The following is a 71,515-nucleotide window of genomic DNA, read 5'->3' on the forward strand; positions in this document are numbered from 1 at the left end:
TGTTAACTTACCATTAGCCTCGGGAGAAGGCACTGGAGTTAAGGAGTCACTGGTGTCTCTTCAGGACAGGAGGCTGGCTGCAAAAATCTCTGCAATGAAGCATTTAAAAATTAACCTGGTAACTCAAAGTTCATGACGAAGCTGTGCAATTTATTTTCATGAACTAGATTTGGTCCAACATTTTTCTAAACTACTTAGACAAGGTAACTCGTGATTTCAGGGTAGGGAAGGAAATTTATTGCACCAGACCACTGATGGTCTGAAACTAAGTGGTTAATGAGAAATAATTGTGTGTTATGAGCTTGGTGGCAGTGATATGAAACCTTACAGACCGTGAGAGACAGAACTTATTCAGACTTTATGTGAATACCTCTGTGTGTGTCTGTATAATTGGTAGTATACTTAAAAGAGCTGCTTTCTTGTCGTGGTTTGTTCACCTCCTTATCTAAATATGTGGTTTATAAGATTCATTGCCATAGATGTCAGGAAATACGACATGAAAGTAATTGTTCTTTAAAATGTCTGGAAATAATTATATGTCTGTCTTCTGACACGTTGTGTCTTTCTTCTTTGTGCAAATCATGGGAGGAGGAGAGAGACCTGGGCTTTTGGCAAAGGAAATCTGTGGCTTACATGGGACACTGCATGGCATTCTGAAGAAAAATTTCTACCTGATCACCATGAAGGAATTTCTTGAAAACAGAAAGCATCTGAGCAAAAACGTCTAAGTGACCTGTTTGTGGTGGCACAAACCAGTCATTGACCAAGAGCTCCTCCAGAGCCTGCCAAACTTGAAAGTGATTGCAAATTCAGGAGTAGGGATGGATCACCTGGATCTGAAACTTGTAGCTAGCTTTGGTGTGAAGACGGCTAATGCTCCATGTGCTGTTTCCATCAGCACAGCAGATACTGGGATGGCACTGCTGCTGGCATCTGCTAGAAGACTGGTGGAAGGTAACATCTCAATTCTTTCGTGGCTTCTGAAAATCATAGATTTACCTACCACTAGTTTGGCTTTTCCTAGAGTTATCTGTAGTGCACATAGTTTCATATAATATATGAAAATCAAAATCTAAATATGCTGGGTTGGCAAATAGAATAATCAGTATTTTCATACATTTTATATATAATAAATATATCTAAATTATTACATTATACATAACATATATTTCAACCAGGTGTAAATAATATCATATGAGTTTAGTTTTCACAGGCCACCAGCCTGGGCTGAAAATACTTGCGCAGAATCTAATCACATTTGATTCAAATACAACTTTTTACTTTATGGACCAAGTGGTCTTAGAAGCTGGAATTTTGTTTTTAGAATAAATATGGCTGTAGACTTAATTTAACTGTTTCAGATGAACAACACACTGAAGCATGCTTCCTACATATGAAGACTTTAAATTTCATTACCTTCTTCAGCAGCACATTTCCAGTGACTATGACATTTGGCGGACATAAGACGTGCTTCTTGATGTGATAGCGTTACAGTGCTACTGACCAAAAGTGGGGGGTGCCAAAGATCAGACGATGGCTGCAGTCACAGGCTTGCAGAAGAGATTAGAGTGTGGGAGGCATCGATGGAGCAGAATAAGGGTGTATGCTGAAAGCTGGGGCTGGCAGAGGCATGGGCATATATTCAAGGACCAAAATGGATTGGTGCAGAATTGGGGGCATTAGCCTACTCCAGTTTCTGCTAGTAGCATCCTTTCTGGTTTCTTCCACAATTTTTTCTTGCCATTTCCCCAAATAGAGCTACCCTTGGCTTGGTTAGAATGCTTCCTGTTTCAGGAAAAGCTCCTCCAGATTTATCCTATTAAATTTACCTGCCTTTGATTTGCCAGCTGTACCATAGGATTCACAGGAACTCAAAGGAGACTTGTCTCCCCCTTACATCTGGTGCTATCTCACAAGGAGAAGACAGATTTAAAAGGGAGATTAATTTCTTGTTCCCATCTACATAAACTGTCCCTGGTGGCATTTCTGATAGCTCTGCTCTGGCATGACTGAGTTTTATCCTGAGGTATTTTTCGATACTTTCACAATATTCTGCTTATGTTTTAGAAGAGCTGGCAGTATTGGAAGACTGAAATACCAGCAGCCTGTCACCTTGCTAGCAGACTAATAAGTGCTGTCTCTCTGCATATTGAGTGTATTTTCTGTGTTGTAGAAATCTCCAAAATTTTGCAGGTTTGACAGATAATTATAGAAATTACCAAGCAGTGATTTTTAAAGAAGGCACACTTTTCTTTCCAAGGAGAGTGGCAGAGGTGAACAGGAAACCTGTTCTTATTCTTAAGACCAACATCAATATCTGGTGTTATTCTCCACATGACATTCCCAAACTCTGCAGTGTTACTGGCAATAATTATTTTGATTGTTGATGCAGAACAGGGCAATATTTTTATGAGAGTAAAGCAGTAAAAGGGTTTTTAGGGAACATGACATCAAAAGACTTTTTATAGTATGATGAGAATAAATGGGAATGTCACATACGTGTGGCAAGGAAAGGTGATATATCAGGCAGTCGCCCAGGACATGACAAAAAACACTGATATTTAAAACTGTGTGTTTGTAACCTTTAAAAGTGTGCTATAGTAGCACAAGATGACCAGACTTTTTTGCCTTGTTCCTCTGTGTTGGACCCCATTAATTTCTCATACTGGAGTGTTTTTCTTGCAGGCTATCACATTGCAATTCCTTCAGGTATGGAGTACTGTGAAGCCGATTTTCTGGGAGTTGAAGTTACCGGAGCTACTCTGGGGATCCTTGGCATGGGCAGCACTGGGTATAAGATTGCTCTGAGAGTCAAAGCTTTTGAAATGAACGTTTTTTACTACAACAGCACACAGAGGTAACGATATGTCTTGACCCTAATTACAGCAGAAACTCCCTTTTAGATAATCAGTGTTTCCTTTTCAAGGAATTAATGTCAGGAATATAGAAAGAAATGAAGGAATAGGGACAAAATAGGGACAAAACAAAAGAAAAAAAGAATGGTCGCCTCAAATCAGTCTTGTAAAGTATTATTTGGTAATTAAACACTTGGAAACTTAATTTAGGTTTTATATTAGAAATTCCAAGATTTCCTGGAGATGTGAACAGAAAAAGTAAAATCAAGCTATACCTTTTTATTCTTATCATATCTTACTATAATGACACATAACTCTACCTTTTTAAAATTTTTTTCCCCATATTTTGAAGTTCAGGAGTGATCTTGTTGAAACTCTTGACAAACTTGTTGGCGGGAGTACTAGGAAGCGTATACTTGGCACAATATGAAAACTGATTAACTTGACAGCTGTTCTTGAGAAAACTTTGTTTCTCTTCAAACCAGTAGAAATTTTGCCAAGCATTTAACTGGATTTCACCCTTTATTTCTAGCCCCTCCTAACTTGTGTATCTGGGAATCTGATCCTTGTTAGGGATTCAGCACAGGGGCTCCTCAATGTAAAGGTTAGCAAGATCCCTGTGTACAACTCGAGGCCATTGCAATCAGGCAATGTGCAGCCAACAAGCAGAGCAAATGTTTACTCCTATAAACCATGATCTACCCTGAGACAACTTCAGTCCTCCCTGACTGAAGGGAGAAGCTGCAGTGCTAGTATTTTTCAGTGATTTTCTCTATACGCAGACTGCAGCAGAATGGTTACTGCTCTAGCTAGCCCTAACCAAATCACAAGGGTGAATGAGGCCATAAATGTCTAGCCTTGCTTGACATTCCTGTTACTTCAGAAATTATAAAAACAGCTGAGCAAAATCACATTTAAAAAGTACTGGTAAACTCCCTCCTTAAGATCTTTCAGAATTTCTTCATAAACTGCAAAAAGGTTTTAATGGGTGGATGTGATGATCTTAAAGGTCTTCTCTAGCCTAAACGATTCTATGATTCTAAAAAGAGTAGATAAGGTACAAACGCTTTTTTTTTTCCTGCGGATCTTCACTAACTCCCTCTGTTTAGTATTGTTCAGTCTTTAAAGTAATATTTATGTAAGAGTGCTCCGATGAATAATCAATGCCCAGTGCAACAGAAATTAAAAGCCTGCTTATTTTAAAGTACATTTACACTTCAAACTTATGTGCTGAAGCCAGATGCACTCTGCAAGCTGCAAAATTGGCTGTAGTTCCAGCCTGTTCTTTACCCACTTAATCTCTGGTTGTTGACCTGGACACTGAAAGAAAACAATTAAATGCATGCGTTAGGAGATATATGGTCCAAAGGTACTTTGAAATTATTTTCTTAGTGTGACTTCTTTCTTTATTGCTAGGCTAGGGAGGAGGTATTTCAAAGCCGTTCTCTTGCAATAGGGAGCAGAAGATTGTATACTCAATCTCTTATCATTGCTGCTTTAGTTCCCAAAGTTCAGGCAGCTGAATTTACAAAGAACAGGAGAAATGGCAAGTATACTTTTTTATTGTGAAAAGTTCAAACTAAAAATCTCTCTACTTTGGTAACTTCTTGTGTTGAACATTTTATTGTGTGAACATCCTGGGGCAGCCGGGAGCGTGCCAAAGAGCTGCCTTGCTGATTCCGCTTGTCAGAAAACACCAGGCTTACTGGAGGATGCCAAGGGGATGAGGACCGCCGGCGTGCTCAGAGCTCATGGGGATGAGTTCTGGTGGATACCGCTACGCTGATTTGAGGGATTACTGCATCCTGTGAGGTCCAGCATCCCCACAGGGGCTCCTGGAGAATGGACCCTGTGCTGCCATCTCTTCCAGTGCTTGGCCTTAGTCCGCTTGTAGATTTTAAAAGAAGCCCCTGGACCCTGCACGGCAGTGGCTGAGAGGCAGGCATGCAATCCATCCCCTGCCATAGGGCGGGAAGCCTTCCAGAAGGGCCTAAACAGCCGGCTGAGACAAAATTCACCTTTGCCACCTGTTTGCTACCTGAATGTGATAATCAGATCCTTTAGCTTGTATACCAGTGGCATCACTGAAGAAAATATTTTCGTGACTGATTCCCTGAAATACAGTGTGATCCTTTTTTTCCCCACCAGGAGGGAGCAAGAGGAGCAAGCAGTCGGCACCACTTCCTGTGGAAGGGTAGACAACGTGCTCCAGCAGGCAGATTTGGTGGTGGTGGTGGTGAGCCTGTCACCTCAGACACACAACCTCATTGGGAAAAAGAGAGGTGGAGCTGGTGAAACCCACAGCTACTCTCATTAACCTCAGCCGAGGTACCACCCGGAACCGCTGACCGGCCTGACGAGGAGGTGTGAGCCAGCTCCTGTTGCGTTACGCGCAGCACCGTGCTGCACCCACTGCACAGCTGGTGCCTACACCCAGGGCAGATCAGGCATGGCGAAAATTCCTCTCTCTCCCCTTCTACCCACTCTCCGACCATTACCTGCCCATGGCACCCAGAGACAGCTTTGTTCCAAACCAGGTGCAGCAGTTGATACAGAGGCGCGGGTGGCAGCTCTGCAGATGGGTGTTGCCAGGGTCGCAGCTTTGGATGTCGCCTACCCGGAACCATGGCCCGGGTTGCCGTCTCTGCGTATTTCTCAGGAACGCTGCTGTTGCGTGAGCCCTGCCAGAGGCCGGAGGCATCCCTGGAGCAGGCAGGGATCTGGCAGCGGCGGCCCCACCTGCCCCTGGGGTGGAGGTTTGCCTGAAAGCGCCATGAATACCAATGGGATGCAGCCCAGATGTTGGCTCTGATAACAGGCCAAAGGGAAGCCTGGGCGCCAGCAAACAGCAGGAGGGGGCTCGAGTGCCGAGGGGAGCAGTAAACCCCCTCCACATGAAGGTGCATTGGTGCTTCACTTGCTTACAAATTGCTTTATCTGAAGGTGCAACTTGCCATGAATGGGTGGAAGCTTCTTCGGCCTGCTGCATCGCCCCAAGGTTTCCCCCCCACGCAGGCTGGTTTCTGCCATACAAGGCTGCATATCTCTCTCGGGCCCAGGGTCTACTCGGCTTCTGTAAAAAGACACCTCTAGCAGAACGGTGCCTCGTGGAGCTAACTGTGCTGGCTGCGTTTTGGGTTGAGGGGAGTGCGTTCTTGTGACGCCTGTGTGCCAGGACATCGCTGTCCATCAGCGGGGTTTCATAACTACAGCTCAGACCATTGTGTCTGGTTAATGCGCCAGGAGGGCTTAATCCCCTCTTCTGACATAGTGCAAATTGCTGCCTGACGGCAAAAGTCTGTTTCTGGACAAAAGAGCACTCTATCAACTCTTAACATGTCCTTTTACTGTCCAAAATTACTTGAACACAGGTGATCAGGTTCTGTGGATGTAAGTGGGACTTGTAAAGCTATATTAAATCAACTTCATATTTAAACACAGCACAAAAGCCAAAGTAGGACTCCTCTTTATTTGGACAAAGAGTAGGTAACTTAACTGTCTCTTTTTTCCTTTCTTCCGGAGATCATACATTATTAAAAGTAAAGAACGTCATTATAATGCCTCACCTTGGCATTAAAACAGACAAGACCACCTGCATGATAGCAGAGGAAGCAGCTGAAAACATGCTAGCAGCTTTTAATGGTCTCCCCATACCCAGTGAAGTGCTCCCTAGCAGACGTGCAAAAGGATATCACAGCTCTCTTTTTATTCTTTTCTTTCCCCCCAACAGCTCTAAAGGCTTTTATTCTTATGTTTTCCCTGTTAAGAGAAACCTATTCCAAGTGGGCACAGAAAGCTCTGGCTGGGTCTCACATGTCATTAAAAAACAGCTTTTATATTTTGATTTCCTCGCAAATGGAGGAATACGTTACTTTTTACTTCCAACCATAGATAGATGCACGCAGGCTTTAAGTGTCTCTGGGAAAAACAACTTCTCATTGCCAATGCACCTACAGTTCTTGCTAGACTCCCTAATCCTAAAGCAAATGTCATTTTAGATAACATAATTCACTTTGTTCCCATTGTACTAGCTATCAAAACCAACAAAGTAAGCTACCTGGCTAGAAATATTATTGATTTTCCATATGGAAGTCTCCATTTAAACTAGCTCCTGAGACACAAAATACTGAGGCAGAAGTCAGTTTTCAGAAACGTACTCAAAATCACTTATTCAAAGCAGATCGGATTTTAGAAGACAAATTAAAGTACTAGCACTAAGGAAAATTAGTCTTCAAGATGAACATGCTACTATGTTTGTAATACCAAATTTATGTGCGGTCTACCTCCAGGTTTTCAACTTTGTACAAATATTTGAAAGAACACTTGAAGCCCTCTAAGCCTCCAGCACCATTCTGTGAATTAGTGGGAACACAAAAGTCTATAAAAACACATGCAGCATTAATATCCAAATCTATACGTTTTCTTTTGCATCACTGCTTCTGGACATTCACAGGAATAATTATATTTGAAACAAGATATAACAGTGTTGTCCCAAAGATGGGTTCTTCCACCCGGTATACAGAGGGCCGATAAACACAGAGTCGAGATATTTGCTTTTACGCCATGTCTGCGCAGAGTGGGGTGCTAGGTGGTTAAATCCACAAAGCTGGCACAGCCAGGCTAGTACGAGGCCGCTTTTTATACATTCCACAACACGGAAGGCAAATGTTTGTTAATACAGGATTGGCTAAAAGTTTTGCAATTTGCTTTAACACACTACGCATGCTCCTATAGGTTGGGGGGGGTACTGTTTTTCTCTTTAGCATATTGAGGGGAGTTACTTTTATCATTATAATTACGTTATAATGCGGTTACTTTCAGGCAGCTTGTTTTAGCAGTCAGCGAGTCAACAGATGCTTCTCTCTTTTAGTTCCTTGCTTTAATCACAGTGTTCATTCTTCAGGGCCGCTGTGCAAGATTTTACCAGCTCCTTTATCAGTTGTTCATTCTTTCACAATCCTCCTTTAGTCGCTTGTAATCCACTAAGATGTAACAATTGCCCCCTTTGAGAGTTACAGTAAATATTCCATATTTCAGTTAAGTCTCACTTAAATAACTTCAACCAGAGATCTCCATTTTGAGGAGTTTTCAATACTTTCCGAAATTGTTTCTGGGTTCTTCCCATTCAGCTAGGTCTTGTTGAATTTCCAGACTATCCTTTATGGGGATAATTTCAGGATCTTTTACTTTTCTTTTTTGGGTTAGGGCTATCATTACTTGTTGAGAATGTGACAGTACAGTTTGGACAATTAAATTCTTAATACATCCAAAAATTATACAAATTATGTATTCTCTGTTGTCTTAATACAAGCCCAAAAGACGAATAAACCAATACACAACTCAAAGTGGCAGTGCTGTGCATTTTATTATGTAGTATGACTTTATGGATAGTATGATTATTTAATCTATCAGTAAAAGGTATAGCAAAGTTGCCATTTAGTGCATCTAGGATTTTGTCTGTAGTCTCGTGCATCTTCACAGAGCCATTTCCACGTCCTTTTTCTTGCAGAAGGTTGTCACTGGTGCTTGCCAAAAGACACTTCCTTCCACCAAGTTCAACATATGATGATGTTACCAACTCTTGCAGCTTTTCAGGAGCAGCAAGTTGGCTGGGAAGAATTTCAAGACTGTCCCAGGTACCAACCTGTTCTCTGAGGTACGAGTGCCCTGTATGCCTTTCATTGTCACTTGTATGACCTTGACAAAGATAAGTTTATTCTTTCAAAACAAAAGGGTAAAGGCTAAGCAATAAATTACAGAGCTGAAAACACAGCTACAAGAAGCTAAAATAGCAGAGAGAAAAAAACACCTTTTATTAGATCAATATCCTAAAAGTGGAAAAAAACATACAAGGTTTTGCATATGCAAACTTTTCTCCAGACGTGAAGCAGCAAACATAAAATCAGATACAGTACTTCATTTCACTTCTACATAAAACAATAGAACATGCTTGGCATTTGCTTGGAGTTTTACTTTTACTTTTGAAGATACACTGTCTCCCACAGCATTCTCCTGGAGAAACTGGTGGCTCATGGCTTAGACAGGTGTACTCTTCACTGAGTAAAGAACTGGCTGGACGGCTGTTGCGTTAAGAGGCAGAGCAATTTGGCAGAAACTAAACCCCCTTGCTTTCCAGTCGATCCTCAGATATCAGAAGGACTGAGGGTGGCTGAGCTTAGGTTCTGCATGATGCCCAAAGTCAGCGTTAGTAGTCCGGTCGCACCTTCGTTGGACTATCACGGGTCCGGATGCACTACTAACATCACACGACCTGCTCAGCCAGACTCCTCCTGAACTCACACGGCCACACTCAGAGGTACGGTCGCGTTCAGGGACAACACACTCGGCTGAGTCAATCAATAGTGCGATTTATTGAAGCAACAGATGCACAAGTTCTTTGGATTGCCGGTGATAAATTCACTGCCTACAAAGCACATGTAATAAATTAAATAAAGCTGGGTTACACATGCGTGGGGTAATAAAACAACTCTATATAGAGATTCCTAAAGTTCCCGGGGATTCACTCGGGATAGCCGAGTGTTTGAATCTTACCCAAAGACGTCCCAATGGGGGGGAAGAGAGGGTCAGCCCATCGGCAGATCCTAAAAATCAGGAGTGGTGGTGTCTTCCCTGACATCCAGCTCTTTTCACACTATTTTATAGTGTTTTACTTTGCAGGTGGAGCTTGAGTGACTCTAGTCATACATACCTTTATCAAGATTGGTTCAGAATTCTCTCACTTCACGTTTAAAGGTACAGACTAGAAAAAATTCAGTGTGCAAGCTCATTGAGGAGGGGTCGCACCTTGGGGGGTGGGTAACTTTTGAGAGGGGTGTGCGTTTTAGTATTATAATGATATTATAATAAGCAAAGTTCACTCCAAGTACAGCATTTCGTCAGAAACATGAGAGACCGTTGGCTCAGGGTAGTGAATATGCAGCTTATCAGTTCCATTGTACCTTCAAGTTCTCTATATCTCACAGAGCCTGGCCACGGTGTCTCCACACCGCTCCAGCCTCCGTACAGTTCCTCCTAGAGTCAGCACACCAAGTTCCCCTGGTGTGGTAACATCTAAGGTTAGAGGCCCAGGGAACTCCCATGGAACGGATCCCTTGCATACCAGCTGCACTACACCCTGGAAGCTTCTTCAGTGCTGTACCTTTCTTTAAATATGGATATAAGTTAGATTTCTAGGTCACCTCCAGCAATTATTCCACAACGGCCAAGCCCAGAGAGTTGTGGTGAATGGCGTTAAATCCGGCTGGCGGCTGGTCACAAGTGGTGTTCCCCAGGGCTCGGTTCTGGGGCCGGTCTTGTTCAATATCTTTATTGATGACCTGGATGAGGGGATTGAGTGCTCCCTGAGTAAGTTTGCAGATGACACCAAGTTGTGTGGGAGTGTTGATCTGCTGGAGGGTAGGAGGGCTCTGCAGAGGGATCTGGACAGGCTGGATCGATGGACTGAGGTCAACTGTATGAGGTTTAATAAGGCCAAGTGCCGGGTCCTGCACTTCGGTCACAGCAACCCCATGAAATGCTACAGACTTGGGGAGGAGTGGCTGGAGAGCTGCCCAGCGGAAAGGGACCTGGCGGTGCTGGTCGACAGCCGGCTGAACATGAGCTGTCAGTGTGCCCAGGTGGCCAAGAAGGCCAACAGCATCGTGGCCTGCATCAGAAATGGTGTGGCCAGCAGGAGTAGGGAAGTGATTGTGCCCCTGTACTTGGCACTGGTGAGGCCACACCTCAAATACTGTGTTCAGTTTTGGGCCCCTCACTACAAGAAGGACGTTGAGTTGCTGGAGCATGTCCAAAGAAGGGCAATGAAGCTGGTGAGAGGTCTGGAGCACGAGTCTTATGAGGAGTGGATGAGGGAACTGGGGTTGTTCAGTCTAGAGAAGAGGAGGCTGAGGGGAGACTTTATCGCTTTCTACAACTACCTGAAAGGGGGTTGTGGTGAGGTGGGTGTTGGTCTCTTTTCCCAAGTAACTAGTGATAGGACGAGAGGAAATGGCCTCAAATTGTGCCAGTGGAGGTTTAGATTGGATATTAGGAAAAATTTCTTTCCGGAGAGAGTGGTCAGGCATTGGAACAGGCTGCCCAGGGAGTCACCATCACTGGTATATGTGGCACTTCAGGACACGGTTTAGTGGGCATGGTGGTGTTGGGTTGGTGGTTGGACTCGATGATCTTAAAGGTCTTTTCCAACCCTAATGATTCTGTGATTTCAAGAATCTGGGCTGATTAGTTACAGAAGTGCTCCCTGCCGTTGTGGTGCTTTGGACAGGAAGACACAGTCAGTGCTAAACAGGATACCTGTCAGTCGTTGGAGTGATGGATTGACTCACACAGCATATCTAACGACTTGGCATTCCACAGACTGAAAATCAGCACTTGAAGGACAGCTTCTCAAATTGTCTTGGGGAAGCGACTACCTCTCTTTTCAAATTACATTGCAAAAAATGTCCCTTTTTTTCCTGCCTTTCCTTCATCTATAATGTTTATTGAATAGTATCAAATTAACTGACATACAGTTAAAGAAACCTTCCTGTGCTTACTAGATGCTGTTTCCCATCTTTGCTACTCTACTTAGATATTGCTTGGAAAACAGAATACGTACAATCTTATAACTACTAAAAATGGATCAAAAAATGCAGTGGCCACAAAGGGATGATCCATTACAGTTCACTCTGTTGATTCAGATTTGTTTCAAGCATTTTGATAGGAAAACAGTACATGATCTGGCATAAAGTGCTGCTATAGTAGTCTGCTGTGAAAGCTGGCCTTACTTATGGCAAGCAGACGGGTGAGTGATAGCACTTTATGACGGTTTAGAGTCAGCGACAAGCGCATCGCTTGAGTTGGCCTTGCCTGAAACAACGAACTCATGAATATCTGCTTTTTTTGTCCTGTGAATCCTGGTCACATATAATACTGCTTTATAATACATAACGTAGACATGGGAAATGCATGACCCTACCCAGTTTCATGCGTAAGCTAGTCTATACATCCCAATGGGGGAATGTATTACATTCCATCACATCACACAGAAGTCATTTAGGCTAACACAACACTTCAGCAGTCTAATCCTAAGAAACAATTACTATGCAAGCACCTTATTAACACTGCAAGCATCAGCTTGCCCTCCAGCATTACATGGACACCAATGGCAATATTTAATAATGGGAATGAAGTTTGCAGACTGTGCAATACTTCTCTCCCCATACCCACAGACATTATTAATTTCAGAGAACTTTGTCACAATGCTGGTATAATAGATCCCTTTCAATAATAGAAAATTAACAGCACACTGCAACACTATGTAGTTCAGTTTAAGACACTACATGGAGGTCTTTAAGGTACTCTACAAATTACCTAGACCGTGATAGTTCACTGGTGCAACACTCTCATCTTGTTTTACCTTAATCAGATTTAGCTTGTGGTAACTGTTGTTTGGTTGCTGCCCTCACTCTACTTTCTGTGACATTCTGTGTCCTAGTAATTTGAATGGCTCTTCAATCACTCAAAATATAAATGGCTTCCTGACCTCTTCTGTCACACATGTTGCTATACAGGTATATCTCCTGTAGACATATATCAGCTCCTGAACCACAACTTGAAAATTAGATGTGGAAGTTACACAAAAAAGCTTCAAAGCCATTTGATTCTCTCCACATCTAACCACATAACACACCCATTTCTTGACATTTGATATGTATGTCCTGGATTTTTGCTTAAATCATTCCTTTGACTATTATTTTTTTGGCTCGTCTGACTAATTGCTCCTTCATTTTGTTCATTCAAATTTGTTGATTCGATATACAAAGGCAAAAACTACCGTGTTGTCCTTCCTAAGTTGGTTCTTTTTTCAACCTTCCGTACTAAAAAGTGGTAGAGCTCCTTCCTTGATGCATAGCTAGAATGGCTTGTGCCTTTGAGAGGGACTTTACAATGGTCCTTTGATCTCAGGCATTGTACCCTGGGCAGTAAGTTAAAAGGTCACTCGTTACGTCTTGTCAGCAAACTTGGAAGCCGTTGATTGAATGAGTAAGCTTTTTAGGGTTTGTTGCTTTTTTTTCAAAAGCAGAAAATTCAAGTAGGCTTAACCAAGGATCCAGTTAGTGTGTTCTAACTCCATCTTGCTAGTTAATGAGTTTTTGCTTTAAAGTTTAACTGCCTGAACTTGAAATCCATGCAAGCAAACGACACTGAAAAGTCATCACCAGGATAACAAGAACGATTTACCTTTTTGTATCACTATTACGACATTTTATTATACGATACCTTTTCACTAGCCATTTTGTAGAGGACTTGGCGCGGAGCGGTTCCCGCCGCGGGCGCCGGGCACCCCTCGAGTGCCCGCGGGCCGCCGGCGGGGGTGGGCCCGGGGCTGCCGCAGCCCTGCAGTCGTTTCCCCGCCGCGGGGCTTGGGGCTCACCTCCCGCACCCCGGCATCCCCTCTCCTCCCCAGTCACCTCAACCGCCGGCCCGCGGGAGCGCCTCTGCGGGGGGCCGCAGGCCCCCGGCCGGCCCCGCGGCGGAGGCGCGGACGGACGGACGGCCCCCGCTTGGGCGGCCCCGTTCCGCCCCGGCCCCGGCCCTCCCACGGCCCGGCGTGGGACGCGGCGGCGGCGGCGAGCGGGGCTGGCACGGGTGAGTGCTGCCTGCCGCGCCGCGGGACCGTGCGTGGCCGTGGGTGGCCGCGGCTCAACGGGAGGCGAGCGGTACCGTCGGTAGGACCGGGCGTGCGGGGCACGGGGGGTCTCCCGGGGGTCTCCACGCCCCCCGGCCGGCCCGTCCTGGCTGGGAGCGGGACCGGGAGGGGATCTCGCCGCCCCGAGCCCAGCGGCCGCCGGTCCGGCTCCCTCGCACCCCCACTCCCACCCGCAGGCTGGCCGGGCCGAGTGCGAGCGCCTCCCGAAAGGGCTCAGCCCGCCGCAAGGCCGGGACACCCCCCGCCGCGCTCCGGGGCCGGGGGCCTGGGGGGTGGCCTCCTCACGCCAGTTACTTAATACGGTTGCCTAGGTGGCAATCAACGGCAGGACTGGGGGGCTGAAAGATAGCCTTCTGCTCGCATGGCCACATCCTTAAATTATCGAGACTTTGGCGTTTAAATATCGGATATCGAACAGGAGTAGCATCTGGTGGCTCTTTTGTTTAGGTGTTAGCGTAGCTGGTATGCCAGAAACAGTGTTTTCTGGTCTGCTTAGCAAGATTATGTAAAAATTGATCGTCCTTCTGAATAACACAGGAAGAATGCAAGAAAAGTTCTGCATGTGGGAGGGAATATCTTTAGCCATCTCTGTCATCAAGTGGGAAAACATGTAATGGACCATTCCTGTTTTTTTTAAAAAAGGTATAATGGGTCACTTAGCTATGTGTCCTTTTGGTTTCTCATTGCTTTTGTAGGGCATGGAGTGTCAGGAACTGCCTTATGTACTAATTGACTGTATAGGAGGGAAGCATGGAGTATATGAAGACCATGTTGAGTTTCTGGAGAAACATTTTCATCTCATCACCATGAAAGAATATCTTGAAAACAAGAAATTTCTTGGCAAAAAGATCAGAGCTATTTATATGTGGTATCACAAACCAGTTATTAATGAAGAGCTGCTCCAGAGCTTGCCTAACTTGAAGATAGTTGCGAGCTCTGGAGTGGGAATTGATCACTTGGACCTGAACCTCCTCTCCAGCTATGGTGTGAAAGTGTCCAACACTCCATTTGTTGTTTCCATTGACACTGCAGACTTGGGGATGGCTTTGATGCTGGCATCTTCCAGGAGACTCGTGGAAGGTAATAACTGGAATGGTTTTAGCCTTTTTATAGGAAAGGTGACTCTTCAAAATAAGCAATTAGAAAGTGTTTGCTGATGCAAAGGTAAGCTTAAAAGTAGAAATATAGGAAAATACAGGGACGAGGAAAAAGCTGAGAAAACTCCATTGTGTTGACAATAACTTGCATGCAGCATGTACCGTTTCCAGACAAGTGCATCAGCAAGGCAGATGTGTTCCTTCTTCTGACAGCTCTAAATTCAGGCCTCTTCTCCCTCAGCCCATAGCCACTTATTCGTTCTACTTGTTCACTGCAGTCTTGCTTTTCAGGTTTTAATAAAAAGGGTTTAGAAGGAGATATTTTCAAGGAGGCTTGAAACCTGTCTTTGCCAAGCTGACACGTATCTGAGTCATTACAAACAAGCTGTCCATAAATCTGTCCACCGTGCTCTGTGTTTCTTTTCACTGCCAGCTTTGGTGTATCTGCAGGATAGCTGGGAATCATATTCTGGCCTTACTGAAAGTCTTGATGATATTACAGCTGCTTCATCGGTTGCACCATTCAGTATTTACAATATAGGTGACACCCATGGCATTGACAGTTTCGTAAGCCCGGCTGATGAGTAAGAAGTTGTGCTGCTGAGGCGCATTTCAATGGCACAGGTATCTGTGCTGTGGGCAGAGAGAGATGATGGGCAGGTGTGTGATGTACATCAAAGGGAAGTTGCTGCTTTGGCCTTACCTTCCTTGTCTGCCATAGAGGGGCTGGATATGTTTCTATCTTGAGCAAGGAATCAATGTCAGATGTCATGTTGACAGGGCAGCATCATTCGCTTCTTGTCCAGAAACACAGTAACATCATGTTACTGCTCCTCGGCTTCTGCCTTGTCTCCTGATAAAAAGTAAGAGGAAAAAAAGTAACCAGATGCTTTTACATGACATTTTTCCTTCCTTTCCTTCCTCCAAGGCTGTCAGATGGCAGTCTCCCCCGAAACGGAGTATTTCCCTGCTGACTGGCTGGGGGATGAGGTTTCTGGGACGACCCTGGGGATCGTGGGAATGGGCACCATTGGCTACAAAGTGGCCCAGAGAGCCAAAGCCTTTGAAATGAAGATTTTATACCACAACAGGAATCAGAGGTAAAGCTGGTTGCAGCCCCATGGAAATTCTATTTTGTCACCACTTTTAATCATTATTTGTACCTTTCACTGTCCAACTGCTCTCCTGTTCTCGCTGTGTTAGGATAGGACGATGTGCTCTCTGCATGGTTGTTATTAAATGTTGTGCCAGGAAGCAGCGAGGGCCACAGATCGTGGCCAGGTTCACACAAAAGTCCAAATCATCAGGCGAGCTCATGGTGATAAGGCAAGGCGGAGGTCAGACCAGGGCTGAGGGGAGCTGGAGACCAGCCCTGCTGCTGCATCGCTGGGGCAGGGGCTGACAGCCCCGGGGGGAGCTGCCATGGGGTCCTGGGGTATGGGGAAGCCCTGGGGGGCCAGGCAGGGGACAGCCAGGGTCATGACAATAAGTCACTGCCTTATTATGTGCTCTTTATTTTAAGTGGCAAAGTACATACCCTTGCTTCAAGACAGTCATTAATTTCCTAATTTATACAGAAACAAAGTGAGGAAGGAATGGGACAGATACATCCTGCTCATCTTCCTGTGAGCCAGGGCTCCCTGGGCCTTCCTGTCATGTTGGTGACATTGCAATAGGCTGAGGAAAGGAGAAGTAGTCTGGGAGGGCTTGACTCCTGTGACTGAGGTGCGGCAGGGATGCAGACAGACATCTCGCCCTTTCAGAGCCAGCTGACAATGAAGAGCCGGACTTGCCAACTCGTTGGCTGTCTTCTCTGTGAGGTGTATGTGCCCTTCATGTACGCCGTGACTCCCATCAGGCCCGTTGAATCCTTTTATTTTATGGGAATCTGATGGGAGCCGGGCAGCACATGCCCCAACCTTGCCCTGATATGGATCGAACGCACTGGCAGGTCCTGCAGCATGTGGTTTCAGTGAACCAGCACTGATGCACAGAGCAAGCAGACTGCTGCTGACACGTATTTCTGAAGATTTAATCCCTGCCCTGTCTTGTGGGTTTCCTCAGTAAGTTTCAGGTGAGTTAGTTTTCACAAGGATGGGAATTTGTGCCAAACATCAGTCTTGCTTCGGGATTGGAAAAGAATCCCCGTTACAACCAGAAGCTGTGACACAAATCAATTATTCTATTATTAATTCAATGCGTTTATGTGATACTCATTTCTTACTTTCCATCGCCACAGGTATTGTACTGCACATTTGTGTATAGTGTACTTGGTATTGTGGGATACAGCTTAACATTTTTCTTTACTGAGTTTCAGTCAAATAACTGTCTGACTGCTTTGCACTACAGAGCAGAGAAAACAATGAAGAAGCCTTCTCTTTAATGGTGATTTGAACTTTTTCATGTTGCTCACTACTGAAGTTTAATTTTGGGTTTTTCCTCTCAGAAACAAGGAAGAAGAAAGTGCCGTTGGAGCTATTTACTGTAAGAAAATAGATGATTTACTCCAGCAGTCAGATTTTGTGTTGCTGTCTGTGAACCTGACTCCACAGACACACAAACTGATTGGGAAGAGGGAGCTGGAGCTGATGAAACCCACAGCTACTCTCATTAATATCAGCAGAGGTAGGGTGCAGAATAAACAAACCTGCATTATGGTTTGCTGGCATAAACAGTCCTGGGAAAACCCAACCCTAACACAGAGTCTGTCAATCTGAAATTTTCAGTAAATTCTCTGATTACTTGATTATTTAGATATCATATCTCAGCAAAACATTTAAGCACTTCCGTAATTATGAGCAAGTAGGTCTCCAAGATGTTGGTGAGCTTGGAGTGTTAGAAGCCCATGTATATTTGCATAACCTCCTACTTAAGCTTTTTATTTATTTAGTGCAGTGTTGTTGCTAACATACATCAAGGTGGCACAGCCCAGTCCGAAGTCTGGCACTGTACTTTGTTTTATGGTCCTATGTATGGCCTTTTAAAATACCTGGCTCTGAAGCATGTACCCCAGCTTCCTCCTCCCACTTTACCACCCTCTCTCTGCTGCCGCTTCTGCTTTGCGAGCACTGCTAGCCCTGCCATTTGCCTGACCACCATGCCCAAAAGGATGATGAGAGAACGGCACGGAATATGAAAATAAGAGTATCCTTCTTACTGTTACCCAGGTCTGGTTGTGGATCAGGATGCTTTAGTGGAAGCCCTTCAAAACCAAGTTATTAAGGCAGCTGCTCTGGATGTGACATATCCTGAACCTTTACCAAGGTAGAACATGCATTTAAGTTAAGTATAAATGAGTGTATGTGTGTGGTTCAAACTAAGTATGCATTCGTGAGCGCGTGAGAAGTTACATAATTTTGCTAGCAGGAGCACATGATGAATGTGCACTAGTCCTGCTGAGATGATGTCCCCAGTCCTTGCTGTAACGATGTCCCCAACCCTTCTGTCCTAGCCAAACAAAACTCACAGTGACTCATTTGGAGGCTTTGCTGCTTAAAAAACCCACAAGCTAGGCAGTAGTTTGAACTCCTCTGAGTACGCCTGGGTTGTGCAATTAGCTTTCATTTTTAATTATTATTTTAGATAATTCCCTGGCTCCTTCAGGTGACGAAATAACAGATGAATGCTCTGCAAGTGATTAGCTTAGCATTTCTTTTCATTTCCCAGGGACCACCCCTTGTTAAAGCTGAAGAATGTTATAATAACTCCCCATATTGGAAGTGCCACCAAAAAGACACGCCGCCTTATGATGGAAAACATGACGGAAAGCATACAAGCGGGTCTTACAGGTCTTCCTGTCCCTAATGAAGTGTTACTGTAAAGCGGTTACATTCAGCATTAATGCCATCAGTGTTTATCTGGGTGTGAGGAAACAGTAATTTGATCACCCTTCACGTAATTATTCCATGTGTGTTATACAGATAAAATGTATAATGCAAAAGTGATTCTGTGTGGGAAAACTGCAGTATTTTGTCACAAACTAAAATGAAAAATGCAAGAGTCCACAGTCTTGCACTGGTGTGATTTATTTTGCTCGCATCCTTTTAAAATCACCCATCAGCGTAACACCGAATTGAAGGACATGTAAATCGTATGCTAGTGCCACTGACAAACTACGCAGCACAGCGCACCGCAGGCGCTACGTCAGGCTGGCTGTTCCTGACGCTTATTTTGGGGGAATAGTTTGCAAGGCCTTTGCTGGGGTAGCCCTTTAATGGAAAGGCAGCAACCACGTTTATTTTCTCTTCCAAGATAAGTCACTTACCCAAATAACAGCGCCTGTGCACAGGTATTGCTGCACGGGGCCTGGCTGTGGGCGTGCGCATGGGCTTTCCCCCAGCTCGGCCCTGAGGACCACCGGGCTCGCCGTAGGCCCCTGCCCGAGAGCAGCTCTGCTTCCCTCCCCCTCTCGGGGCCGGCAGGGCCACCCACCGCCGTCCCCGCCGGGGGCCTGCAGGCCCGGGCCGCCGCGCCGCGAGGGGGAGCCGGAGCCTCCGCCACGGGGAGCTCCGCGCCGCCGGGCCAGACTGTTACGGGCCGCCACGGCAGCATGTGGGGCGCCCGGGCGGCGGTGGCGGCGGCGCCGCCGTGGTGGTGCCGGGCGCTGCGCAGCTCCGCCGCCCTGGGCGGCTCCAGGAACCTGCTGAGGAAGATGCTCCGCAAGAAAAAGTAGGTGCGGGGGCGCCGGCCGGGCCGTGGCGGGGGGCTGGCGGGCAGCGGGCCCTCCCGGCCGGGCTGGGCCTCGCCGCGGGGCTGGGCGGACTGCCGGGCCTGGCTTGCCGCCGCCCGGTGCGGGCAGGCTGTTCTGCCGCCGGCCGCCCCGCCGGGGCTGCCTGCGGCCTGGGGAGCGTGCTCCGCGCAGGCGGTGCCGTGCCCGTACCGGACGCGTACAGGCCGGGCCCGGGCGGAGTGGTGTGTGGGCGCTGGGCGCGGCGATGTGAGCGGGGCTGTGGGGCTCGGAGCGCGGGGCAGAGCCAGCCAGCCCGCGTCGCCGCCCGGCGAGCGGCACCTGCGGTGCCCGTGGGGCCGTGGTAAGGCCGAGTCGCTCTTGTGCGAAGTGACGCCGATCCCTGAGGCGGCCGTCGGGTTATGCTTTCCCCTCTCTGCGCGCGGCTGCAGCCGTGGCCGGGAAGCGCAGCTCCCCGCATCACACCCGCACCTGTAACCCCCGTGGGGAAAACCGCTTGCGGGCGTGGAAACCGGGGTGTTGCCGGCGGTTGCGTTTTAGTGATACAGTTGTTTCTCTGCGCTGCTGAAGGGTAAAGCTGATTTCCTTTCCTTTTTTTCCCCAAAAGGAAGAAGTTTTGGTATAACAGCCCTACCCTGGGATCTAAAATGGTAAGTGCAAGCGTTTAAGGTGCAGTGTTTATCTGTGGAGGTAGAACAAGCTTGTGCTTCTGCCACTGTGTCTACCGTTGGGAAAAACGTTTTCTGATGGAGAAATAGCAGAATTTTGTGAATGACCGCTAGGGCCCCAGTTCCACTGTGACATGCCAGGATTGCTGTGGAGAGAAGCCGTTTGGCTCCCAGTGGCCGTTTCTTCTCCTGTGCTGATCTTTCACCTGCGCCAACACCAACACTCTCTTGTGTGCTCTTGAGCCCATAGCAGACAACCGATCCAGATTAAAAATTCTGTATACCGGCTTAGTTTTGCTTCTGCAGAAAACAAGTTTTCATGTTTGTTTTTTAAACAAGCAATGCTTTTCAGTTAATACATGCTGTATTTTAGAAAACTGATTTATTGAGCGAAATAACTTGCTACAAAATAATAAAGAAACTAAGAAACCTTGACTGTAATACATGAAGGTCAAGGATTTTTGTGAAGAGAAATATTCTTTATTGAAACACCTGATGCATAAGGCTTATACCAAGCCATCACAGCTCCAGTAATGGCATTCTAAGAGCATACGTAGTAGAGTGCATAAAACTGTGTATAATTGCCTAGTACAAGTTTGTAATTAGTGATTTGTGTATTTTTTTTCAGATGTATAAACCAACCAAGTTTGCCCCTGTAATGAAAGATGACCAGACAAAAACTAGGAAAGAAGATAACATACGCCTCAGAGTCTTGAATAGTCTTATCCATAAAGCTGTGGCAGACATGATGACTACCTGTGAAGTTAATCAAGAACTTTATCATCTCAAGCTGGAAGTCTGCAAGGCAAGTGCCAGAGCTGCAGCTTGTGTTGAATGGCTCTGACTGTGCCTTGAGGTCGGCATGGTGCGCCAAAGGAGCTGCCCTGGGTGTTGTGATGTGTGCAGGAGGAGTTTTGCTGCATTGCTGCTGACGTGGCACAGCACAGGAAGATGGGGCTCTGGATTCATCTTGCACATTAGGAAAACTTTGCCACTGATGTACCTGGCTTAGTAGACCTTTCCCACTATAATGCAAATGCAACTAAATGGTGATTCTCCTGGTATGACCTTTTTCTGTTACTCAGACATGTACTATTTGCCATGCCCTTTCAGAAGGATGAGCCTGGTTTTACCTACGTGTAAAACCTTTCTTTGTGCAGCTCTGTGAGAGCTGATACCTCCTTGTGTCACTCACCAGCATCATTACACAGGCATAAGACCTAAGTGGGGCACGAGCTTAGTTCAAAAGAAAAGGCAAACCTAAGAAAATGGCATTGGCAAGCAAGGTTCCTGAAAGAATTGGAATTTGTATCTTAATTGTAGCTAGCGTTGTCATAATTCCTGGGTTTGGAAGGGATGTTAAAGCTCTAATATCAGGAGCTAAGCCAGTCTCCACATTCTTGTTTGTTGTCTGTAGTTTTTTTCTTCTGCATTTGCTATTTTGTTAATATTAAATGATACCAATGATTGCTTAAAAGCTTGATGGACTTAGCTTTGTTAGCTAGAAACATGGGAAAAAAAATTGCACCTTATAGCTGCATGTATGACAAGGGCTTGGTTTGTCATTTATGATTGAACCGCCAGCTGAATTCATTCTGTCTTCAGGCAAGTGATTGAAATTACATGGGCAAGATGAATCTGTTGGCTCTATATGTGCAGTATCCTTCATACAGAATTTCTCTACCTAGGGCCTTGAGGATAGCTTGTCTAACTTGGGTGCCATGTCTGCACATAAAAATACTGTCTGGTTTAGGCAAGCCACAGAACTTTCAGGAGGCATTGCTGTAGATGAAGTAACTTATGAGAGAGGGAAAGAAACAGCATTCTTCCAAATATAGCACAGATTTTTTATAATTACATAGTGCTTAGTGTTCGTGCTGCACTGGGACATGGTTGAGACTCAGTCCTGACTTACTTTTGAGCTGATTCTGGTCTGATACAATTACTTACGTTACCAAAAGAAATCTTCTAGTAGGCCTTCTGCAATCCATCAGAATTTGGGTTTTTGGGTATCAAAAGTTAAAGTTACATAAAAGCAAAACAGATAGGCATCATGCTTCAGGCTTGATACATCAAAGTTTTATCCACTCGATAACATTACTCATGATGATGAAGACTGGCTTGTGTTAGTTAGGGTTGTTTATGTGCTTACATTAGATGCAGTGTGGGAGATGGGGAGGGTTGATCCTGCAGTAGAGACAGCTGGTTAATGATCATGGTGGGTTTCCCAAGGGAGGAGTTATTTGTTGGTGGAGAAAATCAGTATCTACTTTGTTTTTTGAGGACAGTCCATTCTGCCCTAGGAAAGAGTAGCACTGTCAACAGCAGACTGTGCCATGGTTTTCATTCCTGGGAATACCCTGATGGAATTGTCTTTTCCTGCAAATGTCTGTAGACACCTGTTTGTTTGAAGAGTTGCTTTCTGGGCTAGGTGACCTCTGAACTCTGCCTTCCAATGAGTAGTTTATTCTTTATCCTCCCTCTTCCTCAGCTCCTTCCTTCGGTTGAGCCAGACAAGTTATTAGAAGTTTGCTGAGTGTACTGTCATGGCAAGAACCTGTTCTGTAAGATGCTGCTAGATGCAGTGAATGAGAGGTACAGAAATCTTTCAGAATTCAGTTTGTGTTTCAGAAGTTTATTCTTCAGGAAGACTGTCAGTCTATCTCCTGTGTGCTTTGGCCCCCGCACACTGTGCGTTTTCTGTTGCTTGCATGACGGCTACGAGTATTATCTGTTAGTGAGCTAGAAGTTCAGGCACTGGAGGTTCCTAGCAGGCTTTAGAGCTGGAGGATCTCTTACATTACAGTGGCGTGGAGGGCGTTGTCTTTTCTGTCAGTATCAAAATCAAACTCTGGGTGACAACAAACCAAGCTCTGTCACAGGTCCTTCTTTAGCGGAAGCTTACACTTTCAACTGTATTCATAAATTTTCATTCTCTGGAGTATTTGTGATGGTAGCACTGTCGCATTGACACTGTAGCATTGTCAGTAACATACAGGTGTTGAGAGACTTCCCCATTTAATTTCAGTTGAAGGGGTGATTAGGCAGTGAATAAAAAAAGTCCTTTCAGGTACTGAATGTAAATCTTATTTGGTGTTAAACTACCTCTATAAAGGTAATTTTCGTAGTTAAGCGCAGAGATGGCAGAGAGATTCTCCTAAGAATTTACATACCTGTTTTGAGTCACTATATGTGTATTTGTGAATTAGAGACTTTGTTGTATATGAAGTGTATGTATATATATAATTTTAAAGAAATGTTTGTCTTTTTGCAGGTGTCCCTGGCATCAAACTTTTCAGCGTGTCGTGTGTACTGGAATCCTGATGCTACTACGGAGAAAGAAAGTTATGTTGAAAGTGTACTGCAGAAGAGTGCTCCACGTATACGGTACTGCTGTGGGACAAACAGTTAGACCACTTCATAAATTGATAGCCATGTACTAGTATTTCTTAAGTATTTCTAACAAACTATCTGACCTGTTTAGGATGCTTTAGGTTTTTAAGATATTTGGAGTCAAGAGCATCGCCTGTGATGAGCCTCACAGGGAAGGATGACTGTGTGTCAGACCAGCTATGTATTCTGCAGGAGCACAGCTGGCTTATTTGGCTTCTGTGCTTTCCTAGGATTGGACTGGGCTGAGGAGAAAGAAGGAGGAGTTTGGATGAAGTTTCTCTTCATTGTACTGAAACTTCACTGAAGTTTCACTTCAGTGACGGTGGGCTGGACATGCTGTGCACGACAGTAGGCCAGAATATGATGCTGCAGATTCACTGGGCAGTTTGGGTCGCTAGGGACAATTTGGACCTCCGGAAGGGATGCCTGATATTACAGAAATTCTTCATAATACTTATACAAAAAATAAATGTTGGGATGCTACCGTGTAGTATGATGCTTTTACCCATTTTTGGCAGAGGGCCCAGTGAGTTTTCAGGATATCATAGAGATTTCTCCCTCTTTCCTGGGCTTACCCTCTGCTATCCAGCTAGTCTGTTGGAGGATCAGGAGTTCACCCCATGGGGAAGGTGGCATTGAAACATACCTGTAGAGCCATTTCCTTTCCCCCTGTTTCCCTAGGCTGTGTCCAGCGCAGTGCTCTCTTCTGCTCCCATCAGCTTCCTCTCTTTGAGAAGGAATGTTGCTGGCTGGGAAGATGATGATGGGAGTCCTGTAGGTCCTTTCTGCAGCTAGCACGTAGGACTAGTTGTCTTGCCCTGCTGTGAGGGCTCTATCCCCCACTGCTGTTGCCTTTACAGCAGGGATAAGGAAGCCAAATGAAGTGAGGAAAGACCTGCGCCAGCCTGTGCATATAGGAGACAACTCTTAAATCATCAATACTCAGTGGGACCTGCAGCTAGTGGTTTTTGTATGTTATACATTGTGTTGGGATTCTGCAGTGATAGCAGTTTGCTTAGCACTAACCTGAATGGTTACCCGTCAGACTAAGTTTTGCAAACCATATCCTTAAATTTGCAGTACTGCGGGAATTAATCTAACATATTTTATCTGTCCTGGAGGTGCTGTACTGTTACTTATACTGGTGAATGCTGTATTTTTGCCAGGTATCTTCTGACGAGTCAGCAGATTCTAGGAAATGTGCCCCCAATAGTATTTGTGAAAGACAAAGAAGCTGCAGCTGTAAAAGAGGTAATTGTAGTCTTTGACTCAATGTACAAATATAATGATACTTGTATAAGATAATAAATAAACTTAGCATACTATAATGCTTAGGAATACTGAGAGAGCTGATCATTCAGTTGTTCTACCAATCTACATTAAAAATCAGTCTTCGTCTATACCGTTTCCTCTTCATGTTCCAAAGTGTTTTAGCAAAGAATCTTGACTAAGACTGATGCTTATGTACAATGTGAAAGAATCCTCGTAGCTATTGCCTCATGAGCTTTTTTTGATTGCTACTGTTAACGTTTCTGAAGTGAAGTTTTCAGAAAAGCTTGTAGGCCAGATCATTAGGCCAATAAAGAAATCCTAAAAAATGAAATTAGAGTTTTAAGGAATAATATAGGGTAGGCAGTTGTCGGTTGCCTGGTATACATAATGATAGAAATGAAGTCTGAGGAGCTGTCTTCCACATTTTAAATGTTATGTGTTTTTAAAATGCCATTGAATGTAACCACATGACTTTAAAGCTTGGGTTTTTTTAGCCCAACCCTTTTCCATCTGTGAATTGTTAAAATGTTTCTAGGGAAGTGCAGATCTTTCGCATAGTGGATGTAAGCTCACTCATACTAAATTTTTTTTTCTCTACTTTTAAAATTATTTTTACTATTCCACATTTTCTGTCAAGGTGTTGATACTTTTAACTTTTTGAAATACTGCTAGAATAATGACGTTTTCTATGAATTTACTGTCATTAGGACTATGAAGTGAGAGCTCTTAAATTGTGAGATTTCCAGAAGAGAAAGATGACACCAGGGAGTGGAATCCCATGAAAAGCATCTCCTCAAGCTCTTAATGTGAATGGAAAGAATATCAGTTGACAAGTGCATGTTCACATTTGTGCCCTCAAGTGCCTTATTCTTAGATGTGTTACTATTACAACCAATTATTGTTAGTGACTTACGGGCTCATGCGGTGTGTATTACCAGAGCCGGAAGGGGTAACAAGAACTTCAGAATTTCTAGAAATGCAGTGAATTGCTTGAACTTTCTGTGGTCAGCAAAATTCCGAGTTTCATGCCAATATAATGATCCACAGTGCAAATGTTGTTCACCTGCATTAGCATCAACAAGAATATAAATTAAGTAAACACTTCTGAAAACTGTTTGTATTTGTTATTATGCTTCCCCTAATCAACCCAAGAAATTCTACACAAGAAGTAACAAGTGATTATGGAAGCACTTTGTCATTACTATTACTCTGTTATTAACGTACGCAGATGGAGCTACAGACATCTGCCCCTGCAGGTCCTGCCTTTCAGGTCTGTTACTGTGGAACCTGTTCCACTAACCACTGTTTCTGAAACTTTGTTAAATGACCACTTACTCTTCTTGAAGAAAACCCCTGTACTACCTTACCTTCAAGTTCAGTGCATAGGCACCAAAGAAGGTTAACCACCGAAGACAAGTAGGAATAAAAATCTCAAATTAAATAAAATTTTCACAATTAGGTACAGTCTATAAGCACTGGATATACTAGATTTGTAGCATTTACTGGTTAGGTGCCATGTTAAAAGGGAGTGAGGAACTCAGTATTTACGTGCAATAGAAATACAAACTTGCAGAAAGGGGGAGGGAAAAAAAAACCCCACCCCAGTGTAAGAATGTTATGAAAAAAGATTTGCAAGACTGAAGTAAGACCAAGTAAAACAAAAATTATGTTTGTCACACAACCCCTAGCCAACTGTTCAGAATGTACAAGGCAAAAAACTTTGTGGGAAACCTTGGATCAGTTATTTGACACAGACTTCCCAGGCAAGAAGTGTAAGCACTTCCATGTAAGTGAAAGAAAAGGCTATTTTGAAATGGTTTTACTAAATATTCCAAACATGTAGAAAGTAAAATATTTGCTGTTTGATATATGCCTGTTTCTTGTGTATGTGTGAACAATGTAAATTTAATATAGGGCCTTTAATATGTATTGATTTAATGTGTTTACAGATTGAGGAATTACTGTCAATTGCCGATTTTGGACCTACAGAAGAAGTAGAAACACTATCTCAGAATGATTCTAGGTGGGTTTTTTGAATCAGAATTGTACAAGTGTCTACTTCCATTTCTGTTGGCTAACTTAAATTGGGTATTATTTGACGTGACAGAAAGTGTATCTTAATTAGATGTGTACATTGTTGTTATCCTAGAGTTCAGCAAATGGTGTTATGAGGAAATTGAGAGAGACTTTTTGGAAGACCTTACCAAAAAGGCATCTCGGCTTTTAAAGAGATTGGTTGACCCCTTTTTATTAACAGAAGAGGCTACAGAATAGTCTAGGACAAAACGTAATCACCCCAGAAATTAAATGTAGAGGACAGTGTTTTATTTTGTGCCTTAAGCTTTCTTTACCAATGTTACACCCATTTATGAAAATTAAGGTAAAATATTTCTTACTATATATGCGCTTACTATATTTACTTCCATATTTTAGCGCAGAAACATTTTCATAGGCTATTTTGTCATTGGTTCTTGTGCAGAGATACCTTGCTGCAGACCACAGGTTTGCAAATATGGAAAGGAAAAGTCTATTTTTTATATATAAGTGGACCTTTGTTAAGCTGTGGAGAATGACTGAATTGTCACTTTTAACAGCATAGCGTATATGGTGTCAGAGGCAACCAACCCATAAGGTGATACCAGAACACAGTCTTAGAAATTAGCTGTGTTTGATGTCTGTACTCTGAGTGACATAGTCATCAGATTTGCTACTTGCAGACCCAGTACTTGTTCTGGTATTAGTATCTTTACTTCTACGAAGAAAATATTTTTAGAATTTTTAAGAATTCAAGACTCGATGTGTTTGTGACAATTAAATTTTAAAAAATGCTTTGCAGAGGTAATATTTGTTTCTTGCTGGTAATTTTCTCATAGAATCATAGAATCTTTGGGTTGGAAGAGACCTTCAAAGGCCATCTAGTGCAACCCCCCTGCAGTGAGCAGGGACATCTTCAACTAGATCAGGTTGCTCAGAGCCCCATCCAGCCTAACCTGGAATGTTTCCAGGGACGGGGCAGCTACCACCTCTCTGGGCAACCTGTGCCAGTCTCTCACCACCCTCATTGTACAAAATGTCTTCCTTATATCTAGTCTAAGTCTACCCTCCTCTAGTTTAACACCATTACCCCCGTCCTGTTGCTAAAGGCCCTGCTAAAAAGTCTGTTCCCATCTTTCTTATAAGCCCCCTTTAAGTACTGGAAGGCTGCAGTAAGGTCTCCCTGGAGCCTTCTCTTCTCCAGGCTGAACAACCCCAGCTCTCTCAGTCTGTCCTCGTAGGAGAGCTGTTCCATCCCTCTGATCATTTTGGTGGCCCTCCTCTGGACCTGCTCCAGCAGGTCCATGTCTTTCCTGTGCTGAGGGCTCCAGAGCTGGACACAGGACTCCAGGTGGAGTCTCACCAGAGTGGAGTAGAGAGGCAGAATCACCTGCCTCGACCTGCTGGACACCCTTCTTTTGATGCAGCCCAGGATACATGAGCATAAAAACTCTACATTTGTTAGTACTCCTCTACTTGACCATTTTTTTTCTGGTATAAGTGTGGATTGTTATACATGAGTACAAGTCTACTGATAAATCTCCCTAAGTTAACAAAAAGTACGTTAATTCAGCATTCTTCTGTGAGGGATTTTTGGCCGTTGAGGGATAGGGCTGAACAATCTGTTGAAATAATGTTTCTGCTGACTGGATGCTCTCAAAGCCAACAGCCTTGCACTTGTGTGCTGCAGTCTGTTGGTGGAAATGCCTTTTGTGCCTTCACCTCCCACAGGATGGTTCATCAGGTGCAAATCAGAAATAGCTTCTTGGGGGAAATCATTGTTGTGACAGACTTTCCCACAGGGTACCTAGCATCTTCCTCTGTGTCTTGTGGAAATACTTAAGTCCAGCTTAAGGTGCCATATGCTGTCATTCATACGCCTGTCTGATGTTTTCGGGGCACAGGCTGCTGCTTCTTACTTCTTGGAAGAGCTGGGAGAAATCTAACTTCCTTGGGGCTCCCAGGTCCAGTGCTCACTCTGCTACCTATGCACACCTTTTCCCAGAAGCAAGCAGTTTCATCTGGAATGTAGCTGCTTTATTGGCTTCCTCCCGTTAAATCTGTTGACACAGACAGGCTTATACACAGCCTGTCTTTGGACACCTAGTACAGTGGTATCTCTTCCTTCTTAACATAGGGACCACAACGCTGAACACAGTCCATTAATGAAATCAAACTGAAAAACTTCAGTTTATTTCTGCGTTACTCAAGTTGTCACAATTAGTATTGCCCCTTAAAATATACACGAAGGAAAAAGCTCACAGCATTTGTTTTCCTTTCCACAGTAAACTGTTCTCTTCAGCAACTCAATCTTCAGATTCACCCATGCGGTCTAATCTTTTTGGTATTGATCATGAACTGCTGAATAAGCAGATAATGGACTACAAAAGACTGAAAGTGTCAAGAGATATAGAAAGCATTGCTTGGACAGAAGAGCAGGAGCAGCAGCTTTCTAAGATTCGAAAGAAAATGAAAAAGAAAAAAACAAAGAATTTTCCTGATGATGACATTACACCACAGAAATACTTACTGGACAGATACGAAGCTGATTACTGGGATGATAACACTGAATCAGTCTCGGACCATGAGCTGGAGTATGAATTACAGGAAGAGGCAAATGAATTGGAGGCGGACGGTGGCAAAACTCTAAGTCAGCCTACTGATAAACTGAAATGAAGTGAAAAAGCCACTCCCTTTAAAATGGAAGCTGCCAACAGCAAAAAGACAACTGCCATAGATACTGAAAGATCAGTTTTGTACAGTCTGTTTACCAGTTCCTCTTTCAAACTAAGAGGTTTGTCACACGTGGGGAGGTTTGCTAGCACAAGGTATGTAAGAAAATCCAAAATGCTATTTGTGACATTCTGTTAAGAAGCTTTCAAGCTGCTGCAGTGGTAGGACTTTCAACCAGAGAGCAGTTCTATAATAAAATATACATAGTGCAGCACTGCGTTAAAACTTCTTGCAGTTCTGTTGATTATTTCCAATAAAATGATGGTTTCTGTGTTGAAATAAAATGTTGTTGGGTTTTTTTTTGAGTGAGCTGGGGAATCATATAAAAAAGTGAGAATAAAGCTTTCTGGCTCAAAGCAAGTAAAAAATAATAGCATGAGTGTATAAAGTCAGAAGGGCTGAAGCTTCAAAGTTACAACTAATAAAGTAGTAAAAAGGAATTCTACCAGAAATAAGGAACATTTCATTCCATTAGTTAATGGGGAAGTAAAGAGAGACAATGCAGGGAAGATTGCACTATGCTATGTTGCTCTATTTTTTTCAAAAAGATGAAACAGACAGCAAGTATAAGCTCCAGAATACAAAAAAATAGTCTAAAGGATTTTTAGGTTGAAGGGAGGAGTTCAGGTCAGGAAAGAACACTGAAATTCAGTGTAGCTTATTTAATAATCCCCTTGAAGCATATTATGAAGATTGTCTGTAAGAATACGGAGGGGATAGCGGTTATGAATGTCCATAGGATATTCCTATAAGCTGTTTAGAGCTTGTATTGAATTATAAACGTATGCATCACTTTCATTAGGATACACGTTGAAGCTGTAGCTCACATTAGTATTTGCCTAACTTGATGTAGGTGAATAATCCCACAAATTTCAGCGTGCCTTGTTCAGACTTTCCAGGAGTTCTTCCTAAATTCCACAGGACAGACACACTTTGAAGTAGATGCTTTAGTTTGTTTTCCAGTGAGTGAAGGTATTTATGGTACCAGAAATTGTTCATGTGCGGTATCACCGTCAGTCAAAGCTAGCCATGAATTTGTTGCAACTTGGCAACAAAGCTCTAAACTTTCTGAATGAATGACAGGAACCTGTTAACTGGTACCTGCTAAGTGAAGCCACAGAACACTAATGTCTCCATCTTTAGTTTCTGCTGTATAAAATTTGGGACTGTCCTGACTCTACCTAAAGGTTAAAAAAAGGAAAAAAAAAAACCCAACAACCAAAGAACCTACATATTAGGCTTTTGAAAGAACAAAGTTGATTACTTGTGCTTAATGTTTAGTTTGGACATCCATAAACTAGGTTTGCAGTTCATAGATTAGATTTCGTCTAAAAACAACCAAAAGCATTCTCGCTGTCAGCCCTAATACTTCTACTCCCTTGTTAAGCAAATGAGGGCAGTTGACCTCTTCTGCTAGCCACAGCTAATGTCACAGGAACCAGGCTTCGCTCACAGAGAGATGGCCTAGCACTTACTTAGGGTGCCCAGGGATGGGACAGCCATTCTGAACCTGGTGATGAAGAAAACGAAGCAAAAGCAACCAGATTTAGATGGAAATATTGAAAATGATCAGGTGGGACGGACTGGAAGGAGGAAATGGCCCAGGGGATATCTGGAGAATGGCACAAGAGCAGATGGGTGGGAGCAGCTGTGGCCCCATCCCCGGCTTCCCCATCATTAGTCCTCTGCCTCAGCATCCGCTGCCCTCCCAGGGAAGCAGGGTGGGAAGTTTTCTCTGCTATGCTACCAGTGTAATAGTAACCTCAAGACTTCTACAGCTGTAAAAGACAATAAACGAATGTTACACGCTACCTGAGCAATATGAACTATCATCACTTGCAGAGACCCTTGATTTCGGTTTTTTGTAATGTATAACCACAGATAGGGAAGGAATTTCTGGGGCCTTCAGACCTGGTCTCCTACCTTTAACAGCAGCCACTTGCTGCAGTCCTGTTAATTTTGGTTAGGAATATGCAGCTGGGAGTAATTGTTATTTAACATTGGCAGAGTCAGATGTGCATCTCGACTTAAGCGATTGGTGCCGCTGGGAGCATGTGCTACACCACTCGTGTTTGAATCAATATGATTAGTCAATGACAGTTTTAAAAAACACAAGAGCTTTCATTGCCTCCTATGCCTGTCAATGCAAGCCTTCCCAAACGCTCTGGGACTCTGTGTATTGTTCACATCTAAGTTTCAGACTGCAAATAAAGAAATACCTCAGTTATCCCTCCAATCTGGTTATTTTCCTGAAGACCTGGTTCTGTAAGAGGCTGATTTTGAAGGGGAAACGAGGGCGCATAGCTTCTCTGCTTCGTTTTAGCCAATCAGTCAATCAGTTTGATTTCTCTGACCCCTCTAAGACCTTGCCATGAAAGTGTTTATGCATTTTGTGTCTTTCCAAGACAGCACATGTTTTTCCAGCAGAATTGCTGAATAACACTGCTGTGCTGCAGGCAGGCTGGCAGCGAGAAGTTTACTAAGTCTCTCCAAAACATGTAACTCAAGGAGAGTGACTGTATCCTTACTCACGTGAGTCAGAAAAGCCACTGACAAAAAAATGGCATCATGCCAGGGAAACTAGAAAACCAAGATGCATATCTCACCAAAAATCTTCTGTCAAAGGAATTACTCATTTGTCATGAAAGCCAATCCACCCTTAAGCCTTCCTTGCATATGTAAAGCTAAGAAATGTAGAGTAAAAGCCTAGCAAAGATAAAGAACTTACTATTTCCCAATGCTTTGCTATTTTGTCCTGTATCTAACTCTGCAAGAGGGTAAGTGAAGACAAAAAGGTTTAGTTTTAAAGATTTCAAAGCTCTGTAGAATGTGCCGTGTCAAACCAGAAGAAAATCTTCATTAACTAGGAATAATAAGTTGCATGCATGTTTTTCTTGCATTCAAGCACTGCTGCTGATAGCAGATTGCTGCACTGCACTCATTTGTACTTTAAAATCTACTATGGTGAAAGCCCAGGCATTCCCATAAACCCCTAACCAACAAAGCATCACACTTCAAACTGTGAGAATAAAAATGCAGAAATATTTGTAGTCCCTCTTACCTGGTGGACTTTGCTCAAACTTACTGGAAAACAAATTTGAACGGAGAACACTAGTAGTTAATTTTGGTTAATTTCTCTCTCGCTGGCTCCAAGGAATAGGTAAGGAAAGCAAGGGAGAGAAAACAAAGCCATGGGAATGGGCGGAGTAAAATGGAAGCGCTGCAGCAGATGTGTTGAGATCTGTGGTGTCTTGTAAAGGAGACAAGTTCTGCGGGTGGGATCCATGGGCTGTCATGGTTTTCAGCAAGTTACCTGGGACAACCTGGCATCATTTCAAGTGATGATTATTTTGTTCTGCAGGTTCAAGCAATATTTGTAGCCTTTCGTTAAACTATCTGCAGTTGCAAAATAGATAAACTTTTTCTTATTGGTGGTGTGTTGGTGGCTTTCCAAATAAAGCAATACATATATGTCTGTTCCTGGCTCTCACACTAAAGCCAGAAGTCAGTATTTACTCTCTTTGACCATGAGGGTTTCAAGGATGCAAGACTGAGAAGTCTGTGAGTGTGTCCATTGGTGTGTCTTGGGAGAAGGAGGCTTCTCTATTTCTACTGTTCACTTCAGCAGAAAACTTTAGTTCAGGATTGTGCAGCAGTGCACAACTGTCATTCACAAGACCATACTATATTGACATTGCTAATTAGTAATTGAAAATCATTATCTGATTCTGAGGAGAAGCTTCAAACAGTGAGGAAGGAGGAGCTGCTACTGCTGGACTCTAGGCAGCTTAATACATCTTTGGCTGCAATCAGGCCAAAAAGAGCCTCCTAGGAACGCAGGGTGGCTTCTGACAGAGCAAAACCAACTGGTACAATGGAGCTTGGGTTCTTCTGTTGGCCTGATGATAAGCTGCAATGGCAACCATAAAATCAGAACAGTTGAGGTGGGAAGGGACTTTTGTGGACTGCCTAGTCCAACCCTTCCACTCAAAGCAAGGTCAGCTACAGCAGGTTGCCCAGGGCCATGTCCAGTCAGGCTTCAAGTATCTCCAAAGATGAAGACTCCAAAACCTCTCAGCAATGTGCTCCAGTGTTCAACCACTCCCACAGCAGAAAAGTGTTTTCTTTTTGCAGGCAAAACTCCCTGTGTATTTCAGTTTCTGCCCTTTTTCAGAAGTTGCCTCTTCTGTCACTTGGCAGCACTGTCCTCTCTGCACCTCCTATCAGACATATATAAACATTGCTAAGGTCCCCCTGAGCCCTGTCTTCTCGAGACTGAACAACCCCAGCTCTCTCAGTCTCCTCTTGTATGAGAGGTGCTCCGTGCCCTATACTGTAAACAATAACACTGAGATAAAACGATCATCTTATATTAAGCCTGTGTTTAAGTACTTGCTAAATGAGGAGCCCAGGCTTGCTAAATACATGCAGCTTTTCTAGAGTGTGGTGTTCCCGAAGAGGAAGCAGACAATTAAAAAAGAACATGCTACAATGCAGAAGCACCTAACCCAGACCTTGACCAAATCCTGAACTCCAGGGAACACCTGGACAGATAACAAAAATCCCCATCCACTACAAACTTATGGCTAGAAAATATCTGGAACTAAAGCAATATAATACCTATCCAGCATAAATCGCATGGAATGGAAAGAAAATTGTGTCTGTCATTTGTCAGGCCAATGGAAAGAAAGGATCTCCTGTGCTAGAGAAATGTTGTACCTTCTTAAATGCTGAACTGAGCACCAAAGGGAGTGCCTGACATTTTTGTCCTAGTCTGAGGTTTTTAAACAGGCCAAAATCAATGAGAACAGTATGTTGAAGATGAGGCAGCTTCATTCACAGAGCGAGTGCTGCTAACACAGTAAATCTGCCATGCTTGGCTGGAGGCAATGTTGTTTTTCCTGAGCAACGATCGAGCCAGGCTTTAATGATTACACCCAAAACACAAAGATGGAAGTTGTCAGTTAATGGACTCCAAATAGCTGCATCGATGGCCAATTTTTCTGGGGAGGAAGCTGAACTCTCTCAAAATAACCGCTATGTTTCTTCATCTAGCTTTTCACACTTCATATATAATGGAAGAGCCACCAAAATGCTTACTTCACATATTTTCTTTCCCTAGGCAGCTGTTGTGGTTTAACCCCAGCGAGCAACTAAGCACCACGCAGCTGCTTGCTTACTCTGCCACGGTGGTAAGGGGGAGAGAATCAGAAGAGTAAAAGTGAGAAAAGTTGTGCATTGAGATAAAGACAGCTTAATAGGTAAAGCAAAAGCCAAGCACACAAGCAGAGCAAAACAAGGAATTCTTTCACCACTCCCCATGAGCAGGCAGGTGTTCAGCCATCTCCAGGAAAGCAGGGCTCCATCACACGTAACGGTTACCTGAGAAGACAAAATGCCATCACTCCGAACGTCTCCCACTTCCTTCTTCTTTCCTCCAGCTTTATATACTGAGGATGATGTTGTATGGTATGGGATATCCCTTTGGTCAGTTGGGGTCAGCTGTCCCAGCTGTGCCCCCTCCCAATTTCTTATGCACCCCCAGCCTACTCGCTGTCAAGCCAGAGCATGGGAAGCTGAACAGTCCTGGACTGCTTAGCAACAACAATCAGCACGTTACCAACATTATTTTCACCCCAGATCCAAAACACAGCCTCATACTAGCTTCTATGAAGAAAATTAACTCTATCCTGGCCAAAACCAGCTCAGCAGCACAACAGATTTGAAGAGCTGACATGCAGACCGTTGCTAGCAGTGCTAGTTTTCCTTGTTAGACTCCGCATGGTTATTACAGCCTGCAGAGTCTGCGCCTCATTAAAGAAATGTTGAATAATTTACATGAATATTCAAAAGCAAAGCAGTTAGCAGTGATATGCTCAGATGCTATCTCCTCATTAAGAGGCATGAGAGTCGTATCATTCATCACAGCTTCCGACTCACATAGCACAGTCTCTGCCACCGGGCGGGACCTCAAACACGGTGAAAGAACCTTGGTAAGCGCCTGGGGTGTGGAATTAGGTGGTGGATCTCAGCGCGGACACACATACACACGGAGTTATGCCTGGTGGCAAGGTGCTGCACATGGGCAAGCCCTGAACAGGAGATCCATGGGGGCTTTCTTACTGCTGCAGCCCTGCTCCCCTCCCGGCAGCAGTCGCTACAGCTGTCAGGCAGGACTCAACAGCTTCCCAGAAAGTAGGTGTTGGACCCAAAACGTCTGAAGCTGAAAGCAACACCACCGTATGTCCTTGTAGTATGTTATGAAGGCTTAGAGCACAAATGGGAGCCCTTTTCATCTACCAGCAAAAAATAATGAGGTTTGCTACAGAAGGGAGGAAGCACTGCCCCAGGGCACAGTTCCATTACAGAAGGTTTTGGGGTAGAAGCAAGAAAGTACCGTGTCCTGCAGAAAACACGCAAGAGTGTTCTCCAGGCTGGCTGCAATTATTCACCTTATCTGTACTCAGATTTCACCCCTGCCTGAGAACTGACTACACTGAAGCTCCCCTGTCCCAGGTGGGAAGGGGGTCTGGCTCCCGGCTTGTGGGAGACCCCCACCCCTGCTGGGGAAAGGGAGGCGAGGGGAGTGGGCTGCGGGGCTGCTGCAGAGCTGCTGCATCCTGCTAACACAGGCCTTGCTGCAAAACTGAAATCTGAATTTGGCAGTTTAGTTAGTTCAAAGAGTCTTTGTCGAAGAACGTGATTCCAACAGCTGATAAGCAGCAAAATTGTGCGTATTTGGTCAATGGAAAGTATGTTCAAGTATTTTTCTTCTTGTCACTGCTGAAATGTATTGCAAGAAAAGGGGAAATGTCTTTCAGTCTCTTCTCTCCCAAACTCTCCTCTATTTGCAGTTTCCACTGGAAATTACACTTCTTAAAAAAAAATTGGGTTTTTGGCAGTTTGTAACAAAGAATGGCAGAAAAACCTGTGGGGGAGCAGGCTGGGACAAGCTCTATGCGCTCACCAGCATTTGAAGTCTAATAGAGGACAGCCAGGTGCTCTCTGTGCATCACTCCGATTTGGATGCCTGAACTTCAACTTCCTCATTGGTACCTCTGACTGCTTTGTTTAAGAGCTTGACATTTTGTGCGTTTCTATTTCTGTCACAGCAGCAGCAGCAGTTAGTGGGAGCCAACGCTTCTGTTAGACTAGAAATGAACGCCTATCACTTGGTCAGTCCCGGGCACTCAGGCTGCCATTTACCTTCTGGCGTATGACTCCTGGTAATTGTTTCCCTCTTGTGTTAAGATCCGTGGGACGGAAGTCTTTAAAAATCGTTATTCCGAGTGCATCCCTTATTGAATTCTTACTTTTTATTTATGTTGATAGGCTGTTTGCTGGCAGATTCATGAGACACTTGCCATGCTAAATAAACACTGCACTTTGCAAGCACAAGCGGTCAGACTTGCTTCTACTTTTCCCATTGGATTTGACTTTCGGTTTTATGAACTATGCCATCCTTTTGGCTTTTTGATCTTTCTGCGGAAATTTCCAGTAGGTTTAAGAGTGAGATAGGATGCTGCAACCTCAGTGAAGTGAGATGAGTAGAGGCAGAACAGAACTGGTTTGTAAAACAACACTGTGTCTGGTGCTGTGGTGTTCATTTCTGATCTGCAGGTTCTAGTGTTTTTGATATCTGAATATGTGCCCCCTCCTGGATGATTCTTAGCTGTAACAAAGTTTTGTTTGATAGTGCCCAAATAGCATTGTTTCACACTTATTTCACATAACTCTGTTTCTTCCCCCTTTTTCTTTTTGAGGCTACATTCCCACCTTACCTTGTCTTTACAGATGACTGACAGTATTTATTTTTCTTTTCTCTCCTCAGACAGGTCAGCAATTCCAAGGGAAGCTACACATTATGGAAGAGTTGATGATATATAGCTGTATACTAGAAGAGAAAAAGGAGAACGCACTTCAAACCACTGCTTTCATTCACTTGCCATGCAGCCCGTTTAAAATACTGAAGAAGTTCTCTGAAGAACTGCAGCTCAAAGAGAGTTCACATTGGGTTAGTATGGGTTATCTTGTCCCTGTTTACTGCTGTGGTATTGGACAAGTTCTAGATCTGTTTAGGCTACAGAGGCTCTGTTTCAGGCCCCTGGCACAGGGAGAGGCTTCTCTGTTCCCCAACGTTGTGCTCAGGCCCCTATGGCATCCGTGGGACCCGCTGCTACTGCAAGAAGTGGGTCAGTGAAGCAGTATGGGACGTACTTGACTTCGCTGTGACTGCTTTGCAGAATGGAGTTAGGTATAGTAAACATACCATGAAATTTTACAAGTATGATTCTAAAAATGTATGAAAGGACTGCGGAGAGAGTCAGAAAAGAGGCACCATTTCTTCATTAGAGCGTTGTTTAATTTTTACAGGGGCATATACCTGTCAACTAACACATTAAATCAAACTGGCAAATTTTTAAAAGTTTTTCTAATATCTCTGTCTCTATTATATCAGTAGATAGTGTATACTTAAAGAACTATGTAGTCATGTGACACGAGACAAAATTTTTTGAAGAGTGTCTTCTTTAAGCTATTGTTGTGGTTTAGCCCCAGCCGGCTACTAAGCATGACGCAGTCGCTTGCTCGCCCCGCCTCCCCAGGTGGGATTAGGGAGAGAATTGGAAAAAAACCTTGTGGGTTGAGATAAAAACAATTTAATAGGACAGCAAAGAAAGAGGAAATAACAACAACAACAACAATAATACTAATACAGATACAGGAATATACAAAACCAAGTGATTCACAATGCAACAACTGCTCACCACCTGGTGATTGATAGCCTGTCCCCAAGCAGCGATTCCCACCCCCGGCCAATTCCAGTTTATACACTGAGCATGTTATATGGCTGGGAATATCCTTTTGGCCAGCCTGGGTCAGCTGTCCTGGCTGTGCCCCCTCCCAGCTTCTTGTGCAGCTCCCCGCTTGGCAGAGCATGGGAAGCTGAAAAGTCCTTGATTGAGTATAAGCACTACAACTACTTAGCAACAACTAAAAAAATCAGTGTGTTATCAACACTATTCTCATACTAAATCCAAAACAAAGCGCTATACTACCTATTACGAAGAAGATTAACTATCCCAGACAAAACCAGGACAGCTATCAGTCAGGACCTTTACAGTGTGACTTGTCGGGTATGAATAAAGCTTTTATTACATAGAACCATCGATTGATTTGGGTTGGAAGGGACCTTTAAAGATCATCTAGTCCAGCCCCCGTGCTACAGGCAGGGACATCTTTCACTAGGTCAGGTTACTCAAAGCTTCATCCAACCTGACCTTGAACACTTCCAGGGATAAGGCATCCACAGCTTCTATGGGCAACCTGTCAACAGTGTCTCACCACCCTCACTGAAAAGAATTTCTTCCTTATATCTAATCTAAATCTACCCTCTTTCAGTTTAAAACAGTTACACCTTGTCCTATCACCACATTTAAAGAACAGTGCAATCATCAGGCACAGTAAAAGTGGGTTCACAAAGGGAAAGTCCTGTTTAACTAATTTAATAAAATTTCTGTGATGAGGTCACCCACCTGATGGATGAAGGGAAGGCAGTGGATGTAGTTTTTCTGGACTTTAGTAAGGCTTTTGGTACTGTCCTTCACCGCATCCTTCTGGACAAGTTGTCCAACTGCGAGATGAGCAGGTGGATGGTGTGCTGCGTGAAGAACTGTGTGAAGGACAGGTCTCAAAGGGTTGTAGTGAATGGGGCTACATCTGGCTGGCAACCAGTCACCAGTGGTGTCCTCTGGGCTCAATGCAAGGGCCAGTTCTGTTGAATCTTTTTTATCAATAATCTGGATACACGAGTGGCATGCACCACGAACAAGTTTGCTGGTGATACTAAACTGGGAGGTAGTGTTGACTCACTCGATGGACAAGAGGCCTTGCAGAGGGATCTAGATAGATTGGAGCACTGGGCAATCACCGATAACATGAAACTGAACAAGAACAAATGCTGGATTCTGCACCTGGGACAGAGCAACGCTGGACACAAGTCTAAACTGGGAGTGGCTGGAGAGCAGCCCTGCAGAAAGGGATCTGGGGTTCCTGGCTAACAGCAGGCTTAGTAGGAGTCAGCAGTGTGTCCTGGCAGCCAAGAGGGCAAACTGCTTCCTGGGGTGCATTAAACACAGCAAAAACAGCGGGTCAAGAGAGGTGATTGTCCTGCTGTATTCAGCATGTGGGCCCACAGTTTGGAAAGGATGCTAAGGTACTTGAATGCATCCAGAGAAGGGCACCAAAGCTGGGGAAGGGGCCGGAAGACATGTCTTCTGAGGAGCGGCTGAGGACACTGGGTTTGTCTAGTTTGGAGAGTAGGAGGCTGCTCTCCACAGCTTCCTGAGGAGGGGAAATGGAGACAGAGGTGCTGATCTGTTCTCCCTGGTACCCAGTGCTAGGACATGTGGGAATGGCTCACAGCTGTGTCTGTCAGGGGAGGTTAAAACTTCACATGAGGAAACATTTCTTTACTGAGAGGGTTCTCAAATCCTGGAACAGTCTTCCTAGAGAGATGGTCGATGCCCTGTGCCAGTCAGTGTTGAAGAGGCACCTGGACAACACCCTTAATAACATGCTTTAACTTTTGGTCAGCCCTGAAGTGGTCAGGCAGTTGGACTCAATCATTGTTGTAGGTCCCTTCCAACTCAACTTTTCAATTTGATTTAATTCTTCTTCCTCTCTCCTTCTTTCCCTACCAGTACATGCTGAGGAAACCTTTGACGACATTTCTTGCCAGCCCTGCACTGGCAGAAGAGATTGAATGGCTAATCATGTCCCATCCTAGGTGTTGGCTCTGTCACTCTGTGGGAAGGAAGACTATACCTTCTGATGGGGGTGAGAGCTGTGGATCGTCTCAAGATCATTTGTCCACCTGAACAAAGTTGCAAAAAGCATGTGGGAAGTGCCATTTGTGAAAGTCTTCAATGTTCATCCAGTTCAGCTGGGTTTCCAGAGGGTGGCAACAAACTCCATCTCTGACACTAGCAAGGCTCCAAGATCAAGCCCGCCCTCTGAAGCAGGAAGAGCTGCAGAACTAAATGCAATGGTTGCAAACCTTTATCATGTGAGCAATACCTGTTCGTTTCCCTGTGGATTCTTTGTTGTCCCTGTACTCCTTTGTAGAAATGCCTGAGCTGTTTTCCTTGGAAAAACAGGCTACAACACAAGAGCCATGGCTACTCCATCTGAGCAAAGGTCCACCTGGCCCAATACTTGGTCTCCAAAGGGGCCAACCATCAGTGCCTAAAGGAGGGTCAATGAGCAATGCAGGGCTACTTCTGCCAGGGTCCTGTGGGTGCTCATAGGCCTCAATGGCAGGGACCGGCCTCCCCTGGCACCTGACCCACACCGTCTCCTGCCAAGGGCCCAGAGGATGTTGTGTCGCAGCTCAGCCTGGGGCCTTCAGTCCTGCCTGAGCCATGTTGCGGGTGTGCCCATCTCTGCCCCTCTCTCCTGGATGGGCCTGGCACCTGCACTGCAGAGAGCTGCTCTCCAGGATGGACTCATCAGCAGTCACAGCTTGTCATCCACAACTACATGCAGAACATACCACATTTTTTTCTCTTCTCTCTCCTCCCCTCCCCTCCCCTCTCCTCCCCTCCCCTCCCCTCCTCTCCCCTCCCCTCCCCTCCCCTCCCGCCCATAAGTCGAATACCGATGAGACTGTTATTTGGCTGAAATGACAGGGGTTTATTAGCTACAAAAATACTTTGAAGGACACAAATCAGAAAGGTTACAAGTGGAAACAGGATTTTATTTTTAGATTTGATTTTATGTCATTTTATGTTATTTTATTTTTCTGAATCTGTTTCAGAGCCGATGCTCACAAGCATTAACACAAGTGCATGTGTAGCCTGGAGCAGGCTGATGCATTCTTCAGTTTTGCTTGCAAAAACATCCCTCGCAATCTGGCAAAGGCAAGTCACAGAGCTGCAGAATGCAGCAGCAGGAATACGTACCAAGCAGGCCCTGTTTCCTGAAGAGTGAGAATTTGAAGAACGAGGATCAAGACGAAGCACACACAAAAGAAGAAGAAGAATAGGTGTGTGGTAGCATGGGGTATTTTCCAAAGTAGGACACAGAGTGGCGACGAGCATCCTTTTTGCCTTCCAAAAGTAGCTGTACTGTGCTTCTTGGGCAGTGGTGAATGAAAAGCGCCCTCGTGCCTGCCCCGCACTTGTATTGCATGCCCAGAGAGCTGGAAAGTGGCAGCTCCTGCTGGGGCAGCAGCCTGGAGCCCTTCCAAGCACAGGCTGTTCTGCACAAGCAAGAAGCCCTGGGGAGACGGAGCCAAGGGAAAAGCAAAGCTCGCTCCTGCTCCCAACTCGCACCGGGCAAGAGAGCCAGAGAGAGCCAGGGCACGAGTGGTGCCTTGGGGCTGCAAGAGCAGCAGGCAAGAAGCTCACCAAAATGGCCCAGAGGAGCCCTGACAAGGGACTGCGCTCAGTGACAAAGAGGACAAGAAGCAACCCCCAGGGGCCACCCTGGGGGCCCACCCTGGGAGCCTGGAGAGCCCTGGGAGCCCCCCTGGAGGTGGGGCACGAGGGCCACCTTCCTGGAGCGAGGAGCAGCAAGCACCTGGCCAAAATGGCCCAAAGGAGCCCTGGCAAGGGGCTGTGCTTAGCGCTGCAGAGGAAGGCAAAAAACCCCTGGGGACACTTGCTAGCTGGCCTTGTGAGAAAAAAAGATTTCCTCCCCCCAGCTGTAGGGCATGAGAGGCCATCTTCAAGGTGCGTGAGCAGAACCTTGCCAAAATGCAGCAGAGGAGCCTTGCCCTGGGAAGGGGCCATGCTCAGTGCTGCAGAGGAAGGCAAAAAACCCCCGGGGGGCAGGGCCAATGTGCCCCGGGGGAAAATTCCTTCCTGACCCCAGAGCTGGCGATCGGCTGTTCCCTGAGTGCGTGAGCACGACCTGCCTCCTCGTCCCACCGGCTGCTCACGCCTGCCAGGAGATGCCCAAGCCCTCGTCTCCCTCCACCTGGAGCCATCTCTGCGGCTCGCGAGAGTGGGCAAATGCCCCCGGCCTGCTCAACTGTGGGGGCAGGAATCCTTCCTGCGCCTGGCAGGACACCAGTGGGTGCTGCAAAACACTGTGACCCCTGGCAACGTCTCTGCAGCCCACTTCTTACGGCTGCTGCCCCTGGCTCCGCAGGGGATGAGGACAGTGAGCTCTGCAGTGCTCCTCAGGAAGGCATTCCCTTGCTCTTGCCACCGCTCTCCAGCACAAGAGCCCTGGGCACCGCCAGGGCTTCCCAGTTCTCCTCACGCTCAGCCTCCAGGCTTCCTCCCTCAGCCCCCTCCAAGGAATTCCACTGGCTCCTCAAGGGCTTCCTCTCGCACATCTTCGGGCTGCCCTGGGCTGGCTCTGGCAGCAGGAGACAGGATGATGCTCCTTTTTCTCCTGCCCCGGGGGCACTGTGACTGCTGCGTTGCCGGGTGGTGGCACTGTGCCATGGGGGTGACTGGGCCCCCCAGGCGCAGCCCTGCCCACCGCCCCTCCGCCCAGCATAGCATCCTTCGCAGGAAGGCCCCGCGGGGCTGGCCCCGAGGCAGTCCCTGTGCCCGGGCAGGCAGGGGGCTGTCCCTGCCCTTGGTGGCCATGCACCGGGCACAGCTGCTGGGCGTCCCTGACGCGGCCTCCACCACTCGGCTCCCAAGGACAAACCTAGTGCTCTTCCTCTTCTCTCACGCCATGGCAGAAACCCGCCCTGCAGCCCACAGACCACCGCCCTTAGCCGTCCCCTCTGCGCCACAACTAACGGCCAGGAGCTCAGGCAGCGAGGAGGACCAGGGACTTGATCTGGCTGGACACAAGTCCTTTTCCGGGGGCACAAGGAGGGTGATTTCAGCATCTGCAGCCTGGAGGAAAGCCAAAGTGTAACCAGAGCCATGGGTTGGGATGGACAGTACCAAGAGACTGCCATGGAAATAACACAGGCTTTGACGAACAAGGGAGCAGAGGTTACACTGGTGTGGTGGAAAGGCTGGTCATTTTCAGACCTAGAACATTTGGATCTGTGCCCAAAGCACAGCCAGGCAAACAATGACACTTGCACACTGTAAAAATAGCCCGTTGCTGCTATTGCCCTCACATCCCCTTTTCCCACTGAAACTGAGCTGTGCAGTTGTCCTTGTTTATATGGGATACAAAATGCGTTTCAGCCACGGAGTAAAACTTTCAGAGCTCATTGGTGACTGTAACCTGTCTGAGAATTATTTGCCTACCTCCATTTGTGGGAAAATGTTCAGGAAAGTGTTCTTATCTAAAAGCCTGGCAGATCTCTTTTTCTTTTAGGATTTAGTATTTTGAGTCCTGAAAGAGGAAGGAAGGTACTATTCCTGACATTTTGTATGTTACTGCCAAAATTGGTATGTATATTCAGACTATGTAAATAAGGCCATTTCTATCACAGACATTCATTTGGTTGTGGTGATGTCAAAGGTGAAAGATAGGGTTTTGGTTCCCTCTGTATTAACTTTGCAGAGATGTAGAGAGCATGCATGATCTCCTCATCACTCCTTAGCAATGCACCAAAGGACATTTGCTACTACAGTGTTGATGGTGAGGTCTTCCTTGGAAAGAATTACTGAATTGGTTTGTGTTCTTGACCACCTTTTTCCTTGCTGTTCAGCAGCTCTTTTCCTTCTTTGGCCTTCATCCTTGCTACCTTTCTTGAAAGTGATGGCAGCCCTCTCAGCCTTTGTCTTGCTCCTTCTAGTGGTCATCTTCTTCCATAGGCCCCTAATTGACTGCTCAATCTTTGTCTGCCTTCACCCCAGATGACATTTCTCTTTCTTGAACCTGAGGAATGAGAAATGTCCATAGTGCTACAGGTGAGTCCTCACCAGGGCTTTGCACAATGCTTGCCTTTCCTACAGAAGTATCTTGCCTGACACACAAGACGGTATTTGCCTATATCACATTGGTGGCCCTGTCATCTAGTCATGCCTCCAGGAACATTTGTCTGCTCCCCTATTTCCAGACTGGAGCAGAAACCCAAGGTGCTCCACCTGACATCTTTCTACAGTGCAGTTCTTCATGCGTTGTTTCTTGATGGGGCCATCTCTTCCGTCAGAGCTTCAGTTGGTATGGAGTATGGGGCGTGTAAAAATAGACCATGAGACAGAGCTTTTTTCTGGTTCATGGATGCCATGAAATATGGAATATGATGCGGACAAGGAAACCAGTATCTCTTGGACAATGGTTTTCTGCAATCTAAATTCAAAAGACCTGAGCATGAACGTCACCCTTTTATACATTTGATGACATCAAAGTCTGAAGGGTGGAGCCTGAGAGATGTGTTAATGGGATTTTCAGCCATGAGTAGCCTGCTGGAGTCCAGATCCATGCAGTCACGACCAGCAGATCTAGCCCTCCAAGGGTCAGGTGAGCAACAGATGCACTGTGTGGGTGGGCTCTCAACAGGAAGATAGTGGTGTCAGTCTAGTCAACTTTGGAAATGGATGTCTGCCTCCTAGGGAAGAGAATATCCACAGATGGCATTAACTGAGCTTCCATTTTGGAAGTTTCCTTGGAGAAAGTGCCAGGCACTGAAAAAGCTCAAAGAGATGAAACACTGGTGGGTCAATGTGATGCAGTTAGTGGCACTGCTGCCTGTGGGGATAAGCTTTACTCTCCAGGAGTGTGAAGACAGGTTGCTGAGCTTTAAAATGAATTCTGCAGGTTTTTAGTGGAAAGGAAGGTTGTTGCTGGTTATGCTGATGTGGGTAAGGAGTTGGTTGGCCAGGTGGCCACCCAACAGCAAAAGGCAACTGCCTCTCTTATGTGCCTGTAAGGTAGCTGCCAAGAAGGACTGAGGACTTTGCTCTTTATACGCCCACCTGAAACCACCTGAGAATGACTGTGTGGTGAAATTCCTGTTGACGCTATTCAGATACAAAGGAATTTAATTTTTGGTTGGGTTTTTTTTGGTTTTTTGTTCTGGTTTTTTTAATTGATAAACTATGAAAAACACTCTTCAGGCACACACTTGGTAATTAGTTTGCAAAACTGGTGCAATTAGTGCAGAAAGCTACCAGTGTATGCCTATTCAGTTAAAGAATCTCAACATTTTGATGCCAGCTCAGTCTGAAGAGACAACAGGCCCTTCATGTGCCCAAACATGGATCTGGTGGATCAACTGGCAGAGTGAGGCTAAAGATGAATTCCCTTGCCAGGGGTGCCTCCTGTCCATAGCCAGAGGGCTTTTAAGAAGAAGATAATCTTTAAGGAGCAAGGATTTCAAATAATCTGAAGTTTGTAAGCTAAAAGCTGTGTTTTGAGTTACGTTTTGAGTTACGCTTTGAGTTACAAACTGGTAGCCAGTGCATTTTCAAACCATGCTTTCCTCTCCACAAAGGGCCTCACAAGGCAAATGCATACTGAAGTAGCACATCCTGAAGTAAGTTGCTATAGCTGTACTAATTGCATTCCTGTACTGCGGGGAAACACAGTATGGATGCAATCCTGTAAATTGGGCCCCACAATTTCAAAAGGTTGTTAAGGTCCTTGAATGTGTCCAGAGGAGGGCACCAAAGCTGAGGAAGGGGCTGGAAGACGTCCTCTGAGGAGCAGCTGAAGATAATGGGTTTATCTAGTTTGGAGAGAAGGATGCTGAGGGGCGACCTCACTGCTCTCAACTGGACCCGCTCCAACAGGCCCATGTCTTTCCTCTGCTGAGGGCTCCAGAGCTGGATGCAGGACTCCAGGTGGGGTCTCATGAGAGCAGAGTAGAGAGGCACAATCACCTCCCTCGACCTGCTGGCCATGCTTCTTTTGATGCAGCCCAGGATACGGTTGGCCTTCTAGGCTATGAGCGCACATTGCCAGCTCATGTCCAATTTTTCATCCGCTAGTATCCCCAAGTCCTTCTCCATAGGGTTGCTCTCAATCCATTCATCCCCCAGTCTGTACTGATATTGGTGATTGCCTGGATCTTGGCATTGTTGAACTTCATGAGGTTCACATGGGCTCACTTCTTCAGCCTGTCAAGGACCCTCTGTATGGCATCCCTTCCTTCTAGCGTATCAACTGCACCACTTAGCTTGGTGTCATCTGCAAACTTGCTGAGGGTGCACTTGACCCCACTGCCATAAAGGTATTTAACAGTATTGGTCCCAATACCAACTCCTAAGGTACATCACTTGTTACTGATCTCCATTTGGACATTGAGCCATTGACTGCAACTCTTTGGATGCCACTATCCAGGCACTTCCTTATTTGTTGAATAGTCCATCCATTGAATCTATATCTGTCCAATTTAGAGACAAGAATGTCATGTGGGACCATGTCAAACGCCTTACAGAAGTCAAGGTAGATGACGTCAGTTGCTCTTCCCTTGTTCTCTGATGCAGTCACTTCATTGGAGAAAGCTACCAGATTAGGCAGCTGTGGTGTAGTCATACACTTACTAAAATACAGTGAGTGTACTGTACTACAGCTAACCGTCCTAATTGCAGAAAGGTTAGAATAAATATTACGTAGAATAAGCAGAAGCTGAAGGCCTAACATTCAGGTGGCCAATGTCAGTGTTACGGTCTTTGACACTTCACCCCGAGTAACGAGACAGCAAAGTTCCTTTAGGTAGAGAATCCAGAGTACATTAATGGAATGAAAGGTTTTAATACATGGGTTTGCCTTATGGAGGAGTATATTTATACAACAATTTTGTCTTCACAAGAGTCTTCCATTAAAAAAAAATTCAACACAATATAACTTCCCAAGATTATTAGCTTGCTCCTGATAGTTATATTCTGAGTATGATGGCTGATCAGCTGAAAGTGAGAATTGCAGTAATCTGCAAGATTAGCATGTTAAGTGTTAAAATTAATTATTTTTATTGCTATATCTGCCTGTTATCTTTTTTTACTGGAAGTGTCAATTCTGTCTGATGAGCTACAGATAACACTGCTAATGCTCTCCACTGGCCTCAGTTACACAGAATCACAGAATCACAGAATCACAGAATCACTAGGTTGGAAAGGACCTTTAAGATCATCAAGTCCAACCATTAATCCAGAACCACCATGTCCCCTAAACCATGTCCTGAAGCGCCACATCCACACGTTTTTTGAACACTTCCAGGGATGGCGACTCCACCACCTCCCTGGGCAGCCTGTTCCAATGCCTGACCACCCTCTCAGTGAAGAAATTTTTCCTAATATCCAATCTAAACCTCCCCTGGCGCAACTTGAGGCCATTTCCTCTTGTCCTATCACTAGTTACTTGGGAGAAGAGACCAACACCCTCATCGCCACAACCCCCTTTCAGGTAGTTGTAGAGAGCGATAAGGTCTCCCCTCAGCCTCCTCTTCTCCAGACTAAACAACCCCAGTTCCCTCAGCCGCTCCTCATAAGACTTGTGCTCCAGACCCCTCACCAGCTTCGTTGCCCTTCTCTGGACACGCTCCAGCACCTCAACATCCTTCTTGTAGTGAGGGGCCCAAAACTGAACACAGTATTCAAGGTGCGGCCTCACCAGTGCCGAGTACAGGGGCACAATCACTTCCCTACTCCTGCTGGCCACACTATTCCTGATACAGGCCAGGACGCTGTTGGCCTTCTTGGCCACCTGGGCACACTGCCGGCTCATATTCAGCCGGCTGTCAACCAGCACCCCCAGGTCCCTTTCCGCCGGGCTGCTCTCCAGCCACTCCTCCCCAAGCCTGTAGCATTGCATGGGGTTGTTGTGGCCAAAGTGCAGGACCCTGCACTTGGCCTTATTAAACCTCATACAGTTGGCCTCTGCCCATCGATCCAGCCTGTCCAGATCCCTCTGCAGAGCCCTCCTACCCTCCAGCAGATCAACATTCCCACTCAGCTTGGTGTCATCTGCAAACTTACTGAGGGAGCACTCGATCCCCTCATCCAGATCATCTATAAAGATATTGAACAAGACTGGTCCCAGAACCGAGCCCTGGGGAACACCACTCGTGACCGGCCGCCAGCCGGATTTAACGCCATTCACCACAACTCTCTGGGCTCGGCCATCCAGCCAGTTCCTCACCCAGCGAAGAGTAAACCCGTCTAAGCCACGAGCCGCCAGTTTCTCCAGGAGAATGCTGTGGGAGACGCTGTCAAAGGCTTTACTAAAGTCCAGGTAGACAACGTCCACTGCCTTTCCCTCATCCACTAGGCGGGTCACCTGGTCATAGAAGGAGATCAGGTTGGTCAAGCAGGACCTGCCTTTCATGAACCCATGCTGGCTGGGCCTGATCCTTTGGCTGTTCTGCAGATGCCCTGTGAGCACTCTCAAAACCAACCGCTCCATAATCTTCCCTGGAACGGAGGTCAGGCTGACAGGCCTGTAGTTCCCAGGATCCTCCTTCCGGCCTTTCTTGTAGACGGGCGTCACATTGGCAAGCCTCCAGTCTTCTGGGACCTCCCCTGTTAACCAGGACTGCTGATAAACGATGGAGAGTGGCTTGGCAAGCTCCTCCGCCAGCTCTCTCAGTACTCTTGGGTGGATCCGATCAGGCCCCATAGACTTGTGGGTGTCCAGGTGGCTTAGCATGTCCTTGACTGCTTCCTCCTGGATTATGAGGAGTACATTGTGCTCTCCATCCCCGTCTTCCAGCTCAGGGGGCTGAATATCCTGTGGATACCTGGAGTGGCTATTAAAGACTGAGGCGAAGAAGGCATTAAGTACCTCAGCCTTGTCCTCGTCCTTGGAGACAATGTTCCCCGCCATATCCAGTAGGGGATGGAGATTCTCCTTGCCTCTCTTTTTGTTGTTAATATATTTGTAAAAACATTTTTTATTATCCTTTACGACTGTGGCCAGACTGAGCTCTAGCTGGGCTTTTGCCTTTCTAATTTTGTCCCTGCTTGACCTAACGAGATCCTTGTACTCTTCATGAGTTGCCTTCCCCTTCTTCCAGAGGTGATAAACTCTCCTCTTTTCCCTGAGTCCCAGCAAAATCTCCCTGTTCAGCCAGGCCGGTCGCCTTCCCCGCCAGCTCTTCTTACGGCACATGGGGACCGCCTGCTCCTGCGCCTTTAAGATTTCCTTCTTGAAGACTGTCCAGCCTTCCTGGACCCCTTTGTCCTTCAGGACTGTTTCCCAAGGGACTCTCTCAACCAGTGACCTGAACAGGCCAAAGTCTGCCCTCCGGAAGTCCATGATAGCAGTTTTGCTGAGTCCTCTCCTTACTTCACTCACAACTGAGAATTCTATCATGTCATGGTCGCTAAGCCCAAGACGGCCTCCGACCACCACATCTCTCACCAGTCCTTCTCTGTTTGTAAACAGCAGGTCCAGCAAGGCAGTAGTTCAGTAGTTTTAAAGCAGAATAATAAATGCGTAACCAAGGCGTGCTGAATTAGCATGCTTAGGTGACTTGGAGGATTGTGAATACAAGTAACTTAAGTTCAGGAGAACCCATGGACTTGCCCTCTCCACTCCTAACTGGTATTGGCCATTATTATTTTTTTTTTAGGTAGGTGACGATCCAGTAAAGAGATTCCAGCAGTTGTTTCTTCTGAGGAATGCTAATGACAACAAGGTTTGTACCAGTTGTGTTTAGAAAAGCTCTACACAACTTTGCTCAATTTTTTTCTGTTCTCAAATGGCCATCGCTACAGCCCTTCTCAAATCCCTCATACACAGATAAAAACCTTCCCAAACTGTGCTGGTATACACAGAGGTCTGAGAGGAGACTTTGCTTGGGAAGAGTGAGGTTAAAACACATTGAGCGCTTCAGCCTGTTCCATGTTGTCTACCAATAAGTTGTATGCACCATCAATGGACCCGTACTTTATCTTGTCCTCCCTGCTGCTAATATACTTATAGAAATCCTTCTTGTTGACCTTTTTATCCCCAGAAAGTTTTAGTTCCACCTTGGCTTTGGCCCTCCTGATTTCGTCCAGAATACCCTTGCACTTACACTTTTCTTTTTCTGCCTGCCATTGTTTCCCCTCTTGTACACCCTCTTTTTGGCTTTCAATTCAATAGCAAAGTAGGGAGCCCTACTTACCCTGCTTCCTGTCTACCCTGATTAGGCCAACGTCCACTGCCCCAGCTCTGCTGCTTATCTTCCTAGCCTTTCTCCAGATTCTCAGTTTAATCATCTGGTGGTCACAGCAACCCAAATTGCTGTCTACAGACATATTTGCCATCACTTGCTCCCTGTTTGTGAGAAGCAGGTCAAGTAGTGCATTACCTGGTCAGCTTATCTAGCATTTGCATTCAGGAATTGTCATGAACGGACCCTAGGAAACTCATGGACTGCTTGCACAGTCCTGTTTACTGTCCTAGAAGATATCTGGATGGTTGAAATTCTACATGAGGGCAAGGGCTTGCAACTGAGGGACTTCTGATAGTTGTCTACAGATCATCCACTTCATCCTCTTAGTGAGACAAGCTGTAACAAACTCCACGACAATATTACTTGCCATTCTGGTTTTGCGGCAGAGACTCTCAGCCAGCAGGTCTCTCATGTCACACTGTAACTGCACAAAGTGCCCTGGTATTTACAGACATTATTCATATATATATATATTTACGTATGTGTTGAGTGTATACACTTTGTACCTAATTATTAGCAGCACTCTAAAAATCTAATTCAAGACAGGATCAAAAACGTTGATCCATTTATTTACACTAAGTTACAAAATATCTGACTTGCAGTGCAAATGTAAAAGTTGCTCTTGCCTCAGCAGATGTTTAGTGATTCTTGTAAGTCAGAATCAACGGATACATTTGTGTTACCTAGAAAACAGCTTATTTTTCTGCACCTTTTCCTATATAGCTATCTGACTGCTGTGCCAATAATATTCTGCAAGGTGGTGAATCGTTATTCCAGCATGGAAAAGTGTCGGCAATCTGTCAGGATGCACTGGGATCTTTGTTGAGGAAAAGATGTTGGAAAGAGGGACAGGCAAGTTGCAAGAGTGCTTACAAAGCTGAAAAGAAAAGCCATTCTCTATGTCTCTTTAAAAGGTCTGTCCCTTTTTAAGTACAGCTTCTAAATAATTAAAATATTTAAAAATTAGTTTCTCGATTTTAATACACAGTACTTGTATGCTTTTATTTTTTATGGGCAAGAGCAGACCTCAGTGAAGTCAGGATAAATACTTTGCTGAAGTCTAAAGGTTAATATTGACTAAAAAACAGTCGAACTGCCTAGCTGGTTAGAATAGCATTGCTGCATTACTGCTGAAAGATGCCGTCAGAGGTGCTGATTTCTCTGCAGGCTTAAAGCTGACTAGAACATCCAAATATGTGCCTGTCTGGACACATGTTTGCATTGGACTCATCTCTGAACTGGCTTATGCTAGCAGGGACAAATATGAAAAAACAACACAGTTTATAGCTATAGACAGCCTGCTGGTTTCATGACCCAGCTGACAATGTAAGAAAGACTTTATATACAAAATGGCATTGTGCATACTGAACTAATTGTGGTAGTTCATATTGGCCTATTGAACTAGTTGCCCAAGTAACCTGAAAACATCGTTTTCTAGTTATAGATTTGGTATCCTTCATTTTGAAGAACTTCTGATACTTAGTCCAACCATGCAACTCTGTCACAAATAATAAGTGGCCCCTCAAAATTTACTTATATGCCCCAACGGTCAGCTTGCAGCCAGGAAACACCTGGTACCCCTAGACGATAGTTCCTCCACAGAGCACTCTTCCCTTCCAGTTCCCCATGCAGCTAAGTAGAAGAGCACTCTTTCACTGGCTGAAAGCCCGGGGGAAAGCACATTGGTGGCCATGTATCCCAGTTACATGGATTGGCATCATGGAAGAACTGAGCACGGTAGCCCCCACCCATTCCCTGAAATCACCCTTCAGTTTTAAGATTAAGGTATAAGTGAATGCTCTGGTTTCGGCTGGGATAGAGTTAATTTTCTTCCTGATAGCTGGTACAGTGCAGTGATTTGGATTTGGGATGAAAATAATGTTGATAACACACTGATGTTTTCAGCTGTTGCTAAGCAGTCCAGGACTGTTCAGCTTCCCAGCTCTGGCCTGACAGCGAGCAGGCGGGGGGTGCACGGGAGGCTGGGAGGGGGCACGGCCAGGACAGCTGACCCAAACTGGCCAAAGGGACATTCCATACCATACGACGTCACAGTCAGTATATAAACTGGGGGAGTTGGCCGGGGAGCCGCCACAGCTTGGGAACTGAGCGAGCATCGGTCAGCGGTGCGCTGTGCCTCACTTGTTTCGTATATTCTTTTATCATCGTCATTGTTGTTGTTCTTGTTGTTATTATTATTCCTGTCCTATTAAACTGTTTTTATCTCAACTCATGAGTTCTATCTTTTTTTCCGATTCTCTCCCCGATCCCGCTGGCGGTGGCGGGAGGGTGAGTGAATGGCTGTGTGGTTGTTTTAGCTACCTGTCGGGTTAAACCACAACAGTGACGAAAGCAATTTCCTTACAAAACAGACATACAAACACAGGAGGTGCAGAATCTACAGAAACAATTAAAAACAAATGAAAAGAGAGCTTTGACACTCCTGTTTCTTCCTTCAGCATCTCAGCTTCCTCCTGCTTGCTGTTCACAACCTCCTGACTGACAAGCCAGTCAGCAATTCTGCACCCTTAGGTTACTCTTCATGGGAGATGACCTGGAATTAGGGACTGCTGCTTCTTTTTGTCCTCCAGAAATGGTTATGGTTATTTAGATTCATATCTTCTGCAGTCTTCTGGAGAATTTTTTAATCTTTCCATTAAACAAAAAGGATTTTTGAGCTTTGTCCTAAATAATGAGGAACTGTCTGGTCCCACTGTGGAAGCACTTAACATACCACAAACCTGGGTTTGATAATAACTGACTCTCTGATAATAACTGACTCTCTGATAATAACTGGGTCTCTTCTAAGCAGTTTGCTGCCCACTATGGGATAGAATTTCTTGAGCATTATTCAACTCCTGGTCAAAGCTGTTTTATATGAACCCTGTATTATATGCAGCCATATCTTTTACAACCGTATCTAGAATTAGTGTGCACAGCACGTTTCTGTCTTGTGTTGAAGACCAGACACAATGGTGGTGATGGGAGTGTGGGGGCTGTGAAATACTGCCATTTCAAAGTGTGTAAGAGAGGCCACACTAAGTGCAGTGGTTCTGCCTACCAACAGAACAGCCTTCTGAGAATCAAAACAAGGTTTACTGGATAGCTGTACAGAGTCCCCTGCTCACGGACACTGATCACATCTGCATCCCCTTTTGAGGAGCCCAGTTCTTTCTGTGTTTTGTGTAGGAGCCTAGTCAGCCCAAGGTTTGAATTCCACCCTGGAGAGAAGTGTCTCATTTTCAGGAGGACATGGACAAAAATTGCTTATTGAAACCCCACGTGGTGAGTGAATGCAAAAGGCAGGATGAGAAATTAGCCTTCGCATGCCCTCTGGACCCTTCCTACCAACTGCACAGGCAGGTCAGCACCTGAAGTGAGGAACGGGACAGAGCCCACGGTAGGAAGTGGCTGCTGTTCGTGTCAAGTACGGGGGGAATGGGATGCAGGGGAGACTCAGGTCAGAGGGCGTTAAAGGCGTGAATGCTTGTGTGCATGTAACGGACTAGCAGCAGTGGTCCAACACAAGACATAGAAAGCAGGAAACCCGAGGTGAATGGGAAGGACTTGGAGGCACTGGTCCAGACCATGCTCTTCTCTACCTGCCTTGCCACAAGTCTAACCCAGGGAAAAGGGCTACAGGGCTGCCCTCCCTCGCTTGTGGTTATGTAAAGTATATTTATCAAAGTTTATGTTTTATGTTAAGTATGTGGCTCTGGAGATAAACAAGCTTCTCCCAGCGAACTTCACTGGGTCCCATGCAGAGCAAAAGGACACTATCTTCCCAGTGGGTTAGTGATTTGCTTGTAGCTTAACTAAGCACTAGGGAAACTGCTGACTGACTGTATATACTCTCCAGATGACAGCTATTAACCACTTTTAACCATGTCAAAGGGACGTGAGCATTTCCAAAGAGGTGAAGGCTGTCAATTATGTAAGGGAAAAGTATTAAAAGCATTAAAATTGCCTCCCAAGTATTATTATATGTCAGTAATCTCTGGGAGGAGGAAGAGAATGTGACTGGACCCTGTGCACCTAAAAATAGCCTGTTCTTCCAATGGAGGAGGGGATATGCAAGAGGACTCAGTCACAGACCATGTGGATTAGGTAAAAGGCTGGTCCCTGGTGGTGTCAGCTGGCTAGAAGGAGAAAAAGAGAGACCTTTCAGATTTCTTCTGAGTGGAGGCAGACAAATAATGTTTTTTTTCTAGTTATGGCACTTACAAGATTTGTGTCTGTGTTGCCTTTCTTAGATCTTGCAAATAAATCCTCTTTTTGATTTAACTGGCTGGAGTTAAGGGTGATTTGAAATTGGTTCCTTGAGAGCCCTCTCCCTGCAGGAGATGGCAAGCCTTTTCACTGGGAATCTGGACCACGGTGCAGAGCAATAAACCTCAACAAGTGATGTCTGGGTCTCTATCTGAGCTGGATGAGCCAGTCTGGGAGCAGATAATGCAGAGATCTGAGTGCTAAAAAGAAATCTTAAAAAAAAAAAAAAAAAAAATATCTAAAAGTGACCGAGATGAGTTAGGAAAGCTATCTGTCATGTTGAGGGATAGTGGAGCACTCCCTGAACACCAGACTCTCCAGGGATTTTATGATAGACCCAACAGGTATCTGCAGAATGTATCTGTTTCCTCTATTGTTGGAGACACTAGAAGTTAGAAAAGGTGCCTAACCCCTGGTAGATGTCTTTCCTTGTTCAGAAGCTCTGCTACAAATGATGGCAGCAGTGGAAAGTGAAACTCCTGCCCTCAGGCCCTACATTTTTTGTCGTGAGCTTGGTTCAGACCCTGAGAAGGACGAGCCTGTCACAGTGGAGCTGTCTGAGCCGAGGGTCAGAGCACAGCCAGCGCAGGGCAGCTCTGCAGAGCGAGGGGAGCCGGGAGCCGAGAGGGACAGGCAGGCAGGCAGGCAGCGCTCCCCAACAGGACGTGGCCTCACAGCACTTGAGTAAGATGACCAAAGCAGGGTTTATGACGGTAATCATGGGCAGCTGTGTTCCAGTCATGCCCAGACAGGTCCATAGGGATGAGGTAGGTCTGAGGTCAAGCCAGAAGGGCAAGTCAGCTTCCTGGCAGAGGTACACCTGCAGCCTAGCGGAGGTGAGGACCTGAGCTTGGAGGCTTCTCCCAGCTCCCCAAGTAGTCAAACCCCAGGTACACACCTGGGCTTGTGTGAGAGCTGGCCTTGGGTACAAGCAGCCAAAACCCTCAGGGGAAAGCTGGGGAAAAGGTTCAGAGTATGTTGGGGCATTCAGGGCCCTGACACAAAGATATATATTTTTTTGTTTTCCAATCCCTTTTAGCTGTTAGCAACGTCACCTTTTTTATTTAATGGTAACTCTTTAGGAAGCCCATCAGAGGCAAGAGGGCTGGTAGGACTCCCAGTACAGAAAATAGTGCAGCATGAACTTGGAGCTTACTGGGCACAAGAAAATCCAAATAAGAGCAAGGTGTTCTGCAAGCCCCCACTTTGGAGAAAGCTGTGAGGGATGCTTTTGCCCTATTAGACACTGAAACCCAATCATAAAATATTGCCCATAAGCATACTTCATTAGTCCATCTATTCCCAAAACTATTTGATCTTCTTTACTTGCATTATTCTTTCCACTCCTTTCTTCACATTTATATAGGGATGTCCAGCTTGGCTGCAACAATCTTGAACTATTCTCTTCTGCGTCTGACCTTGTGTTACATTAAGCCTGGGGTAACATCCATATCGAGTCAAGTTCAAAGTGTTTCTGTCCACCACAATGATGCCAATGTCATCATCATGGATTTCACTCCAGATAAGCAAGTGCCTCGCATAAGATACTGGGTTTGCTTCAAAACCATACTTCCATGTGAGGTCACAAAAAGCAGTTACAGCCTTCGCCAAGGCTCCTGGGACTGCAGGTCTGAACTCAGCAACTATCCAGTCCGCTATGGGATTCTCTCTTTGAACCTTTTGGAACTGGTTTGGTGAGCAAATGCTACCTATCTCCATGTTTTACACAGAAGAAATTAAGCATACACTTCGCTGATGGAGTGAGGCAAGACCCTTTGGGCCAGTTGTCATAACTCATGGTGGAACTCAAACCCTCCTGTTTTAAGTATGTCTCATGCTCATCTAGGCTTTCTCTCATCTAGGATATTGATACGCCGCCTTCTGATGGGGAATCAGGAAGAACAGTCCTTTAGCCCAGACATCCTTCTTTTTTCTTCTCCGTTCTTTTTCCAATCCAAATATTTTGAGTCAAGACTAGCCACCAAAAAGCTATCTCCTTGCTGTACTATCAGCTGACCTGTGTACCTCTCACACTCAAAATAAACTTAATCTCTCACAAAATATGAGGTAAACCTTTCTGTCTGCTTTAGGAATATGTCAAGACAAGGCATCTTAAAGGTTGTATAATGGAATAATCTCTTGAACTCTTTAGATATTGTGACTTGGATTTATATGGCAAATTTGGGAAAGGGAGCAGCACCACAATCATTTTTTCACTTCCCCAGCTGAAACATTTCCTTTCTCAGAGCAAGTCATCAGTGCTGAGCACTGGCTAAGCTGTCCAGAGGGAGTGCTATGATTCCACAGTAACTGACATTTAGTTCTGTTGTTTGTTTTGTGTTTTTTTTTTCCTCCCCAGCAATATTTCATTAATCCATACAAGTAGAGGTGTTGTTCAGGGTGTTATATAGCTAAAGGACTATAATTGTAAATTTAAATGGCTGTTCTTTTGTGCAGAGGGCAAGGGAGTTTCAACCCTAGAAATACTCAATTTGGATTATTATGTTTTTTAAAAAGAACTTAGAAATTTTGAGATTGACCATGAACACTCATAGCATCATATTTAATGAAACTATTAATTGTTTTGGACTTAAAGCTATTACCTTTCGAATGAATGAGAAAATTCCTTTATATGTGAATAGCATATGATCAAATATTTAAATATTAACTTAATTACTTCAAGTATGTATGCAGCATGCTAACTGTAAAAATGAGGCTGTAATTTATTTCCAAGAACTCCACAAACATTGGGCTGGGACTGGCTAGAGTCAGCCCAGCATCTTGGAATTAGCTGAAATATGTTGATTTTACACCTGGCTAAAGACTAGGCATATTATCTTTCTAGACATTCTTCAAATTTGGCTAAAGGGCTTCTAATGTAAATGAAACTGAAAATTGCTGATGATATTTGAAATGTAGAAATATCAGATTACTTCTAAAATCAATTTGATTAATTCTGAGTGTGATTTAGTGCCTGAGATACTAATTAGTAGATGGACTTGGAAAGATTCCTCATTCTTTTCTGATTACCGTTACTTTTTAGTTTGTCTGAACTATTAATTCTTTCCTGCAACATGACTTAGATTTTTAAGATCAATCTTTCTTTTAGCCAAATAAGTCACACAGTCTAACAGGAATTTTAAATTTTTTTTGGTAGTTAAAATTTCTTGCTAAACATTGCTTTGTTTAGTAAAGAAAGCTATCTTGCTTCAGCCATAATTCACAAGTAATCATGATAAATTTTTCTTCTGAAAATCTTTACATTTTGTTCATATGAAAAAAATATTCATATAGAATATGAGGAGAGGTTATGTCATTAAGTATCCAAACTAATATGACTGATTTGGCATAAATATCAAGGACAAGTTAATTTAGCCTAGATATTGTGTTCTGGCATATGACACAATCTATTGGTTTTGTTTATATTACCTAATGAAGACTGAGGCTAGAGATTGGTGCACGTTTATACTACCGTTATTAATGTGGCTAACTTCAGCACAGAAATTAAGACCCATTGTGTATTTTCCAAAAGAGAGCTTGGGTTTTAAAGAATTCTCAAGAAAGTCTCGTGCTACCTAGCTATGACAGTGTCTCACAGCAGAGAGTGAAAACTGTAAGTTGTCATTAAAAATGTTTATTATGGTAAATGAGAGAATAGCGTCCCTGGAAAGAGCTTCTCTATCCATTTTTTATATTTCAGTGGTACTCAGGTTTTTAACTCTGTCATCCTTCTAGTTTCTCCAGCACTGACTTGGGAATGTGCTTTAAGCTGTAAAAACAACCAGACTTTTTGAATATGGTTACTTTTTGCATAACTTCTGCTTGCGTGGTATTGTGCTTTGCCTTTTTTTGTGTGTGCTTTGTTTCTTGGTGTCCTTTTCTTCTTCTAGAAGAGAAGCTCCTTCGTCCTTGATAAAAACTTGCTTGAAAATCTATCGCATTCAGTAAAAGGCTTCCTAGACTTCAGTGGAATTTGGCGCTGATCTAAGGGACTGGGCTGTGCCAGCTTGCATCACCAAACCCTGAGCACAGTAAATATCCTGTTTTAATTGGACTTAAGTGGAAAGTACTTAGCTCTTAATGCTTATGCGTTTTGTTTGAACTAAAGAATTCAGGACACGTAACTGTAGGGTATTGTTACTTAGGAATGATGGACTACAGAAGGTCTCCTGCAAGGAGCAGAAAAATGGGGTGGCAGTGGGAGACCAGCACATGGCTCCTTTGGAGGCTCCTTCCAGGTCTTCTGTTTCTCCAGAAACACGGCAACAATACAACAATCAATGAAACACCTTTTTCTGACACATTAAACATAGGGACTATGCAGAGGGAGAACTTGTAACTTCTGTTTGTTGGGAAGAGATTTTGTAAAGTAATTACATTAATTTTTAAACTTCTAGAATAGGCCAACGAAAATATTCAACAGGCAGTTTTGAGAATGATCACTGAGACTGGTATGTGCTGCAGCATCTGCTTCAAAAGCAAGGAGGATTTTGCTACCATTACATTAATATAAGTTGATCTATAAAATACACTGAAGAGTTGAAGAGAAAATGCACTGGCTGAAAATCCCTGTAAAAAGACAGAGCTCCCCTCTATCCTCTTGCACGTCCCCAGAAAAGCCATCTAGGTCAGCTACCAAAGCACTCTTTTGCTGTTGTCACAGAATCACAGAATCACAGAATCACAGAATCACACAGAATCACAGAATCACAGAATCACAGAATCACTAGGTTGGAAAGGACCTTTAAGATCATCAAGTCCAACCATTAATCCAGAACCACCATGTCCCCTAAACCATGTCCTGAAGCGCCACATCCACACGTTTTTTGAACACTTCCAGGGATGGCGACTCCACCACCTCCCTGGGCAGTCTGTTCCAATGCCTGACCACCCTCTCAGTGAAGAAATTTTTCCTAATATCCAATCTAAACCTCCCCTGGCGCAACTTGAGGCCATTTCCTCTTGTCCTATCACTAGTTACTTGGGAGAAGAGACCAACACCCTCATCGCCACAACCCCCTTTCAGGTAGTTGTAGAGAGCGATAAGGTCTCCCCTCAGCCTCCTCTTCTCCAGACTAAACAACCCCAGTTCCCTCAGCCGCTCCTCATAAGACTTGTGTTCCAGACCCCTCACCAGCTTCGTTGCCCTTCTCTGGACACGCTCCAGCACCTCAACATCCTTCTTGTAGTGAGGGGCCCAAAACTGAACACAGTATTCAAGGTGCGGCCTCACCAGTGCCGAGTACAGGGGCACAATCACTTCCCTACTCCTGCTGGCCACACTATTCCTGATACAGGCCAGGACGCTGTTGGCCTTCTTGGCCACCTGGGCACGCTGCTGGCTCATATTCAGCCGGCTGTCAACCAGCACCCCCAGGTCCCTTTCCGCCGGGCTGCTCTCCAGCCACTCCTCCCCAAGCCTGTAGCATTGCATGGGGTTGTTGTGGCCAAAGTGCAGGACCCTGCACTTGGCCTTATTAAACCTCATACAGTTGGCCTCTGCCCATCGATCCAGCCTGTCCAGATCCCTCTGCAGAGCCCTCCTACCCTCCAGCAGATCAACACTCCCACTCAGCTTGGTGTCATCTGCAAACTTACTGAGGGAGCACTCGATCCCCTCATCCAGATCATCTATAAAGATATTGAACAAGACTGGTCCCAGAACCGAGCCCTGGGGAACACCACTCGTGACCGGCCGCCAGCCGGATTTAACGCCATTCACCACAACTCTCTGGGCTCGGCCATCCAGCCAGTTCCTCACCCAGCGAAGAGTAAACCCGTCTAAGCCACAAGCCGCCAGTTTCTCCAGGAGAATGCTGTGGGAGACGCTGTCAAAGGCTTTACTAAAGTCCAGGTAGACAACGTCCACTGCCTTTCCCTCATCCACTAGGCGGGTCACCTGGTCATAGAAGGAGATCAGGTTGGTCAAGCAGGACCTGCCTTTCATGAACCCATGCTGGCTGGGCCTGATCCTTTGGCTGTTCTGCAGATGCCCTGTGAGCACTCTCAAAACCAACCGCTCCATAATCTTCCCTGGAACGGAGGTCAGGCTGACAGGCCTGTAGTTCCCAGGATCCTCCTTCCGGCCTTTCTTGTAGACGGGCGTCACATTGGCAAGCCTCCAGTCTTCTGGGATCTCCCCTGTTAACCAGGACTGCTGATAAACAATGGAGAGTGGCTTGGCAAGCTCCTCCGCCAGCTCTCTCAGTACTCTTGGGTGGATCCCATCAGGCCCCATAGACTTGTGGGTGTCCAGGTGGCTTAGCATGTCCTTGACTGCTTCCTCCTGGATTATGAGGAGTACATTGTGCTCTCCATCCCTGTCTTCCAGCTCAGGGGGCTGAATATCCTGTGGATACCTGGAGTGGCTATTAAAGACTGAGGCGAAGAAGGCATTAAGTACCTCAGCCTTGTCCTCGTCCTTGGAGACAATGTTCCCCGCCATATCCAGTAGGGGATGGAGATTCTCCTTACCTCTCTTTTTGTTGTTAATATATTTGTAAAAACATTTTTTATTATCCTTTACGACTGTGGCCAGACTGAGCTCTAGCTGGGCTTTTGCCTTTCTAATTTTGTCCCTGCTTGACCTAACAAGATCCTTGTACTCTTCATGAGTTGCCTTCCCCTTCTTCCAGAGGTGATAAACTCTCCTCTTTTCCCTGAGTCCCAGCAAAATCTCCCTGTTCAGCCAGGCCGGTCGCCTTCCCCGCCAGCTCTTCTTACGGCACATGGGGACCGCCTGCTCCTGTGCCTTTAAGATTTCCTTCTTGAAGACTGTCCAGCCTTCCTGGACCCCTTTGTCCTTCAGGACTGTCTCCCAAGGGACTCTCTCAACCAGTGACCTGAACAGGCCAAAGTCTGCCCTCCGGAAGTCCATGGTAGCAGTTTTGCTGAGTCCTCTCCTTACTTCACTCACAACTGAGAATTCTATCATGTCATGGTCGCTAAGCCCAAGACGGCCTCCGACCACCACATCTCTCACCAGTCCTTCTCTGTTTGTAAACAGCAGGTCCAGCAAGGCACCTCCCCTGGTGGGCTCACTCACCAGCTGTGTCAGGAAGTTATCCTCCACACACTCCAGGAACCTCCTAGACTGTTTCCTCTCTGCCGTGTTATACTTCCAGCAGACGTCCGGTAGGTACATCACTTCCTCCAGACCTGAACTGTCCAACAGTACAAGCAAAAATATTACTTAATATGTTACTGTTAAATGTTACTTAAAGGGCACAACAAAAAAAAGCAAATATTTAACTCCCGTATGACAGCAAAGCTAACTGTAATTAAAACACAATCCCCAAATTTCTTGATGTCTCCTAGTTGGAGAAGTACTTGGCTTGAAATACATTTCCAGTGGAAATGACTAATCCCATTGGGTTTAGTTGATCAAAGCTATTACTTTTATCTAAGAAAAACTGACCAATCCTTTTTACTTTTTACTCTTCTTTACATTGTGTATTTCTGACTTTTCTTCTCTTCAGTCTGTTGTCCTCAAAACCACTTATATTTTGAACTTGCTGTTGACATGGGAAAAATGAATACATACATTGCTCCTCCCTTTTCACAGAATCACAGAATCATTAAGGTTGGAAAAGACCTTCAAGATCATCAAGTCCAACCGTTAACCCAACACCACCATGCCCCCTAAACCATGTCCTGCAGTGCCACGTCTACACGTTTTTTGAATACTTCCAGTGATGGTGATTCCATCACCTCACTGGGCAGCTTGTTCCAATGCCTGACCACTCTCTCCAGAAAGAAACTTTTCCTAATATCTAATCTAAACCTCCACTGGCGCAACTTGAGGCCATTTCCTCTCGTCCTATCACTAGTTACTTGGGAAAAGAGACCAACACCCACCTCACCACAACCCCCTTTCAGGTAGTTGTAGAAAGCGATGAGGTCTCCCCTCAGCCTCCTCTTCTCTAGACAGAACAACCCCAGTTCCCTCACCCGCTCCTCATAAGACTTGTGCTCCAGACCCCTCACCAGCTTCGTTGCCCTTCTTTGGACACGCTCCAGCAACTCAACGTTCTTCTTGTAGTGAGGGGCCCAAAACTGAACACAGGATTCGAGGTGTGGCCTCACCAGTGCCAAGAACAGGGGCACAATCACTTCCCTACTCCTGCTGGCCACACCATTTCTGATGCAGGCCACGATGCAGTTGGGGTTGGACCAGATGGCCTCCAGAGGTCCCTTCCCACTGCAACTGTTCCGTGGTTCCATGAAAATTGGGAGATATTCCAGTTTTGCTGTAAGGTTCAGCCATGAAAGACCCTTTCACAACTGTTTTCTCTTTATCTTTTTAAAATATGCATTGTTTGAAACACTCCACAATTATTTTGTGATGCTTTGCTGCAACAGAAGTTTAATGTTGTTGATTATGTGGGAGCCATTGGGTGTTTCCATTTTGGCAGAGCCATATTTCATTATTTTACTTTATGAATTATTAGGCAGCAGCTAATAACTTTATTTTAAATGCTAGACTTTAACTAACTGGGACATATCCCTTCTCGCACTGCGTAATAACAATTTTTTATATTGAGGTCCTATAACTACTATGAATAATTCATCTTTCACAGATGGCTGCCCTTTTTTCCATTAATGTTTTTGAGTCTTGACTTACCTAGACCCTTACTGCATATACAAAGGTGCAGAAAGTACATGGCTAATGAATTTATATCATATCAATTTTTAATAACAGAAAGTTATCACCCAAAAAAACTTACAACTAATTATGTTTCAATGTACTCGTTAGAGTGTTGAGTACAAAAGTAAGTAATTTTTGTGGCCACTACTGTAAAAAAACAGAGTAATTTTCTGCCAGCGGGAATATTTTATTAGTATTATGCTTTGAGAAGATACCAGTCAGTCTACTGCTGTGGCCTTCACAGGCTTTGATGGGAGCTGGCCAACACACTGACCTGCATATGTGCTATATGTAGACAAACAGTGATGTAGTATGGCTACGAAGGCAAATGGCTTCCATGTGATAAGCATTTCATTCACATGGTGAACACTTAAAGAAACACTAGTTGAAGTAATTAGTTTGCAAACCCTTTGGAGATGGCCTGAGGAAAGCTAGGACAACCTTGTTGGGAAGAGGAAGATGAAAAGCTGTCCCAGGAAGATGGCAGGGAGCAGGTCCTCCTGTGCTGCGGATGGGATCCAGCATGGCCCCACATGCCTCCACTGCAGTGCACCTCCTGCCGCAACCTGCCTCCTGCCATGTAACGCCACAGAGCTGCACCAGGCATCTCAGTGGTGGAGAGCCAGCCATGCTGCTGATGTGGCCAGTTGTCTTGGTCCCTGTGGTATCACTGTCACCCGCCAGCACAGGGCATCAATTCTGTTTCCATCTTGTGTTCATTAGAAACCATCTGCCCTCATGGTAACAGTAAGAACTGTGTTCGTTGCTTGACATGGAGATGTCTGGTAGACACAGCTCAATGGACTGATCTACAGAGATGCACCTTTCATCAGACCACACAGTGCCTTCCAGCACCACGGGCATGATACCACCATGCTCCCAGACACCACCACCAGAGGGGCGTCTCGTGGGGCTCCTCTGCCCAGGACCTGCACCAGAGCTCCCACGGATCCTCGCCAGGGCACCCCGGCCTCCTGGAGCCTTAGCTCCAGCCCCGCCATGGCCGCCAGGCCTGGCAGAGGAGCACCAGGTTGGAGAGGTGTGAGCCACGCGTGGAGGAGCCAGGTGGGGCCTCCTCCAATGGGAAGCCTGGCTGCCAGACCTCACCTCGCTCTATTGGCTGGTGGAGGTGGGAAGGGCCTCCAGCCCCAGCAGAAGCAAATGAGGCTTCACCCAACATTCCATGCAAATCGGGAGAGTGCTGCTGGGTGGTCCCGTGGTGACGTCACGTGATGGACACGATGTCATCAGGTTCCTCCTGCTCTCGCGAGAGCCCCCAGTGGTGCCCTTTGCAAGGTGCAGGCGGGAGGGGCAGGTGACAGGGGCGCAGGTGAGCCCGGGGCCGTAGGGGCCCCCCCCCCACTTGAGGCCCCGCCCCCAGCCGCACCCAGCTCCTCTGGGGAGCCAATGGGAGCATTGGCCCAAGTGTCTTCCCATTGGCTGGCTGCCTGGCATGCAAATGAACATCGACGTCACTTCCTGGGATAAATCGAGCGCCATTTTCTCTTTCTGGCTCTGGATGAGGAGCGGGCGGAGGCTGAAGGGCGGGCGCGGGGCGGCGGGCGCTGCGCGCGGGGGCTGAGCCGAGGTCGGTCCCGGTCTCCAGCGATGCTGCTTCTGCTGCCGCCGCCGCCCTCGCGGCGCGGCGAGTGAGCGCGGCAGCAGGCGTCGGCGGCGGAGGAGGAGCCGCCGCGGGGCGGGGCGGCGGGCACGGCACGGCGCGGGAGGGGCGCGGCGGCCGAGGCGGCGGCGGCGGCGGGGCCAGCGCTCTGAGGAGCGGGAGGCGGAGGCTGCGGCGCGGGCCCGCGACCCGGCAGGCGGCGGCGGAGGCAGGAGCGGCGGCGGCGAGGCGGCAGAGCGGCGGCGGGCTCCCCCTGCAGCTCGGCCGGGTAGGTGCAGCGGGGTGAGCCGGCGGCGCCCGCAGGCGGCCCGCCCCCGGTGGCGCGGGGAGGCGGGGACGGAGGCGCCCGGCGTGGGCAGGGCGGCCTCCGCAGGCGGAGGCGCTGTAGCCGCGGGTACGAGCCGCCGGCTGTCGGTGTAAAAGCCGGCTCCAGCGCGCCTCGCTGGCTGCGCGCGCCCGTCGGCTCGGCGTGGCGGCGTGCTGGGAGCCCAGACCCCGCTTCGCTGGGAGGCGGGAGGCGAAGGCCCGTGCGCCTAGCCATGAGGCCGGGTCGCTGCTCCACACCGGAGTGTTCGAGTCTCCCTGCCCAGGAATCAGCTGGTGGCGCCGGAGGGGTTGGTGCTGAAGCCCCCGCGGTTAGCGGGACCGCGCCAGGCGGCGGAGGCGCGGCGTCTCTTGTCAGCCCCGAAGGTCTCGTCCCGGGGCCTCAGCTCCCTCGCCGTCCCCGGCCGGCCTGTCGGGGCTGCCGGCCAGTGCCGGCGCTGGTTGGCGCGTTCTGGAGACCGGGGCGGCGGGGCCCCTGCCTGCCGGTGGGGCTGTGACCGCCGGTGTCTTGCGGGGCACTCCCGCCGTAGCCGCCTTGGCTGAAGCACAGCGGTGCCCGCCGCTTTTCCCCGCGTGGGCTTCCGTGGGAGCAGCCCGCGGGCGAGCGAGCAGGGACTTCCGGGTTCGCCCGTGGTCGGAACTGGCAATTAGCCTAATGAGGCGCTTTAACACAGGGAAGACCCACCGCTTTACGACTACTGTTTGCTAACCGGCTGTTCAGCACCGCTTTTTCTTTCGGGTTTCTGTCAGTACTTAAGCGATAGAGTGCCTAAGGAACCAACTTAACAGGTTGTCTCAAAGTCTGTGGGTGGAAAGTCTTAATTACTTCTAGACGATACGGGTGTTTGAAGCACGTTATGGAAAACTGTAATGTGCACGGGAGTAGTATGCATGCAAAATTAGAACTAAAACGTTAATGGAATGCAAAGTTACATTAAATATTCTCGTGTGACTTGAGCAATGCATAAATTTTTGAAAAAATAAAGTTTATGAATAATGTAAACAAACATAACCCGTGCGATGCAAATCATTAAGACTGTTTGAGTATGCTTCCCCTGTGCTTGAGAGCAGGTAGCGGGAAGTTCTTTTTGTCCTGATTTGTAAATGGAATAAAATATAGGTGTTTGACTTTTGCTGCAATGGTTCATAGCTCTTTACTGTCAAAATTATGAACAACTCCCTTTCAACTGGTAAATACTTAAGTTCTGACAGGTAAACTATTTGGGGATGAATTGGTTGTTTTCCCTAACAGTCTTATATCATCAAAAATACATGTCTGAACCCCTAAAATTTTTAAAGACTTACAATGAACTACTTACAAAGACTGACTCTTGGGATCCCTGATCCAATCTATAGTCCAGAAATTTTCATGCTCTTTTTAATAAACTTTCAGTTTAATTTTTAACAAGAAAAAGGTTTCTTTAGAGGAATATTTAGACAAGCTGAATGTAATAAATATGCTACATTATAAGCTGTAATTAGACCTGTAATTCTAATAGTTTGATTCATGAAAGTTTTGTCAAAAAAACAAACAAACAAAACTCCAAACAAAAAAACCACACAAACCAAAAAAAAAAATCCACTCCCCCAAATTATAGCAAATCTTCAGACACAATAAAGAGCACACAAACGCAGTTTTACAATACCTTATATTTTACCACTTATTTACCTCCTTGATTCAGGATAAGTCTTGTTGAATGCTGGTAGAGCTGGCTTGTGTTGCAACATGTCAATCCTTCTGCTGAAACCTGTAGCACAGCCTTATTTTTTACAGTCTGTCCCCTTGCTGAGTTATTCAGGTTGTGGGTTATCTGTGCTGTGGTCTGTTCTGTGCATTGTTATGAAATGTATTTGAGTCATACCAGGGTGACCAGTGCAGTACAAATGCAATTGTACTTCTTCCCAGAGTAGCTGGGCTTGGTGTGTGACATCTGCTCACATACGCATGGGGCTGATGAGCCCCGCGGGGTTTGGGTAGGCTCCATGTAGATGCTCCAGTCATCTAGAATGAGGTTGGGTCCTGCTGGGTTCAATTTCTGGCTAATGCTGATCCCCAAGGGAGTCAAACTCTGTGTGAGTATCAGTGCTCTACGAAGGCTGCAGGAGTTTGGCATAGTCCCTTCTCTTTAACTAGTCTTGGATAACAGAGACTTGATTGTGTGTTAATGAAGCATCACAATAGTTATTTAAACCAGAGTAGTTAGTGATGTAAATTTGTTTTGATTTGACTTTTTAGGTAAGATGCAGGTTGATGAACTGTATCTTTATCTTAATGCTTTTTGCTGTCTTAGCAATGCTTGTATGGTGGCCATCTCTTGTGCTTTAACCCCAGCCCGCAACTGAGCACCACACAGCCACTCACCTCCCTGCCCCCTGCTGTGGGATGGGGGAGAGAATTGGAAGGGTAAAAGTGAAAAAACTTGTGGGTTGAGATAAAGGCAGTTTAATAGCTATAGTAAAAGCCACGCACGCAAGCAAAGCAAAACAAGGAATTCATTCACCACTTCCCATCGGCAGGCAGGTGTTCAGCCATCTCCAGGAAAGCAGGGCTCCACCATGCGTAATTATTTGGGAAGATGAAACTCCGTAACTCCAAATGTTTCCTCCCTTCCTCCTTCTTCCCCCAGCTGTATATGCTGAGCATGATATCATATGGTATGGGATATCCCTTTGGTCATTTGGGGTCAGCTGTGCCCCCTCCCAACTTCTTGTGCACCTTACTCGTTGGTGGGGTGGGGTGAGAAGCAGAAAAGGCCTTGGCTCTGTGTAAGCACTGCTCAGCAGTAATGAAAACATCTCTATTAACCAACACTGTTTTCAGGACAAATCCAAAACATACCCCCGTGCTAGCTACTATGAAAAAATTTAACTCTGTCCCAGCCAAAACCACCATACCATCTTTGTGTTTGATTAGATGACTGTTTTAACGGTATGTGATTTATAGTCACAATAATTTTGCTCTTTTATTGGCTATAAGAGATCTATAATTCGAGACCCCTAAAGGTTTCTGATTTAGTTGCACAAAAAAAAGTTTAATTTTTTTTTTTAACCTCAGATTTCTCTCAAGTTGCAGTTGGATAGCAATTGGAATTTAAGAAGATAAAGTAGCATTATTTTGTTGACCAGAGCTACTCTTAGTAAGTTTTATTAATCTAACTTTTTTTGTAAGCAGTTTAATTTTAATTTACGACAAATGAAATAGTGAACTAGAGTGGTATCCATTCTAATCAATTGACTTTTTCTTTCCAGGAATCAAATATTTCAAAGGTGTTAAAACACCAAGAGATGTTGATAGGAAGCTATATGCATTTCTTCCCTCTCCCTCCAAAAGGCTGGATAAGCTTTGATGGTGCCAACGTATTCTTAAATCCAGTTAGGTCTCTCCCAGAAGGCACAGATAAGAGTCCAGGGAATGGAACCGTCCGTGTAATATGCGGTTGAGCAGATATCCAGGTATGGCTTCTTGGAGGGCTTGTAAGCGTACCAGAAACAAAACAAAATTGATGAGAGTAAAATTTGTCTTGGCCAAGCTGAACTCGCCTCCCTCTAGGCAATTTCTACCTGTCCTCCTAGCTGCTGTCTTTGCCATGCGGTGTTCTTGTTCTTTAGAGCCTGAGAATTAGTAGATCACATGCTCTCATTTCATTTTCAGGAATGAAGCAGTTGTTGGTGTTTTCTCAAGTAATACTGAGTTATCAACTTCTAGTAAGTTTACTAAGATGAAAATAAAGAGTTCTTCATTGGCGCTTGTCAACTCTGATAGCTGCTGAAATATCAGTTGGTAAACAAACCTCTAAAAATACTACCCACCCAAACATCCCAAAACCTGAAAGTTTTCCACAGTTACTAATGACAGTTACTAGATAAAAATGTATAAAAGCTAAGAATGATTGAATTTCCAAAGCAGGTAATATGAAAGGACAAAATTCCATAAGCCTTTCATAATTTCCCTACTATGAGTGGTTCTGTGAGCGAGAGACTAGCGAAGGCCAGCTTCCTAGGAACATGTCTGGAGATTGGGCTTCTGGGTAGATTATCTGGTGTCTGAAAAGGGTTTCATTGCAGCCTTTTTCTCTGTGGGTCTTCTAATAGGGTTTCTCTCTATCTGCATGTTTTCATGAAATCTTGAGGGATGCCTGATTGTCTAGGTTACTGACAGATTTTCCTGGATGTATTTGCATGCACCTGGAAGGCACGTTTGTGCATCTGCCTTGCTCCAGCTCCATATTTAATTTGACTGCATATGCCTAGTTTCCTTAGGAACAGAAACTAAAATGGTGCTGATTTGATGTAAGGAAAAAAACCTTCCACTGTGAGTGCAGTCCATCGCTGGAAGAGGTTGCCCAAAAGAGGCTGTCAAACCTCAGTTTATGGAGGTTTTCAAGACCTGACTGGCCAAGATGCAGAGTGCCCTGGTTGCATTTCATTGTTGAGCCTCCTTTTGACTAGGAGGCTGGAGCGGGTGTCCTCTTGAGGTCCCATCCAAGGTGAATGAGTATTGTTCTAAGTAGTAGAGTAAGGCAAATACGAACTTTCCATTTTGTGACGACTTCTCATTTTGAAGAGGTGAAATGTTAATATTTTTGCTCTTTTTAATGCAAAGAAATTATAGTCAAGTGTAGTCACTTGACAGACTAATAGTATTTGACTTTGACTAGTAAGATACTGTCTGGACTGTTACCTTGTTGTTTAGGCTAGTATTAAAGTGCTACAGTACTACTGGAAGGGAAGAGTTACATTTGTGATCTTTGTTAAAAGGCCGAATGTAGTTAGATGTTATAATATATGATTACAAAGTTGTAGAAATGAAGGGGACCTTTAGTGTTGCATAAAACTCCAGTTTGCTATATCGTTATGGAGGTGTTATCTAAATGAACAGTAAATGCAGCAATAGATTGATGGATAAAATGCCTGAGCAAGGGTTGAATGACCTTTTTAGAACTGACTTTGGGACATGAGCTGCTACAATGATTCTTTTCTTTTGCTATCTACTTACCTTTGTTCTGTTTATGAAAAGGTCCTGCCTGAAACCTCAATGGATTATCAGTTCTTTGGAAACTACAATTAAAAGTAGTTTAAGATAAATTTGTCTTTTAGGTAGCTAACGTGGTGAAAGGATCAAGACTCTTGGGCTAGAGTAATTTGGGTTTAATTTTACGATAGTGCTTTTATGTTGAATTCGCTGATTAAGAATGGGGTGCGTACCAACAAAAGATCGACTGTAGCTATGCATGGAAACAAGGTGCGAGCTCAGGCTTGAAGACTGTCCAAAATACAAGAGAAATAAAATAGTAGTAAAAGACTATGGATAATAAACTGTATAGGAATTGGGGAAGTTAAACTGAGGGCCTGAGGGAATAAGCTTAGAAGGTTGAAATTTTGTGACCTTTATGATGGGGCATTGGCTGGTCTAATGGGATACAGAGAATGGTAGATAAGTAACTTGGAGTCCTACTCCCAAGCAGTTTGTTTCAAGACCAGCTGAATAACCTTGCATGTGATACAGAAATATATATCTTCTTGGATTGAAGACCACCTGCTTGAAAACTGGAAAATAAGTAATTTGTATCGAAGTTTCTTTTCTCTGTTATTGTTTTGTTTTTCTTTCACTCTCTTGGATTAATGACTTCCATTTCAGAAAGGTTACTGGTTAAGAAAGCTCTCGAGATACACAGATGTTACATACTATACCACCTTTGTAGACTAACATTTCTTTTTTGTGAGATAGACATGCCTCAAGAAATGTCTGCTTCACCTTCTTCAGTAGCATCAGTGTATCAGTTAAAGGACTGAGATGGAGGAACTGTTTCCAGTGGAGCCTAACGTATTGAACCACATCTCCTTCTGGCCGATCTGAGCATGGTGACATCCTGTCAGCTCTGTTATTGCCTGCGGTGGACCATGGGGTTGGTGCACATAACCTGCTATCATAGAGGGACTGATCATAAAGCTTTAACCAGAGAGTATACAAATTCCCGGTTGACTTCACTTTAAAAAGAGGATTTTACGTCTTAATTTTACTACTTGGATTTTGATAGAGTGCCAGACTAGTTACTCTGATTTATTCCATTCTGTATAGGTTCCTGTTCCACACCCACCTCAATGGTATCAGAATGTCTTCCAGACTTCTTACCAATAAAAAATATTAGAAAACAAGACTAGCATCTATCAAATGGGGC

General features: G+C 45.4%; 3 protein-coding genes across 3 annotated transcripts; all 3 read left to right on the forward strand.

The window, feature by feature from the left end:
* Nucleotides 1-581: 581 nt before the first annotated feature.
* On the forward strand, nt 582-13,589 carry LOC309402602 (putative 2-ketogluconate reductase; the record flags this gene model as incomplete). The annotated part of the gene is given in 8 exon segments (XM_081996463.1): nt 582-725; nt 729-954; nt 2,686-2,857; nt 5,004-5,124; nt 5,126-5,183; nt 5,393-5,503; nt 6,378-6,533; nt 13,324-13,589. Coding segments are annotated over 8 exon segments (1,254 nt in total).
* A 675-nt stretch (nt 13,590-14,264) lies between these two features.
* On the forward strand, nt 14,265-18,483 carry LOC309402843 (putative 2-ketogluconate reductase; the record flags this gene model as incomplete). The annotated part of the gene is made up of 5 exons (XM_081996795.1): nt 14,265-14,646; nt 15,592-15,763; nt 17,110-17,288; nt 17,831-17,927; nt 18,330-18,483. 5 exons carry the CDS (start codon nt 14,265-14,267, stop codon nt 18,481-18,483), a joined length of 984 nt encoding a protein of 327 aa, XP_081852921.1.
* Nucleotides 18,484-18,980: 497 nt separating this feature from the next.
* RBFA (ribosome binding factor A) lies at nt 18,981-29,601 on the forward strand. The gene is made up of 7 exons (XM_081996965.1): nt 18,981-19,331; nt 19,958-20,000; nt 20,647-20,823; nt 23,293-23,405; nt 24,578-24,662; nt 26,633-26,706; nt 29,003-29,601. Exons 1-7 carry the CDS (start codon nt 19,213-19,215, stop codon nt 29,391-29,393), a joined length of 1,002 nt encoding a protein of 333 aa, XP_081853091.1. The 5' UTR covers nt 18,981-19,212; the 3' UTR covers nt 29,394-29,601.
* Nucleotides 29,602-71,515: the final 41,914 nt, after the last annotated feature.

Source organism: Phaethon aethereus, assembly GCF_964289735.1.
Source record: "Phaethon aethereus genome assembly, chromosome: 2".
NCBI lineage: Eukaryota > Metazoa > Chordata > Aves > Phaethontiformes > Phaethontidae > Phaethon > Phaethon aethereus.

Excerpts from the sequence above, each read along its gene's own strand:
- RBFA (XM_081996965.1), top strand. The coding sequence starts at position 19,213 with ATGTGGGGCGCCCGGGCGGCGGTGGCGGCGGCGCCGCCGTGGTGGTGC. Across the intron at positions 24,663-26,632 it reads AAGCTGCAGCTGTAAAAGAG|ATTGAGGAATTACTGTCAAT; the intron begins GTAATTGTAGTC and ends ATGTGTTTACAG. Across the intron at positions 26,707-29,002 it reads CTATCTCAGAATGATTCTAG|TAAACTGTTCTCTTCAGCAA; the intron begins GTGGGTTTTTTG and ends TCCTTTCCACAG.